At 35.3% G+C, this 62121-nt stretch overlaps 1 protein-coding gene and 1 long non-coding RNA gene across 2 annotated transcripts; both read right to left on the reverse strand.

The window, feature by feature from the left end:
* Window positions 1–1260: 1260 nt before the first annotated feature.
* LOC128551528 (uncharacterized) lies at window positions 1261–5576 on the reverse strand. Its single transcript, XR_008368820.1, has 3 exons — window positions 5487–5576; window positions 1785–1896; window positions 1261–1334 (listed from the first exon to the last, which is right to left on the reverse strand). It is a non-coding gene; the product is annotated as an uncharacterized LOC128551528 (long non-coding RNA).
* A 562-nt stretch (window positions 5577–6138) lies between these two features.
* LOC128551527 (uncharacterized) lies at window positions 6139–9445 on the reverse strand. The gene is made up of 3 exons (XM_053532420.1): window positions 9248–9445; window positions 8937–9110; window positions 6139–6269 (listed from the first exon to the last, which is right to left on the reverse strand). The coding sequence occupies exons 1-3, from the start codon at window positions 9380–9382 to the stop codon at window positions 6246–6248; spliced, it is 333 nt and encodes a 110-aa protein (XP_053388395.1). The 5' UTR covers window positions 9383–9445; the 3' UTR covers window positions 6139–6245.
* Between the last annotated feature and the right edge of the window lie 52676 nt (window positions 9446–62121).

Here is a 62121-nt window from a genome sequence, read left to right on the forward strand (position 1 = left end):
GGCCCTATAGCGCTCACTGAATCATGTTATTTGATACTAAAGGTCATGGTGATCTTGGCCTTTGCCCTCAGGCTCAGGGTCACCAATTGGCCTGGACCAACATCCTTGTAAGTTTGAAGTTCCTATCCCCAAAAATTGCAGAGTTTACAATCTTTCTGATAGTAAAAGGTCATGGTGAAATAGACCATGACATCTGCCCTCGAGTATATATCTGCTAGTCAGGACCAATATCCCTACTAAGTTTTAAGGTCCTAGCCCTAACCATTGTTATGTTATAAGCTTTTTTGGTACTACAGGTCAGTGTGACCATGAACTTTGCCCTCGGACACTTTTATTGGTCAGGACCAACATCCAGGCTAAGACTGGGGGTCCAATCCCCATGCTTTTCCAAGTTATCAACCTTTTTGGTACTGAAGGTAATAATGACCTTGTGCCCCCCCCCCTCCCCCCTTGGGCAGGGCTACTGTTCACCCCTGGGGCATAATTTGAAAAATCTTGGAGGACCACTAGGCAATGCTACTTAAGAAATATAATGCCTAGGCCTTGTAGCTTCAGACCAGAAGGTTTCAAAGTCTTTTCCTTTTCTAGTCAATGTAAAATGTGTGACCCCAGACAAGGCCATTTTTTACTTTAGGAGCAGAATTTTAACAATCTTGGTAGAGGACCACAAAATAATGCCACATACAAAATATCAAAGCACAAGGCCTTGTAGTTTCAGACAAAAAGATTTTTGATGGTTCTTCCTATACAAGTCTTTGTGCTAAGTAATTTCAAAATCCCTTTATGAATGGAAGAATTATGGACCGGACAATATACCCTGTTAAACTTTGACTTAGTATGACCTTGACCTTGGAGCTAGGGGTCTGGGTCTTGCGCATGGCACATCACCTCATTATGGTTAACATTTTTGCCAAGTTGTTTCAAAATCCCTTCATGGATGGCAGAGTTATGGACCGGACATGAAACAGACCATGTTAACCTTTGACATCTAAGTATGACCTTGACCTTTGAGCTAGGGGTCCAAGACTTGCGCACGACACATCGTCTCATTATGGTTAACATTTATGCCAGGTTATTTAAAAATCCCTTTATGGATGGAAGACTTGCAGCCCAGACAAGAATTTACTGGATGCACATGTATTTTTAGCAAACATTACGCATACTTAATAAGGTACTTCTACATAGAAAAAGTTTTTAAAGCCATAGAATGTAACAGATGTTGGTCAGTCAAGAAAGAACAATATAATTTTCTATCAATTTACCTTGAGAAGGATCTTCCCCATGCTTAAGCACTTCCCTGGATGCTGCAGCTGCAATTCCGCTATCTACAGGAACTGAAACATACAAAAAACCTGAATTAAATCTTCCTAAAGCATTTTGTTTTAACATACAACAATAAGACATGAAATGTATGTAATTGTATAAATCAATAGGCAAACTGGTAGAACTGTCTCTTGCTGATAACAAAATCTCCATAAATTTGTTTAAGCTAAAAATGCTAGGCCTTCGCAAAACTTTTGCAGCAACTTTTATCTTGGGTCTACCTTACACTACAATGATCCTAAAATGTTATAAGACAGATCTTTGAAATATTGCCACCCTGCCAAACTTTACTCTGGACAGAGGCTTGCGAAAAAACTTAACCTTTTCTTGTGTTTCTTAGGTGGTACCAACTTGAATTTACCCTACTGTCTTTGATTTCACTGATGAGCAAATTAACAAATTAACCACTGTGTTGTCCTCAAAAAGAAAACATTCAAGACATTTCAGGAATGAAAATTTACCATGTACAAGTGGATATTTCCATTTGAATAGTCTTCTTCCTACAGTGAATATCTCATTGTGCTTTAGGTAACGCCCTTCAAAGAACTTTGTCTCATTGTGAAATGTGACCACCTGTAATTAAATAAAAAGAGTTTACCATGTTGATATATTTCCGAACAAGAGCTGTCACTATTGACAAATGTCCTCGAAGCATTATTGTTCTACCTTTGACTTTTTAGTGTGACCTTGACCTTGGAGCTAGGGGTCTGGGCCTTGATCATGATACGTTATCTTATTATGGCGAACATATTATCAAGTAGCATATTACAGCAACAAAACGGTGCTTGCAATATTGGCTTCAAATCCTTAATATGAAAGATCATAGATTAGTAAAAAAATGTGTCCATATGTTACTACATATGGATGATCAAGGTCATAACAACCGGGCATCTGAAATCAAAAACCTACTTACGAGAAATGGATTTGGCTATGTTTGGCACAATCAGTATGTAAGTGAAGAAAAGCAATAAGTATTTATCCAAAGACTAAAAGACCAATTTCTCCAAGTTTGGACAGCAAATATAACAAGCAGCTCTAAACTTCTGTGTTACAGCAGTTTCAAAACAAATTTTGAACATAAAGAATATCTTAATATGATAAATATAAGAAACTTACGAAGTGCATTGGCCAAATTAAGAATATCAAACCATGATCTTGGTATAGAAATAGGAAGAGATAGAAATATTCCTAGAGAGGAAAGAATTTGTGAAATATGTCAGAAGGGGAGAACTGTATTGAGTCCGAATTTCATTTTGTTTTAATTTGTAAAGCTTACACAGCTTTAAGAAAACAGTATATACCACGTAAATATTGGGTTTTGCCAAATATAAATAAATTTAATATACTGCTTAGCTCAAGGTCAGAAAATGTGTTGAAACATTTAGCATACTTTGTATACTATGCATTTAAGCCCAGAACGGAGCTAAGAAATTAGCTCACATTATAAATATGTGACTGCACATGTAGTGAGTACAACTAAGAACTTAACATACCAGATGTGACTGTATGTATATATGTACACTGATTTCTTGTAAAATTATGTTACTACCAGTGAACTTCCACAATATTGTCCAAATGTAACAAGAGCTGTCCGTAAGACAGTGCGCTCGACTTTTCTCAGTGCTTGCCTCTGAATTAGAGCTTTGCCATTGAAAAAAATTCCAAGTTAAAAAGGGACATAACTCTGTCAAAATTAAAATCAGAGTATGGGAATTGTTTCTCCTGGTGTAGACTTTGATGGCAAATAAGTATTTTAAGTCTCAATTCAATAGCTTTGATAGTAACAGAGATATTTGACTTTATCAAAAACTTTAACCAAAAATTCTAAGTTAAAAAGGGGCATAATTCTGTCAAAATTCAAAACAGAGTTACGTTGATTATTTCTCCTGGTGTAGACTCTGATGATAAATAAGTATTTTAAGTTTCAAATCAAAAGCTTTGATAGTAATAGAGATATTCGACTTTATCAAAAACTTTAACTAAAAATTCTAAGTTAAAAAGGGACATAACTCTGTCAAAATTCAAACAGAGTTATGGAATTGTGTCTACTGGTGTAGACTTTGATAGTAAATAAGTGTTTTGAGTTTCAAGTCAAAAGCTTTTATAGTAACAGAGATATATGACTTTATCAAAAATTTTATCAAAAAATTCTATGTTAAAAAGGGGCATAATTCTGTCAAAATTCACAACAGAGTTATGGGAATTGTTTCTCCTGGTGTTGACTTTGATGGCAAATAAGTATTTTAAGTTTCAAGTCAATAGCTTTGATAGTAACAGAGATATTTGACTTTATCAAAAACTTTAACCAAAAATTCTAAGTTAAAAAGGGGCATAATTCTGTCAAAATTCAAATTACAGTTATGGGATTGTTTCTCCTGGTGTAGACTTTGATAGTAAGTAACTATTTTAAGTTTCAAGTCAATAGCTTTAATAGTAACAGAGATATTTGACCTTATCAAAAACTTTAACCAACGGCGACGCCGACGCCGGGGCGAGCGCAATAGCTCTCCTTTTTCTTTGAAAAGTCGAGCTAAAAACTTAGCATATCAGATGATGTAGATGTATGTATACATTTAAATTGATTTCGTGTAGAATTATGTAATTACTAGTTGTCCAATTGTTAAACAAATGATATACATGTACATATTTGTACCATTTTCCATTAAAGGGAACCGTGCAGTATCTAAAGTTATAAAGCGATATTATTTTTTTTAATATACACACATTTTACCTACTACATTTTGTGTTCTGTTTAGTTAGTATGCCTTTCTGTTTCGTTTCATTGAAGGCCACTGATTAAAATTTCACATCGGTTGAATTAAAATACTGAGATATAAAGAACTTGCAAATATCTTTTTTCGACCACGGTAAAAGTTCAAATAAACACTAGAAATTGTATTACAAATTATACCTGTAATTTAAACAAGGAGCTGCGTTCAATAAACGCTTGATGCCCCCGGTGGCATCCTTGTCGACACAAAGCAACTTAAGTCCAAAACGAGGTCAAGTTCAAGGTCAAGGTCAAACTGAGGTCAGGTAATGTCTGAAGATGAGGAATGGTCCCAGGTTACATCTGCATTAGTATCAAGTCATTCTAGTTAGGGGTATTGATGCTAGACGAAACGGTCCCATTTGGTTAACCTCGTACGGACGGACGAATGGACAGATGCCCATACGATTCATGTATTAGGTGGTCATTCCATTGTTTGAAACGACGAAACGGACAGACAGGACAATCACAATATGCCTCCTGCATCAGTAGATGACGGGGGCATACAAAAGCAAAACATTATAGAAAATATAGTTATAATTCCTAAACAGTTCGCAGATCATATAAATAATACTCAAAGATGGAAAGGATATGACTATGATGTTAAATTAAGTGTATATGTTTGATAATATATTGTTTGAAACCTACTTGTAAAATTTACACTGCTCTGTACATAAGCATAATAATACTTGTATAAACATTATGTTGTTTTTGGCCGGTGGCCTATATATCAATAAAGAAACTATCATTGTCATTTATGCCAAGTTATTGCAAAATCCGTTTATGGATGGCAGTTACAGCCCCGGCAAGAATTTACACAGAAGGATGCATGCATGGACGGACAGTGTGAATTTAATATGCTCACTTGCATTTACTGACAATCTATAGCTGCAACTGACTTAATCCTTACTATGTTAAAGTAAACAACAAATATATGTTCAACAGGTTTAATATCTACAATTATAATGTGCAACTTTTCAATAACAGGAGGGTTGTGATGACCCTAGTTCGCTCATCTGAACTTGGAGCAAAACCTCAAGAAGAGCAGCAGTTTGCGCTATTATGTCATTAGATCATGCATTGGAATGTTAAAAACCTGAACACAATTAATTATCACAAAATCTGACAAATGCTCTCTCCATTTATGATAAGAAAAGTAACAAGAGCTGTCAGTGCAGTGTGCTAGACTATTCTCAGTGCTTGATAGTATAATATAAGCCATCTTGAGTAAACAGCTTAAGTCTAAAAAGTTCAAGGTTATTTACAGTTCAAGGTTATTTACATTAAGAACTTTTTTTTTGTCCATAAAGGACCATAATAATAAACATAGATATTTTTGCAGCTTCTTTCAAATGCTTGCAGGTGCTGGGAATAATGCTTTTAGTATACTAACCTTCCAAGTGCCAAAACTGTAGAACACATTGCAAATGCATTACATTCCTGCTCATCTTTTATAACAGTTATGGTTCCCCACAATTTAACTGTAACAGAAAACACATTCTAGAAATCTTGTACCAAATTATTTTTTGAACACAGGAACTTAACAAATTTAGTTTCTTGCTGTATATGGCGCTGAATGTTTCTTAGAGAATGGCAGTCACACACTGTGATTATTATAAGCATGTGAATATAGATTTGTTTTGTGCTTGGTTTAAACATTATTATAATTATTCTATTAATCACAATTCATTTACAACATGTACATATATAAAAATACAGGACAGAGTAGGAAGCTGAAACCTTATTTGAAACTATCTCCTTGTTTTGTGTTTTGAGGGTTAACGTCCGTTTTTCAGCAATAAAACAAAACTATATACTGGCGAGCTGTTAACCTATTCTAGTTTTCTTGGGTCTCTTAATTAGTACTAACCTTTCTCTCAGCAAGTAACTGACAACTTTCCCTATCTTATCAGAGGTTGGAGACGAATGACCAAGACACAATTGCCAAGATCAATCATCACAAAGTAGCAGAGCTATAATAACTAGAATGTTAACACTAGGAACAGGTTACCTTGTTTTTCATGGCTGGAGGACTTCTTATTGAGTTCACTGCTGAAGAGTTTTCCTTATCAATCAACAAAGGGCTCCTGGACTTTCTCAAATATGGAAGTGGGTGCATTGTTGTCAGGATGATCGCCTTCTGTGAGCAAATCTACAGAGCTACAATGGCTGGACTCTGAAAACAATTTAGTATTTAGTATTTTTATACAATCACTATGACAAAGTTTAACACTTATTTTGTACAACTTCATACATACATTATGAGATATTATGTGTAGACACATGAACCACAAAACAAGTTAAACTTCTATATACAGTGTGAGGTACATAAATGTATATCAATACTACAATCTCAAATCATTTCCTTTTTTACAGGGTTCCCACAAAGCTGAGAAAATAATCTTTTCTGACTTTTCTCTGATCAAAGTCCAATTTTCCACGACAAAAACAATTCGTGTTCACAGAGCTAAGCTGGTCATAGATCAATAAATATTGGCCTCAATTGTCCCTATCAGCTTAATTTTACCATCTTTCTAGTTATAATGATGAAAAGAGTGTAAAGAAAGTCTGTTACAGTTTAGCAAACCACTGTATTTCTTTAGTGAGATGTAACAGACAATAAGAAAGATCCATACTATTCACTGAAAAACATTTTGTGTTTTACTACTTGAAGAGTTCAAACAGACATATGACGTTCTGTGAAAATTTGTTCTTATTCATACTTGATTTTTATACAAAATAGCATTTTTTTTACTAAAATTTAATATTACTGAGGTAGGCCCCTTGCAGCCTTAATAACACTGTCATATATGCTGCAATATAATTTAGAAGAAATTTGTTTTGTTTTATATTTTCAGGAGTTCAGTTTCCATTGTAAAAATGATAATAGATCAGTCATGAAATTAAAAAGACATGCCTGTTTATTTTCAAAAGTTAAAAAATTCTGAGTACAGAATAAGTACTAATTTTGCAGGAAAGAACATCTGAAATTAATATTTCTACTGCAATGCAATATGTGAACGTATCATCATTTAATATGAATAAAAAACTATAGTTTTCTTAGTTTTCCACTATTACTAATGCTGTCAGTGTGTTACTATTCTAATTGAAAAGAACTTTCCTTACACTTTTTACATATATACAAGAGATTAGCAGCATTTCTTTTTGTTTTTTTTTGTTCAGTATTCCCTTTTAATTAGCTCAGTATTAGATTTGAAGCCATGATGCCCAATATGTCCTGATATCCACCCTAAGTATTAGTTTGTTTTTCTTGAATTCCTTTCTTATTCTTTCACTTCTTCTATGAGCTGAATTCTACAGTATTACAGGGTAAAATTAAAATGCTGACATAGCACATTATTAACAAGGTCATAATGATAATGGCTCGCTCACCTGTGTAATATGAGCTACATGTCAAACTGATGCTTAAATATCAAGAAAGTAGGTAAGTAGGTCATGTTCATGGTCACTTCAAGTCACTTTTAAGATAAGTGTGCAAAACTTGGAAGAAATCAACTAGGCAATGATACAACCAAATATCAAAGGCCTAGGCCTTGAACTCTCAGACAAGAAAAAAAATCAATTTTTTTCCTATGTAAGTATATGTAAAACTTGGGACACCCTGGGCCTCTTTTCAACTAAGGGGCATAATTAGAATAATTTTGGTAAAGTACTACTAGGCAATAAAACGTACCAAATATCAGAAGCCTAGGCCTTCCAGTTTCAGACAAGAAGATTTTAATTTTTTTCATAAGAAGATTTTAAAGTTCTTCAGATATAAGTATATGTAAAACTCTGGATCCCCAGGGAAGGGCCTCTGATTACTAAACCCTCAACCTCAAATTCCAAATTTCCCTGACTTTTACCAAATTTCCAATTTCTCTGACCAATTATAACAGGAGCTGTCCGTAAGACAGCCAATGCTCGACTTTTCAAATCATTTTCCCAGAAGCAGGAAAATACTACCCTAAATGTTGAAATATCTATAGAGTTTCAGTCCAGTATCTGCATTAGTTTTGGAGAAGGTAACTTGCATGCAAATCCTTAACTAGAAGTTTGAAGTTCAAAAGAGGACATTATTTGACCAAAATGCATGTCAGAGTTATGGGACTTGATGCTATCAACTGGTTTTATAACCCCAAAGACACATGTGAAGTTTCAATTTAATATCTGCATTGTTCTGCAGACAGTAACTTGCATGTAAAACTATAACCAGAATTTCATAATTCCAAAAGGGGGCATAATTTGCCCAAAATACATGTCAGAATTATGGGACTTGACTCAGAGAGGTTGGTATCTGATTTAGAAAAAGAAAAAAAATAAGTATCAAATCTATATGCCTTTAAGTAATTGCTGTATTTACTTGCACGCAAAACTTTAATCAGGATTTTCTAAGTCCAAAAGAGGCCATAATTTGGCCAAAATGGTTATGGGACTTGATGCTACCAACTAGTTTTAAACCTCCAAAGAAGTTTCAATTCAGTATCTGCATTAATTTTGTAGATAGTAACTTGCATGTAAAACTTAAACCAGGATTTTCTTAGTCCAAATGGGGGCATAATTTGCTAAACATATACATTTTTTTTCAGAGTCATGAGACTTGACCTAGTAAGGTTGGTAATTGACCTAGAAAAAGAAGAAAAATATGTTTCAAGGCTATATACCTTTTAATAACAGCCATATGTATTTGCATGCAAAACTTTAACCAAGGTGTCGCACTGACGCTAGGGTGAGTAAAATAGCTAGACTATTCATAGTAAAGCTAAAAATTCTCTGACTTTCCCTTGACCTGGAAAAAATATGTTTTTCCCTGACTGTGGGAACCCTGAAAAGGTAAAGTTACCTTGCTTATTGGTGCTTTCTGGACTGGAGGGCTTCTCGATGCTTTCACCGCTGAAGAGATCCTTATCCATCTCATTACCAAGGGCTCTTGGTCTTTCTCAATGATGAAAGTGTGTGCTTTGTTTTCAGGTTCATTGCAGTCTGTGTGCGAATCTAGAGGTACCATGGCTGGACTCTGAAACCAGACAACAGAGATGTTTATTCATTCACTTTGACAGAGCTTTACACATATTTCATAGTATAAAATCATAGATACATTACATGGACACCTTCATACATACATAATGAGGTATTATGTGTAGACACACATACCTGGCTTATTGGTGCTTTCAGGGTTGGAGGGCTTCTTGTTGCTTTCACTGCTGAAAAGTTCCTTTTCCATCTCATTGCCAAAGGGCTCCTGGTCTTTCTCAATAATGAAAGTGGATGCATTGTTTTCAAGGGCATCACAGTCTGTGTGCCAATCTACAGAGCTACCATGGCTGGACTCTGGAAACAATTTAAAATTTAGTATCTTTATACAATCACTATGACAAAGTTTTACACATATTTTGTACAACTTCATACGTACATTATGAGGTATTATGTGTAGACACACAACAAATTAAACTTCTGAATACAGTGCGAGGTTCATAAATGTACATCAATACTGCATCTTGGCACATAAACGTCAAATCATTTCAACCAGAGCTGTCAAAGGACAGCGTGCTTGATCTTTCTCTGCTTGTCGATAAAACAAAACCTGAAGGTAAAAATTTCTAAAAGGGGCATGTCGCATAAATCTTTCAACATCAGAAGATAGCTATTGGTATTGCTTTTTCTAGTTGAGATGCCTGTAGGAAAGATGTATTTCGTTCAAGTTTCAAAATAAATCCTTTTGATAGTATTCAAGTTTCAAAATAAATCCTTTTGATAGTATTCAAGGTACTGGACTTAATAAATCAAGAGGGCCATGATGACCCTGGATCGCTCACCTGAGTAATATGAGCTATATGTTTCAAATGTCAAAATGATGCTATAAGATTAAGAAAGTAGGTAACATTCATGGTCAGTGAAGTCAGTTTAAGATCGGTGTGCAAAACTGTATTAGTCATCCAAATTTCAAGGCGCTGTCTTAAAAAAAAAAAAAAAGTAGGTCAGCAGGTCAAGGTCAAAGTCAAGTGACCCCTAATTACTTAGAGTCAACAGGATATTATAATAAAACTGTCTAGGAAATATGATCAGAAAATCCTTTCCTTTTTTTTTCCTACATAACTCATATAACATGTGATCCCAGGGGTAGGGCCTCTTGTCACCCAAAGAACATAATTTGAACATTCTTGTTTAGACAAGAAGATTTTTAAAAAAAATCCTGTATAAGTCTATGTAAAACTTGGGACCCCTGGGGTGGGGCAAATTTTCACATAAGGCAATGATACATACCAAATATCAAAGGCCTAGGTCTTGGGGTTTTAGACAAGAATATTTTAAAAGGTTTTTAATATATGTGTTTGTAAAATTGGGACCCCCGGGGCGGGGCCTCTTTTCACCCCAGGGTAATAATTTGAACAATCTTGGTAGAGGACCACAAGGCAATGCTACATACCAAATATCAAAGGCAATCTTGATAGATTTATTTATTTATTTGGGTTTTACGGCGCACCAACACAGTATAGGTTATATGACGCCAAACAGGACTACAAATTTTGGTTCTACACCTCATTTATTGGCGGTGTTTTTTTCTGTGGGATGTATCATGGATGTTCTCCGGACCGTTTAGGTAGGGATTGACCCAATCATCCGGGACGGTTTGCATGCTGTGATGCATTTCGCAGACATCATACCGTTTAATTCTGTCTGTTCAAAATGTAAGATATCTTCTGTTCTATTCTGCTCTGACCTGTGTCTTTGATAGGTCAGTTAATGTTTTATGATATTGTATTTTTGTTTCATGTTTTGATCTGCCTACCTTCCAATTTAAAATGCTTGGTATCTTATTACCGTAATTTAATTTTAATTTCTTCTATAATAGTTCAATTCCCATTTTTTATTGAACATTATATAAATGTTTTTATGTAAAGCACTTTTGAACGTATTTTTATATGAAAAGAGTGCTATATAAATGTGGTATATAATAATAATAATTTACATCGAAATAAAAACATGAGGTATGGAATCAAAACTTACATACCTGCTAGAATCACAGAGTTACTGCAAAACCAAGTGTTAAGACCCTGTTAGTCGCCTCTTACGATCATCAGGGGAGGTAATCAGATATAAAATAACTCTGGAACCTACGAATGGATCTGATTTGTCATGGAATCCAAGATTTATTGTTGATATTTTGGAAGTTTGTATCAAATAAAACCATAAATGAAGTCTCTATATGGCTGCAAAAGCCAAAATAGCCAATTTTGGACCTTTAAGGGGCCATAACTTTGGAACCCATGAAGGAATCTGGCCAGTTCAAGAAAGGAAGGAAGATCTTGTAGTGATACAAGTTTTATGCAAGTTTGGTTAAAATCAAATCATAAATGAAGCTGCTATTGTGCAGACAAGTTCAAAATAGCTAATTTTGGCCCTTTCAGGGGCCATAACTCTGGAATCCATTAGGGGATCTGGCCGGTTCAAGAAAGGAATCGAGATCTTATGATGATACAAGTTTTATGCAAGTTTGATTAAATTCAAATCATAAATAAAGCTGCTATTTTGCAGACAAGGTCAAAATAGCTAATTCTGGCCCTTTCAGGGGCCATCACTCTGGAACCCATAATGGAATCTGGCCAGTTCAAGAAAGGGACCAAGATCATATGGTGATACAAGTTGTGTGCAAGTTTGGTTAAAATAAAATCATAAATGAAGCTGCTATTGTGCAGACAAGGTCAAAATAGCTAATTCTGGCCCTTTCAGGGGCCATAACTCTGGAACCCATAATGGAATCTGACCAGTTCAAGAAAGGAACCGAGATCTTATGGTGATACAAGTTGTGTGCCAGTTTGGTAAAAATCAATTTATAAATAAAGCTGCTATTGTGCAGACAAGGTCAAAATAGCTAATTTTGGCCCTTTCAAGGGCCATAACTCTGGAACCTGTAATGAGATCTGGCCAGTTCAAGAAATGAACCGAGATCTTATGGTGATACAAGTTGTGTGCAAGTTTGGTTAAAATAAAGTCATAAATGAAACCACTATCGTGCAGACAAGAAATTGTTGACGCACAGACGCACGAGACGGACGGACTGACGACGGACGAAGGGTGATCACAAAAGCTCACCTTGTCACTATGTGATAGGTGAGCTAACAAGAGCTGTCCGTAAGACAGCGCGCTCGACTTTTCTCAATGCTTGACTCTGAATTTGAGCTTTGCCAGTAAAAAAAAAACCAAGTTAAAAGGGGCATAACTCTGTTAAAATTCAAATTATAGTTATGAAAATTGTGTCTCCTGGTGTAGACTTTGATAGTAAATAACTATTTTGAGTTTCAAGTCAAAAGCTTTAATAGTAACAGAGATATTTGACTTTATCAAAACATTAAACAAAAAAATCTAAGTTAAAAGGGTCATAATTCTGTCAAAATTCAAATCAGAGTTATGGGGATTGTTTCTCCTGGTATAGACTTTGATGGTAAATAAGTATTTTAAGTTTCAAGTCAAAAGCTTTGATAGTAACAGAGATATTTGACTTTATCAAAAACTTTAACTAAAAATTCTAAGTTAAAAAGGGACATAATTCTGTCAAAATTCAAACCAGAGTTATAGGAATGGTGTCTCCTGGTGTAGACTTTGATAGTAAATAACTATTGAGAGTTTCAAGTCAAAAGCTTTAATAGTAACAGAGATATTTGACTTTATCAAAGATTTAACAAAATTTCTAAGTTAAAAAGGGGCATAATTCTGTCAAAATTCAAATCAGAGCTATGGAGATTGTTTCTCCTGGGGTAGACTTTGATAGTAAATAACTATTTTAAGTTTCAAGTCAATAGCTTTGACAGTAACAGAGATATTTGACTTTATCAAAAACTTTAACCAAAAATTCTAAGTTAAAAAGGGGCATAATTTTGTCAAAATTCAATCAGAGTTATGGGAATTATTTCTCCTGGTGTAGACTTTGATAGTAAATAACTATTTTAAGTTTCAAGTCAATAGCTTTGATAGTAACAGAGATATTTGACTTTATCAAAAACTTTAACCAAAAATTCTAAGTTAAAAAGGGGCACAATTCTGTCAAAATTCAAATCACAATTATGGGGATTGTTTCTCCTGGTGTAGACTTTGATAGCAAATTATCACTTTTAAGTTTCAAGTCAATAGCTTTGATAGTAACAAAGATATTTGACTTTATCAAAAACTTTAACCAACGCCGACGCCGACGCTGGGGCGAGTGCAATAGCTCTACATTTTCTTCGAAAAGTCGAGCTAAAAAAGGGGACATAACTCTCTGAAATTCAATCCAGAGTTATAGGAATTGTTCTCTGATGTTGACGTATACTTTGATAGTAATTAACTATTTCAAGTTTCAACTCAATACTTTTGATAGTATTAGAGATATTTCACCTTATCAAAAACTTTAACCAACATAAGGGAGACGCTGACAAAAAGTCAATCTAAAAAGTATAGTTCTATCTATCTATCTGCAGTTGACGTCAAATCCCTTGCGGGAACGTAGACATTTGCGCATCAAAATCAAAATAGAGAAAGAATATAGTGATAAAAATTTAGAGTGGAAGAAACTAAAAATAACTTTGGTGATATAAAAAAGTTAAAACTTGAGTTTGCAGGATAAGACATGTTCAAGGCTGCAAACTGCAGCACTGAACTGCTCTAGGGAAGGGAGTTGGGCCACACTGGGGTGGGGGGTGGGGAAGTTGGTTCCAATGGTACACTGTTCTCGGAAAATAAGAAAACTTGTAATAGTCAGTGGTTGCAGTAATTAACCTATAACTTAGGGAATAGCCATAGCGGACACAACGGGTCATTGGGGTCAGGTGATATACTATTTGGATAGCAACCAGACCATGACGAATTTTATAGAAGAGTGAAAACCTAGAATCTATACGCCTTAAATCCAGTCGACGAAGGTTTAGGGAGTGTAGCATATCTGATACACTGGAAGTACGGCCATAGTCAGTCTTGATCCAACGGGCGGCTCTCCTTTGGACGTTTTCAGTTTGGTCAATTTGAGTTTTGGTGTGGGGCGACCATACCTCGAGCTGGGGTCGGACTAGAGTCTGGTAAGCAATGGTCTTAATGGGTTGAGATTTGACCTCAATAATGTTTCTTCGTAAGAACCCTAGGGTTTGGTTAGCTTTCTTGGTTGACCTGTTTAAGTGATTGTCCCATGATAGGTCATTTGAGATATCCACGCCTAGGTATTTAACTGACACCGATTCAAGTTGGACTCCAGGTAGGTAATACTGGGTAGGGATAGGATGTTTCCTTCTAGTAGCGTGGATCACTTGACACTTGGAGGGGTTGAACTCCATATCCCACTCCAACTCCCACTTTTCTATAAGTTTTAGGTCATTTTGGAGAGTGACAAATTGGTCTGCAGATGACTGAGTTAGATATATTGCCGTGTCATCTGCACACAGACGGACTTTGGAACTGACGTTTTGTGGGAGGTCATTTATGTAAGCTAGGAAGAGCAGAGGACCAAGTACAGACCTCTGTGGGACACCTGATGATACTGGTATGGCATCAGAGGTAGTGCCATTTAGGACTACTTATTGGATCCTATTATCTAAGAAGCCTTTGACCCATCTTAGTGTGTTACCTCTGACTCCATATTTGTGCATTTCTCAAGGCTAACCATGTCGAAAGCCTTACTAAAAAATCTAGTAGTATAAGATCTACTTGTTTCTTATTGTAGACTGAAGAGACCTGATCATAGTTACCTGGCTTGTTGGGGCTTTCTAGGTTGGAAGGCCTCTTATTGTTTTCACCAATGAAAATTTCTTATCCATCTCATCTCGGACTCCAAAGTGCTCCTGTCTTTCTAAATTATGGAAGCGGGTGCATTGTTGTCCAGATCATCGCAGTCTGTGTGTGAATGTACATGCTGCCATGGCTGGACTCTGTAAAGAATAAAGTATCTTTATACATTTACTATGACAAAGCTTTACACATATAAGGTCAACTTTATACATACAAAATGAGGTATTACGTGTAGTCAAAAGATAATAGGTAAGGGTAGATTTCTCGGAAGCACAGAGCACTAAAACACAGCCTCAGAGCCACGCATTTTCATAGTAGGCCCACAACAAAAAGAAGCTGTAATGGTAAAATATTTCAGACGGGTTGCTTCAAACATCCAACAAGTACGTATTAATTTATGCTAAATAGAGATGGATGGGAAGGAAATGGTAAGGGGCAAAATGGGGGGGGGGGGGGGGGGGGGGGGGGGGGGGGGGGGGGGGGGGGGGGGGGGGGGGAGGAACCTGAAGGGGAAAGTTGAACAAGGACGAATATACAAAGGGAATGCCACGTTCCTTAATAACAGTCACACTACAACGTAACCCACAATAGCGCAGACATTCATGTACCAAAGATAAACACACAACCATGACTAACTAAACTACAAAACAAATTAAGATTCTAAAAACAGCGTGAGGTACATAAATGTATATCAATACTGCATCTTGGCATATACATGTCAAACCATTTCAAAAGGTATAAAGTAAATCTCACTTATAAGGAACTCGGATATAAGGAACACTCGGTTATAAGGAACAGTTTTAAATTCCCCGATCTAATTCCTTCTTTATTTAATGTAAAAATCCTCGGTTATAGGGAACTCGGTTATAAGGAACACTAAGTTATAAGGAACACTCGGTTATAAGGAACACTTTTTCCAGTCGCAAAGTACGAAATGCAAGGGAAAACCCCTTGGTTATAGCGAACAGACAAAGAATAAAAATTATTTAATACCGGAAATAAACATGACAATCGCTGATGACGTCAGAGTAACGTCAGCACTTATAATCACGCGCTTTCATGCACATGAAAATCGCTTTCAGGCACATGAATAAACACAAATTATTTCATTTCTATGATCTTTAGTTTGTTAATTTACGGATACGATAAAAAGAAAATATATATCATCAAATAACCAAATACTAAACGATAGTAGACTATATTTACTCAAGATTGTTCGACAGCTACATGTATTTGGTATTTCATGTTAACAATTGTGAACGAAAATCCTAAATAAATGTGCTAATTACACGTGATTAACAATGGCAAACAGTCCACTTTACCAAATTTCCAATGAAACATTATAGCAGGTGCTAAAATGGACAATAGCAGAAGTATAGGTATACTAATTAACACTTCAATCCGTATGTATGGCGCCGTTGTCTAGTCGTAATACACTGTATGTCATAAACACCCTACTTTTAGATTTTAATGGGTAGTCTAATTTAACATTTTTGTAATGAAAAATTGAACATTTATTTTATATTAGTATTGATGACTATTCACACAACATGCAGTCAAGCAAGGTAAGGGGAGTAACTGCAACATATCTTATAGTCATCATGTAGCACTCTCTAAAAAGAAGTTAGAAATGACCGACAAATTATAAACATAAATTACGGTCATTCTTACCAACGAACATTTTGGCTTGGTTTAGGTTAAACGCCGCGTTTCAACACTATTTCAGTCATATACATGCAGGCAGTTTACCTTACCATCTCTCCAGGAAAGGATCAGTACTAGAAAAGCAACTTCCTCATATAAATATTCAAGGTCGGCCCGAAGTGTGAACACATAGCCCTTATGAAACGTCAGTCAAATAGTGTTCGCTATACAAATTGTGTTCATCATTCATGAATATGATGATGCAAAAATCAATTTCCTTAAATAATTACTGTTTATAAGTTACAGCTAGACCCATAGAAAGTGGATATATATAGGCAGGAAACTCAATGCTATGCCGATTCTTCTCCTTAAATTCCTCAACTTCTCCCTAAATTCTGCGGAGGGAGAAGTCACTTCTCCCTAAAATTTTGACCTAGGATGATCCCTGTGTAACAAACCTTGGTTAAAACGAACTAGTTCACTATACGGATATAAGGAACCTCGGTTATAAGGAACAATTTCTAGAGATCCCTAGCTGTTCCTTATAAGCGAGGTTTACTGTAGTTACCTTGCTTATTGGTGCTTTCTGGGCTGGAGAGTTTCTTATCCATCTCATTACCAAAGGGCTTCTGGTCTTTCTCAATTTGGAAGCGGGTGCATTGTTGTCAGGATCATCGCCTTCTGTGTGCGAATCTACAGAGCTACCATGGCTGGACTCTGAAAACAGACATTAAGTATCTTTATACATACAGAAGTATCTCCTTTCACAAAGCTATGTATACATATATTTTGTTCAACTTCTTACATTCATTATGAGGTATTATGTGTAGACACACAAACCACACAACAAATTAAACGTCTGAATACAGTGTGAGGTACATATTAAATGTATATTAATACTACCATGTCAAATAATTTCAAAAGGTACAGTTACCTGGCTTATTGGTGCTTTCAGTGTTGGAGGGCTCCTTGTTGCTTTCACTGCTGAAGAGTTCCTTATCCATCTCATTACCAAGGGCTCTTGGTCTTTCTCAATGATGAAAATGTGTGCTTTGTTTTCAGGTTCATTGTAGTCCTTGTGCGAATCTAGAGGTACCATGTCTGGACTCTGAAACCAGACAACAGAGATGTTTATTCATTCACTTTGACAGAGCTTTACACATATTTCGTATAAAATCATACATACATTACATGGACACCTTCATACATACATTATGAGGTATTATGTGTAGACACACAAACCACACAACAAATTAAATGTCTGAATACAGTGTGAGGTACATATTAAACGTATATTAATACTACCAGTAGGTCAAGGTCACAGTGAAGTGACATCATATTACTTTGGGTCATCAGGTTATTATGGAAGTCCCAAGTTTTATATAGGAAAAAGCTTTAAAAATCTTCTTGTCTGAAACCATATGACCTAGGCTTTTGATATTTGGTATGATGCATTGTCTAGTAGTCCTCTACCAAAGTTGTTCAAATTATGCCCTGGGGTTAAAAGAGGCCCTGCCCTGGGTTCATTTAGTTATTATGTGAGTTATATAGGAAAAATACTTAAAAAATCATCTGATCCTATTTCCAAGACTGTTTAATTATAATTACCTGATGATCCAAAGTAATATGATGTCACTTCACTGTGACCTTGACCTACTGACCTACTTTCTTGTTTTTTAAGATACAGCCTTGAAATTTTGATGACATACACAGTTTCGCACACAAATCGTAAAACTGAATTTCATTGACCATGAATGTGACATACTGACTTTCTTAATATTTTATCATCATTTTGACATTTGAAACATATAGCTCATATTACTCAGGTGAGCGATCCAGGGTCATCATGACCCTCCTGTTCGACTTTTGTATTCATTCAATCAACAAGGCTGTTTAATAGTTGAGCGTTGCTGTCCTGCGACAGCTCTTGTTTGGTTATTCTTGAACATATTCATGACTTTGGTCAGATCCAATGCAGTGGGTCATATTTTCAGTAATTCAGAATGGTAGACCTTTGATATTTGGTTTGTAGCATTGTCTTATGGTCCTAAACCAAAATTGTTCAAATTGTACCCCTTGGGTGAACAGAGGTAATGTGGTTTCATACAAGAAGATTTTTAAACTTTTTTTCCTATATAAGTCGATAAAAAGCAACCTAAGTCCAAAACGAGGTCAAGGTCAAACTGAGGCCAGGTGATGTTTGAAGATGAGGAATGGTCAAAGGTTACATCTTATGATCTGTATTAGTATCAATTCATTCTTGTAATTCATTCTTGTAAGCAGTATTGATGCTAGACGAAACGGGCCCATTTGGTTAACCAAGAGATGGCCCATATAAAGCAACCTAAGTCCAAAATGAGGTCAAGGTGAAACTGAGGTCAGGTGATGTTTGAAGATGAGGATTGGTCACAGGTTACATCTGTATTAGTATCAATTCATTCTTGTAAGCAGTATTGATGAAACGGTCCCATTTGGTTAACCAAGAGATCGCCCATATAAAGCAACCTAAGTCCAAAGTGAGGTCAAGGTCAAACTGAGGTCAGGTGATGTCTGATGATGAAGAATGGTCACAGGTTACACCTGCATTAGTATCAAGTCATTCTAGTAAGGGGTATTGATGCTAGACGAAACGGTCCCATTTGGTTAACCTCGTACGGACGGACGAACGGACAGGACAATCACTATATGCCTCCCGCATCAGTAGATGCCGTGGGCATAAAAAAGTTACGAATTTAAGCTATTTATAGTAACAACAAAGGGAAGTAATTCTAGGATCTTGCGCATGACACTCCGTCTCATGATGATGAACAATTGTGCCAAGTTTCATCTAAATCCCTCTATGCATCAAAAAGAAATGCTCCAGACAAAGTCATTCTTGTATCTGATTTTTTTTTTACCTCTTAAGTGTGACCTTGACCTTAGACCTAGGGACCTGGTTCTTGCGCATGAACCCCGTCTCATGGTTGTGAACATTGTGCCAAGTTACATCAAAATCACTCCATGCATGAAAAAGAAATGCTCCGGACAAAGTTGTCATTCTCGTATCCTTTGACCTCTAATTGTGACCTTGACCTTAGATCTAGGGACCTGGTTCTTGCGCATGACACTCTGTCTCATGACGGCGAACAATTGTGCCAAGTTACATCAAAATCCCTCCATGCATGAAGAAGAAATGCTCCGGACAAAGTCGTTTTTGAATTTGACTTTTGACCTTAAGTATGACGTTGACCTTTGAGATAGGAACCTTGGGTTTGCGCATGACACTCCGTCTCACTGAGGTTAACATTCATGCCAAATATAAACAAGATTGCTCCATGCATGTCAAAGTTATGATCCGGACAAACAAATCCGGATGGACGCACGCACATACACCAAACAGCCATTTGGACAACTATGTCTTCGCTTCCGCAAGCGGGCTCGACAAAAATGGGCATAATTTTGTAAAAATGTAAAACAGAGTTATGGAACCTGAGCAATGTAAGTCAGTTTTTTTTTCACAGTGAATAAGTGTGTGAACTTTCAATCCATTACCACAAGTGGTTACTGAGATACCCTGCTTACAAAAAAAACTTAACCAAATCGGGACGCAGACGCTGACACATGGGCGAGTCCAATAGCTCTACTATTCCTTGAATAATCAAGCTAAAACTAAACAGAAACAACTGGCCTATTTCAAACCGAAAGTTGTTTTTCCAATGCTTACAAACCCGTTGCACATCTTTGGATTTTTTTGGAAGAATGCATGCTCCGAAATGAGGCTATAATTTATAAATAGATGCAAAATATATTATATGCCCTAACAATAATGTGATGTTTACAACTATAGCATAGGGAATTAAACATTTTTCTAACTCCCAAAAGTTTCATGAAAATCATTTTTATAATACAAGTAATATACAGCTATACTACAAGTTTTCCAATGGACAATTTAGGCCCTTCCCAAATAAATGTGTTTTTACAACTTCATCTGCAAACTTATTCAGTCAGTCTCTTTTCAGCATAGTTTTAAGAATATAGATGAAAAATTAGCTTACACTGTAGAAAGAAAATGTGATTGAAATTTACATAAATACACTAATGTAAGTACATATTGCTATATTAATTCAAAATATTTTTAAACATTAAACACATCGTCTCCGCCTAATATATGTCACTGTCAATTTGAAACTTAAATCTTGTATATCTCATATTTTTATGCAAATCATGTGTAATTACCATCATATGAAATACCAAAGAATACAGTTATTTTGTGGTGCTCCTTACGGATATTCATTTGAATTAATTCTAAAATCATGTGACCTCTAAGAATTTCCGACTGATTACGGAAAAACGATAAATACGAAAGAAGGACAAAATGACCACCCATGTCAGCCTAAGAAATTTAAAAAAAAATCATTCATTTTTCTGCCCATGTTTTGACTTCAGGGGAATATTGTACGGCTATCGTGATGTTTAATAGTATATTTCAAAATGTGTAGTCTTTAATTTTGGACTTACAAATGTGGTGTATCGTAGAATAACCCGAGTTTTGAGGTCTTAAATTATGCGCAAGAATATATCACGAAGGCCTTCGTGATATATTGTTTCACATAAGAACTAAAAACTCGGGTTATTCTACGATAAATCACACTTGGGAACTTATTATTTCGATACTAACATGACATACTAGTATCCACAATGTTAGAAAAAATAGTAACTACTTTTTACGACCGTGCTACACACCTGGATCGGATGACGTCATTGCACGCAAGTGGTTTATTGCAGAATAACCCAAGATAGATTTTGCTCTACATGTGTGTAGGTTATTTGCTGGTCGTGTTAGAATTATCTTTATTTGGCACCTTTAATACTACCATGTCAAATCATTTCAAAAATTAGTTACCTGGCTTATTGGTGCTTTTAGGGCTGGAGGGTTTTTTGTTGCTTTCACCGCTGAAGAGTTCCTTAACCATCTCATTACCAAAGGGCTCCTCAGGTCTTTCTCAATTATGGAAGCGGATGCATTGTTTTCAGGCTCACCGCCTTCTGTGTGCGAATCTACAGAGACCTGTACCGTGGCTGGACTCTGAAACCAGACAATAGAGCTCATTTTACATTTACTATGACAATGATTTTCACATATATTTGAGCAACTTCATACATACATTGAGGTATTTAACTTCAGACTCTCAAACCATCACAACCTTATCAAACTTTATTTATACAGTTTGAGGTATTTTTATTTACACACTAATACTACTGCCTGACATACAGAAGTATCCGTTTTGAAATGGCTTACACATATCTGTGCAAACTTGGTACAAACTTATTGTGGCATTACCAATACATGTACCTAGATATCCAGCCACAACTCATACATGCAATGGTTATAACATCAGTATTATGTTTATTATAAAAACAGCTGGATATAGCTGGTCCATTACTCATTTAGACCAGGGCCGTAGGAACAGGCCAGGACCCCCAATAATTTGACCGATTATGGTAATTATCTTAGCAGTTTCTGAAAACGCTTCGGTCCTGCAGACAAGTCAAGTTTTCTCTAAAATACCTCAAGAGACATGTACAGTTGCCTCAAGACTACTACTAGTACGGAGAGCTCTATCTAATGCTTAAGGTAATTGTCCTGTTTCTGGTCACCAGGACATTTGTAATATAAGGTAAATTTAATCAGTTAGGAAATATTTTCTTTATAAAGTTTACTTGTTTCTTTGTTACATTAAATTTACCATAAGCTGGATGTTAACCTGTTCTACTTTTTTTTGCTGTTTATAGGCCTGCTATTACTTTTTTAGGTTAAGGGACCTACTTCAACAATAACATGAAAATCTCAAAATTCTTAATACACATGTGTTTTGATGAATCTCTAAGGTTTAAAGTCCTCAGGTGAGTTCAAACAGACAATCTAAAGTATGTTGTAAAGAGTGCAACATGACCAAATAATGCACTCACCAATAGACGAAGGACTGAGAAGGAAGCTGCTGTTACATTAGACATGCACTTGCCTACCTTCATTTGGCACAATAAAACTACAGAATACCAGAAAAAAAGAAAGCTGTGAAACAGTAAAATTGAAAAAGTCAACATTACATGTTTTAAATGTGTTTATGTATTAATTAAAACAAGTGACAAGTAGAACGTACCCTACAGGTGTACATGCTATGTGTGGTTCAATGGCAGTGTTCATTTCTCTACAAAAAAACACTAAAATACTGATTTTATCCTGCTTGTTTTTATTTTGCATCTATTTTTGAGCCAAAATATTGCCAAGTTATTGCAATGCACCTGTAATCACTAGAATAAACTGGTTGTCAGTTAAAATGAAAACAAACTGAGTATTTTGAAATACTAAAAGCATAGAGGATTTCTGGCTTTACTGTTAAAATTGTCAGTGGATTATTCAACAACATAACAACTTGTGTAGCTTTAAACAGCTGTTTGTATTAAGTCCCAATCTGTGACTCTAGTTACCTCCCTTGACGGTCTGTCCACAGAGTCACAAGCAGCTGTTATCAAAAATCAGCGTAATTTAGGTACTTCAGTCTTTCAGACATGATACTTCAGTCTTTCAGACATGATCGCAAGCATAATGATGATTTAATGGTGAAAAGAAAAATATCTGGAATAGCAAATTTGTTCTTGTGCTTGTCTTGTTAAATACACGCTATGACCTGTCGTGAGCACTTCGTATAGTACCTGAAGAAAGTCACCCCCTGGTCTACATTATTGGTTTGTTTTTTCGCCATTGGTGACGTCACATATTTATTGCGTCACTACTGGTGCATTTCATTTATCGTGACGTCAGGTACCGTACAGGATGAGCACAACGTCTCAGGCTAATTCTAAATGTATTAGCGCAATATTATTTGTACATTTACTACGATCTGAAGTCGAATTATAAAATTTTAAGAAAAAACAAATATTTGGAAAGATTCACATAATATTATTCTCATGTGCTTGTTCCTTCACGAACACCCGGAATAAACATTGGTGAACAAATAAGTACGACTTCACATTGTGCTAAATGCTGTATGTTCATCCGGGCGTGCGACCGCAGAAAAGTTTGGTAACAATGGATCTATCTGATGCATTCTGGGCGTTCTGAGGTACTTAGCCGGATTTCTGAGGATTTTTATGGGGAGGGTTTACATACTTTCCTATGATAGGACTATTTCACATAAAAATTGTAAAGAGCAAGAAAATGTTCATATTTTTTCACCCAGAAAAAAAAGTGCACCGGGTGTACCCTCTCTAAATCCGCTAGTGACCTGGAACTACCATTACTAATTTCACAAAATATCAGGTAGTACCGTTACTAAATTAGAAAAAATATCAGGTAGTACCGTTACCAAATTTACAAAACCTTATCTGGAGCTCTGTACTGTGTTTAATCATTCCCGGAGGCAAATGTTTATGTGTGCACACAAAACTTTAGACTGATCCAAAAGCTTCCAAGTTGCTGATCAGTAGTGTTCAAAACAATATGCAAACGGGGCAGTCCCATTAGCTCAAATCTCAGCAGCCTTTGCGGAAAAGCATAAATTACGCATTTTCTCCAACATTTCCATACTGCAGTATGGAGATTTTGCGTAAATGTGGAATTTAAGCGGATATTCAATACTTGGGTATTTTTCAGATGCAGAGATTTGTACATTAACTTTCCACTGTCATGACTGTGCAGACTTTTCAACTTCGTCTATGTAGAGATGCGGAAAGTACAACTTAGAATTTTTTTAACAAAATATAACGATATTCAACACTTGAGTACAATCATTTGGACTACCGGACCCCTAGCCACTGCCTAAGCCGAACAAGTAGAATAGAAGAAGTGGAAACTCCACAGGTCGACAAAAACAAAAATTTGCAGGCTCGGTTTGATCTAGCCTGTTCATGGACGGTTGTGAAATGCATGCTACCGCCCACACCCTCTAGCGCCGGGTTTAGCAGAACTCAACATTTATTGTTTAAGGAAATCTGTAACTGCTCCAAAATAATTCCTATAGTTTTTCGCGAATTTAAAATTTAGTGCCTATGCTGAAGCGAATCTAGGCAATACAGTGGGTGGGGTGTAGTTTAGTCAAAATAATTCATATTGTTTTATATTTATGACTGGCAATCTAAACAAGTATGATTCTTACATGCATTACAAAGATTTATATGCAAACTGTCTCCTAAGACCACAATAACTTTAGTTTTGATCGCAAACGCAGCACGCCATCCCAAAATGAAAAAAAAATCAATGCCTACATTTCGTCTCGGCCATTGCTGTTGTTGTTGTTCACTTTGATCCGTTCTTTTCCCTCCGTATCCTGCATGTAGTCTCAAATTAGAAATTAATTCAGTTGAGAATCTTTCCAGTAGCGCAATAATTACGAAAAATAATGTACTTAAGTATTGAAAAGACTAGTTAGCGGAATTCATGTAACTGTGTAGAGTGTGTAGGCCTAGATAAGTTTAGACACCGGCTTAAAGAGGTACATGACACTGCGCAACCGATGTGCGCAGGATATGTAGAGGTAAGCCGAATGAGGTCATGAATATGCAAATGAAGTATTAAGCGAATATGAACTGCCGTCGTGTGCGTAAACACACTGCACACAAACAGGCACTATACCGATGAAACGAGGTACTAAGTTTTTTTAGTCCAGTGTGTGTGTATTGAATCGTATGCGCGGATTATGTGGTAGGCGTGACGAGGTATTAGGAAAATGTACCTCGCTATTTTTTGTACCTCTTTACGTGGGTGTGTAAACATATGTGCTACCTCGGTTTGTGACTTACACCAACCCACACGCACACACACACACACACACGAACCAATACTGTTATAAGTTTTGATAGCTTAACAAAAATAGCACACTCGGGTTGAAAAACATCCTTAATCAAAATCAACTTCAACTTGTATATCTTTATTTCTTATTACCTATTCTATCGTAGACATCGAGATATCTTGCATTTTGTTCACAAGATCACACGTGCATAAATTACTCATATCAGTTGCCTTAAATGTACTTCCATTTATCGCACTTCTCGTTGTCTGGTACGTTTCGCTTGCAGATGTTTTGGCACTTTTCTTGCCTGTGCTATGAATGTGTCATTTTGAACATACGAGTGCATTTTTCATGTTTTATTGTTTCATGTCCGTGTCAGTTTGATAAGATTTTTCTCAATGTTTTAGCTTTCCCTCAGACAATGGTTGGCAATAATATTGCAAAGAATATAGTGTCCTATAATTGCCTCAATCAACGTAAGAATTAAGGATAATGGGTTGCATAGGACGTCATAAAGTTCTTCCATCTTTCATGTTTGGTGCTTTCTTGGAGTGTGGCAGGCCTAAGACTATTTTTTTGAATGTGTGTAAATTAAACAAACAATATGTATGTCACAGCTTCTTATTAACATAATGTGTTTAACATTCATCACATGTTTGACGTCGCGGTAGTGTAATAAAGCCATTACTTAAAAATGATAGTATACTAGTGTAATAAAGCTTTGACGTCGACGTCGTTTGTAGTTTCGGAGACGTTGGTCAAATTCACTTGTTTATATAGTAAAAGAAAGTAGAATTTTTGATGTTTCGACAGGAAAAGCTAACATGAGATAAAAAGAATATTACATTTGTGACTTTCCATATTTAATTTATTAAACTCGAATAAAATTGATAAAATGCTCGGCAGAGCCTCGCATTTTATTACTTTATTCAACACGTTTAATAAATATACAATGAAAAGACACTCGTGTAATATTCTATATATAATGTTTAACACAGCTTTATAATAAATACAAATCATTATGAGCATGTCCGGCTTCTCGTATACCTAAATCAGCCCATTCAAATTACTCAGCACTGATGATGCAAAGGACATTGAATTACAAATTTAGACACAAATTTATATACCCAATTGTACGTTACCGTGATTGGTTGTTTTCACAGAGTAACCTGTGGTATCTTTATCATCATTGCGTCAAAATGTTTTGCTGTAAAAGATGATTTCCATTGGTCATTACTCTATGCAAATGAAAATGTTACGCATTTTTTTGTTGAAAATATCTCTAGCAGTCCATAGAAAGAAAGCCATAGTTTTCTCAAACGAATTTGAAATCACCTTTGACTTATATATAGTATTTCAACAAGAAGTCTTTATTGTAGGCCATGTTTCCGTCGTTAGCAAGACTGTGAATGAAAACCAATTTCAACCGAAAGAGGTGAAATGCACCTAAAATTAGTATAAATGTATGAAAAAGATGAAAAACACAACTTGGGAACAATCGCAATTTTAGTTTCATTTACAAAAATGATTTTTATGTAAAATTAGAAGTAACATGTTTTAGCAATGAACCTAAATACACACTGCATTTTTACAAAACTAATGTTTCAAATGAACACACTCGTGGGAATCTGAACGTGCAGTTTGCAGCTGCATCCGCGTACCGGGAGATAAATATAACAAATAAAATCTTTAAATACATTCTATAGATTTTAGAGGTTCTTTTTATGCGGCTGTAGTTTCACATTGCCAAGCAAACAACCACCAGTAATACACAATGACAATAGTATTTTGTGAAATATAATTATTGTGTACTATTAATTGTTACAACAAAGTTATGTGCCATTGCTTTTTCATTCTAAATGATGTCAGAAGTGGTATTTTATGTCCTTAAAGTCTGGAATATAAAAATCATACTGTGCTTGTCCGTTAGATGTTCGTTTCCTGTCAGAAATTATATCATTAACCAGGGTCGTTTAAAACGTCCAGACATAAATATTTGCCATAACAGGGTGTATGATTCTGATCTGAAGCATGTGATAACATCGTTTTTTATATTGGATCTTTGGCCTTATATTTTTGACTCGTTGTTAACAATCATCCCATTTTACCTATGTTGGGATGGAAAGCCGCGCCTCCGTGGCCGAGTGGTTAAGGTCGCAGACTTCATGTGAGGAAGCCATCCAGCTGACTTCCTACCCCGATGCCCGCCCGTGATGACATTTATGCACGAAGGGGCACCTGGAGTCTTCCTCGACTATCAAAGCTGGAAAGTGTCGCCATATGATCTGTATTTGTGTCGGTGCGACGTTGAACCCAACATAAATTACCTAAGAATTGGTTTTGTTATTATTTCTGGTTCCTTTTTGCAATCTATGCTTCAAAAGGGTATTTCTTTAGATTATACTCAATATCTGGTACACTGTATAACCAACATTAGTGTAATACACAACCCAACGTCATTTACAAAAAATAACAAAATGGCGTTGTTCGAAAATAGGACACCAACTCATTTTTTGACGATAAAGATCAAAATTGAGTCGACACGATTTTTCACTGGATTTAAGTCTTATTCTTAATTATAAATACTGTTTAAGGATGAAAGAGACGAGCTACCTCCAGCCTAGAACTTTGTTACACTGTATTCGTTACATATTTATACACAGAGACACAAAGTATATGGGGACAAAATTGGATTCACGAATGTCTATCCATTGGTTCATCAAACCGTCGTACCCGCCCCATATCTTCTTATTACTGGTTGGAAGATATTCATAAAGTAGGCATCAGTTGCTGACCTCAATAAGACAACATACAGAATGCAAAACCCGGGTCACTAGGCATTAGATTAATGTCACAGTTAAAAGTCAAATGTCAAATAGTTTATTTTCTTCGTGTCCGCTCCATATCTTCGTAACCGTTGGGAAAATGTTCACGATTCTTGCATCAAATGTTTACCCTATCAAGACAACGTGCAGTTTGTGCAAAAATTGGATTATTAGGTCTTATAAGGTCAAGGTCACACTTGGAGGTTTAAGGTAAAAAACGTTACTTCGTGTCCGCTAAATATTACCTAAAACGCTTAGAAGATTTTTCATAAACTAGCATCAATTGTCACACTTTGGGGTTCTACGGTAAAATAAATAAAATCTGTGTCAAACCTCATAAAACTAGCATCAGTTATTAACTTTATCGTAACGATAAACATATTGCAAAACCACGGTCATTAGGCCCTGGGGCAAGGTCACATTTAGCAGTCAAAATTGTGTCGTGGCATTACTTGTTAACCTCACCAAGCCGACTTACAATAAAGATCACTAGGACCAAGGTCAAAGATCAGACATGGACGGTAAAGGTCTTGATCACAATATTTTACTGTCGCTGTAACAAAGCAGCGTCGTCTGTGGGTATTAAACGCGTTTAGTAGATTATTAATAGCTGTTGTTATACCCGAAATTGCGCTTTCAAAATATCATATAATACCAGATATATATAGCGCCCTTTTCGTGATAGACACGTTCAAAGGTGATTTACATAGCACAAAGGCAGCAACTCAGGCTGCCAAATTCATCCTCTACTAGTACATACAAAGTGTTATCTAACCAGAGGGATAGAGAAATAAATAGTCCCAAGAACACAGAGACAGAAATCCTTTAGACAAAGTCCTGTCCGGCTGACTTAGCCTAGCTCTTTGCGAATAGACAGGTTCTTTTTACGTGTCCAGGGTATAGCACCGATACACGTGAAGCCGTCTCTCTTATGGGGGAAGGGTAAAGAACCAGTACTGGCCTCTTAATTAGGTGGGAGACACTCGAGAGCATTTCAAAAATGTCCAATGACTGGAACGGGATTCGAATCCCGGACCTGTGCCAAACAGCTTAGGTAAAGTAGTTTCAAGCAGCAATATTCTTATCAAGTCATATGACTTTACATCTTTAAATTCGGAATAAGTTGTACGGATAGACAATAAGATTTGTTTTTAACCGCTAATATAAGCTGTATTTCTAAACATATAAAAGTCACAAACTAATTGGTAAACGATTTTCTTTTTTAAAATTTCTGTTTACTATACATAAAGCATGTAAAATCAATGCATATAGCAAGTATAATAAAAAAGTATAATCAGTGAACGTGAATACGTAGCTGAATATTAGGAGAAAACGTGACGTTAGTTTCCTGCTCAATCAATAAAAAATATATTTCAAAATTGATTAAAACGTTGAACTCACGTTTGCATGAGACTGCAATAAATAATAATCGATTTCAGTCTAATTGAAATATTCACGTTACTTCTAAAAGTCAAATTTTAACAGTTCAGCTGACTGTATGAAAAAGTCGCGCTTAAATGTAGCAACCCAGTATATTATAATACTATGTACACCATAATGCAAAGACAATGTTAAATAAATTAACAATCAGGACATAAATACACATGTACAAAGTTTTTCAGTATGACCGAATAAAAATGTTTTACTTTAATATCGTTTGTTATTGATTGCGTGATCGTATCAATTTAATTGAATAAAGTAAATAACTTCCTGATTGCTTATTTTATGAATGAAATATCTGAGGCGTTTCTACAACTGTTAAAATACGTGTGGACTCAGGAATCAGGAAGTAGATAATTGCGTGGAAGTATAAATAATATATGATTTGCATATTTTTGTCACGAAAAGAATTTGCTTTTAATTTTATTCTTTTATAGGCGCCACCTTTTTCAATAAAGTTAAATTCTAACTGCATTGTACTTACTTGCTTGATATTCCACTGCCATCGTTATGTAATTGTACCATTATTCTAATTCCAAAAAAAGTGAATGTTGGACTTAATGCCATAAGAATAGCTAAAGTTAATTTCCTGATATATAATAATTATTTTGACTATAGTTACATGTGTAATGCTAAATGTATGAGAAATACTGGCATACATATGCATTCAGGGTATCTTGTTTCTATCTAAATAGATATAAAGAATAGTGCAATGTTTGCAGTACGATGGAAATTCATTGTAGTATTTTCATGAAAACGACCTGCAAACACGCACACATAAGCCTGTAGAAAATGTGCAAGTAGCTTTACCTAAAGAAGATATTTCTTTCACTTCAAAATAACACGACGGCCAAATGCTAGTAGATGTAACAACAGAAAATATTTAAAGTTATTGTATGATTCATGTATGATCATCCAAACTAGTCTATCTCCTAGCTATATAATCAATATTTTAATGAATTTTGAAAAAAAATATTCTGATGAATATCGATCCCTAGTTTTATATTTTTAAAAATCTTATAATGAATTATATGATACATTTAAGAAGGTTCTATTCTGTTTTATTTCATTCTGCTATTTGTTCCATCTAATCTGTAACAGAGGTATTTGCTAACTCAAGACCCAGATATATAGAATACATCGTTCTACAGGTCTTCAAGAGTAGTAGTAGGATCTTTTTGAACGTTTGAGATATCTTTAATAATGTAAATTTTATGGCCGCAATGTTATTTTTCCTGTCAAAAATCGGCAAAATCACCATACAATACCAAATAGAAAACAGGCTTTAAAATTTAACGAAACAGTTACATTGAAATGTCGCTTGTATGCAACCAAAGATATTCATATTCAAATAAGTCAAAATTAATAAAATGGTTTCAAAAATGACTGAAATTTACAATGAAGAATACACCATCAAAATCTTTTTTAACGCTAAATTCAAAACTAATCTCAAGATATTTTAAAGATATCACCCTCGAAGTCCTTTTAGATTGTTGTATACTACCAACGGCTTTGTTTATTTTTAAAAACAGAAATCGAGGAGAAACCTTGTTGCGGTAAAAGGTGGATCAAACAGCAGTTTTGATATCTTGTGAATTTTGAATTATACGATATTTAAAGTATACTTTAGCGTACTTGGATTCAGTGTTGTTATATTTTCTGGTCCTTTGGGAGTCCATTCAAAATATGTGTAATAGAGTTCCGCTTAAGCCGGTGCTAGGGGGCGTGAGAGGTGTTGCACATTTCATTACCTCTCATGAACAGACTCAATCAAACCGAGTCTGCTATTATTCTTCTTGGTTACATTCTTTGCTTCCAAAGGATCGTTTTACAAATTTTATTATTTAGTCATCGTGTATGTGTAGAATTAACTTTATTTTATGATGTACAGTTTACACTTGGTACAAGCCCGTAACGATATCTGATGCGATACATTTTAAACTTTGTGTCAGGAAATCAACAATGTCTTGTAGCTGCAACTTTGTAAAAGGCGTACCGATTATATTAGACAAGAGTTTTTAAAATGTTGACTTTTTTACAAGGTATAACTATCTTGTTCTGAAATAGGCATTTCATTTTGTCATAACGGTCAGTACTAAGTATATATACGAAAAAATGTAGAATAATTGTGCACTAAAAAGGAGCGGAGTAATTAGCTAGATATAATAGTTCATAAATATTTGATACCAACGAACCAACAAGTCACGATTTTTGGGTACTTCATAATCGTGCATAATGATATAAATAGAAATTGTTATTGAACATAGAACAATGCATTATTTTAATGTCAAATTTAAGAACACGTTTGATATCCTTCCTTTTAACTCGTCTTTGTTTTTAACTTATCCATAGAAACGTTAAAAAGCAATACTTGGGCATTTATAGGGTGTCTAAAAATATACATCCATTGTTGAGGAAATATTTGTTCATAATGACTGGCTATACATTTTCTGTAATCAACTGCAATTTAAACATATGTTTAATTTACAAAACAAGTATCCAGTTGAAAACACACATTACCTGTAGAGTTTGTTCACATTCTGCAAAACCTGCTCAAGGCGGCTTTTATAATTTCTAATGATGTTTTTCTACATGTTCCTGATTTCCTTACAATTTGACATTTGATGCGGTTTCAGAGTGTACACTTCTGGAGTTCTATGGGGTCTAAATATGGTGAAAAGCAGTGAACATTCGTTGTTCATCGTTAACGAATGAGTATGTCATCAAATTTATCAGACAACATTCAATTAGTTGTTAAGTCCGGCATAACTAGTGCTAAAATAAACTTTTTACCCGCCCGCTAACCTCAATAAGCAGAGCGCAGATCTGTGGATCGTGCTTTCGATTCCCGGGCGCGGTACATGTTCTCGGTGACGACTTGATAAAAAAACATTGTGTCTGAAATCATTCGTCCTCCACATTCAGGAATCGGTGCCAAAGGAGACTACTAATGTCGTTTTGGATTCGAATGTCCAATGTCGTTCTTGGTTAGAGACCACCAATTGTTTTCCCATAGACTTACATTGTAACATTATGGCATGTACGGCCTTCCATACATCGAAACAGGTATATCTCATTACAAGTTTTTCAAGAACAATCTTAGTTCGGACGAAAAACATATGAATAGTGATACTTTATTTAAATAATTTTCGTGTGAATGAGATGACCCCCTGTTTACATCAATGACATGGCGGGAGAAATTCGTTTGATAAAACTTTTTTTCAATACACATAAAATGTAGCAAATTCTGTCAAAATATATTATAAAATACTGTAAATGCAGTGAAAAAATATCAATTTTGAAAAAAAAAAATCACTTCCTGGGTTTGTTTACATGACTGTCCAATCAGAACGCACAGACATTACCTTTTTGCCAGGTGTACACTTACCTCATTCCCAGTAAGTTCCCTGTACTTTTTTGAATTGGTGGTCTCTGACCTATAGATGAATTTTTCGTATCACGTTTTCCAATTTTACAGTGATATTGTGAAACATTATCCAATACCAAATGGCTTACAAAGTTTCATCAAGAAATGTTCAGTTTTAAGAAAGATATGGACAGTTTACTGAGGTCACCCCCTGTCGATTTATATGCCCAGACTCAGTCCCTGTCGTTGGCAGATTGCATTTTTTCGTGAAATTTTCAGTTATCTGCATTTGATTTGACTATGAAGCTGAAATACGATTCATTCCTTAAAAAATAGAAATAATGTCTAATAACTTTGATCATTCTCTAACATTACAGAGATAAAAATGATCCTATTTGGCCCAAAAGCTCAGATAAAAATGGCACACGTGTTAAAAAAAAGAGGCCACAATTTAAAAAAAAATCAAATTTCACGCTTACTTTCGCACGAAAACGTCTTTCTACATCATTTACAACAGATTTATTGCCATTTACATTACCTGTGATGGCTTCCGACGAAAGTTATGTTTTAGCTCTATTATAGGTGAGAGACCACCAATTGTTTTCCCATAGACTTACATTGTAACATTATAACCTCTTGGTTCGAATGTCCAATGTCGTTGTGGGCTCGAATGTCCAATGTCGTTCTAGATTCGAATGTCCAATGTCGTTCTGAAATTGAATGTCCAATGTCGTTCTGGTATCAAATGTCCAATGTCGTTTTGGATTCAAATGTCCAATGTCGTTCTTGGTTCGAATGTCCAATGTCGTTCTGAAATCGAAAGTCCAATGTCGTTCTGGTATCGAATGTCCAATGTCGTTTTGGATTCAAATGTTCAACGTCGTTCTAGGTTCGAATGTCCAATGTTGTTCTGAAATCGAATGTCCAGTGTCGTTCCGGTATCAAACATCCAATGTCATTTTGGATTAGAATGTCCAATGTCGATCTGATATCAAATGTCCAATGTCTTTTTTGGTTCGAATGTCCAATGTCGTTCTGATATCAAATGTCCAATGTCTTTTTAGGTTCGAATGTCCAATGTCGTTCTGAAATCTAATGTCCAATGTCGTTCTGAAATCAAATATCCAATGTCGTTTTAGATTCAACTGTCCAATGTCGTTCTGGGTTCGAATGTCCAGTGTCGTTTTGCATTCAATTGCCCAATGTCGTTTTGTTTTCGAATGTCTAATGTCGTTCTGTGTTCAAATGTCCAATGTCGTTTCAGGATCGAATGTCCCATGTCGTTCTGAAATCGAATGTCCAATTTCGATTTACTATCGATTGTCCAATGTCGTTTTGGGTTCGAATGTCCAATGTCGTTTTAGGTTCGAATGTCCAATGTCGTTCTGAAATCGAATGTCCAATGTCGCTTTGGGTTCGAATATCCGATGCCATGTCCAATGTCGTTTTAGGTTCGAATGTCCAATGTCGTTCTGAAATCGAATGTCCAATGTCGTTGTGGTATCTAATGTCCAATGTCGTTTTGGGTTCGAATGTGCAATGTCGTTCTGAAATCGAATGTCCAATGTCGTTCTGGTTTCGAATGTCCAATGTCGTTCTGGTATCGAATGTCCAATGTCGTTTTAGGTTCGAATGTCCAACGTCGTTCTGAAATCGAATGTCTAATGTCTTTCTAGTATCGAATGTCTAATGTCGTTCTGGGTTCGAAAGTCCAATTTCGTTCTAGGTTCGAATGTCCAATGCCGTTCTGGTATCGAACGTCCAATGTCGTTTTGGGTTCGAATGTCCAATGTCGTTCTAGGTTCGAATGTTCAATATCGTTCTAGTATCGAATGTCCAATGTCGTTCTTGTTTCAAATGTCCAATATCGTTCTAGGTTCGAATGTCCAATGTCGTTCTGGTATCGAATGACTAATATCGCTCTTGGTTCGAATGTCCAATTTCATTCTAGGTTCGAATATCCAATGTCGTTCTGATATCAAATTTCCAATGTCTTTTTAGGTTCGAATGTCCAATGTCGTTCTGAAATCTAATGTCAAATGTCGTTCAGGTATCAAATGTCCAATGTCGCTCTGGTATCGAATGTCCAATGTCGTTTTGGATCCGAATGTCGAATGTCGTTCTGGTATCGAATGTCCAATGTCGTTTTGGGTTCGAATGTCGAATGTCGCTCTAGGTTCGAATGTCCAATGTCGTTCTGGGTTTGAATGTCCAATGTCGTTCTGAAATCGAATGTCCATTGTCGTTTTGGGTTCAAATGTCCAGTGTCGTTTTAAAATCGAATGTCCAATGTAGTTTTGGGTTTGAATGTCCAATGTCGTTCTAGGTTCGAATGCCCAACGTCGTTCTGAAATTGAATCTCCAATGTCGTTCTGGGTTCGAATGTCCAGTTGCGTTCTATGTTCGAATGTCCAATGTCGTTCTTGGTTCGAATGTCCAATGTCCTTCCGGTTTCGAATGTCCAATGTCGTTCTGGGTTTGAATGTCCAGTGTCGTTCTGAAATCGAATGTCCAATGTCGAATGTTTAATTTCTCGCCAACTTCATGATTTAAATGTCCAATGTCGTTCTCTTATCCAATGTTCAATGTCGAATGTCGAACTTCTCGCCAACTTCACACACTTGATTATTTTCACCGAAATGAGTAATGTGTTTAATATATTGATAGTGAAAGCACGATTAGGTTTAAAGAAACAAATTATTTGACTACCCTATACGTCTTTTAACAGATCACGATTTCAATGTTATCCGGTATTTTTAACTAAACTGAATGACTCCAGTAAGATCACGCGCTGGGTCCAGTTCATTAAGTTTAAATCCTTCGTTTTCCATTCATACTCTTATGTGTTTATGGATTAATTTCATTTTCAATTATCTCGAGAAAAATCCTTAGTTTTAAAGAAGGAAACTGTGAGAATTTGTTAACATATTTTATCTCTTTGCCTACTATTTTAAAGCAATGACCAAAATTGTATATCTAACATGGATGCTTCTGTACGATCATCTCGGCAGAAAAAGGTTTCTTTTAATGATCTAACCGATCAATATTTTTTACATGTACTGCAACTAAAACAATTGTGGTGTGGTGTATAATAGGATGCTGTTGATCTGTTTGCTGGAGACTTGAGCCTGCTGGCTGATCTGGGTCTGCAATGCTTATTGGGCCACACGCATTGGCTGCTACGCGATGATACTCATTTGAGTATCAATTTGAAACATATAATAAAAATTATAGTAAAATGTGAAAATGTAGTTCAAATTTGAATGGTCATTTACTTGTGTTTTATTATGTATATATCATGTTTTATATTGTAAGCATGTAAACGGAAGAGACTGAAATAAACTTTAAAAAAAAACTATGAAAAAGATTTTGTTTGTTTGTTTTGGGTTTAACGCCGTTTTTCAACAGTATTTCAGTCATGTAACGGCATGCAGTTAACCTAACCAGTGTTCCTGGATTCTGTACCAGTACAAACCTGTTCTCCACAAGTAACTGCCAACTTCTCCACATGAATTATCAGAGGTGGAGGACGAATGATTTCAGACACAATGTCTTTTATCAAATCGTCACGGAGAACATACGCCCCGCCCGAGGATCGAACTCGCGACCCCGTGATCCGTAGACTAACGTTCTCCCTACTGAGCTAAACGGGCGGGCTTATGAAAAAGATACATGTATATTACGTCAAAGAATCACTACACCAGGGATCAAAATGAACCCTATTTTGAGGACCAAAACTACTTTGGTATTCATGTTTCAAACAGGGCAGTTGAATTAAATTTTCCGATATTCAGATTTTGACACATGTTTGAAATGGGATATTGGAAAAATAAAGTAGAAAATCAGGTTTGTTAGTTCGTATATGAAAACGATCACTGTAATATTTCGCTGGTATGTGTTACTGGTCTTTCGGGAACTTACAATGTGATGTGATAATAAAATATGATTACATTTTGTTGTTTGTTTGTTCTAAATAGTTAACAATACGTACGTGAACATGTGTGGAACACAATTTATTATGCGCACTTATTGACTACCCATTTAAACTGTAAACATATGTTTGTTTGTTTTGGGTTTAACGCCGTTTTTCAACAGTATTTCAGTCATGTAACGGCGGGGTAAACATATGTAGATTCTATTTAAAGCAAACTGGGGTTTCCGATAAAATCTCGGTCAATGTCAAACTATTATAGGACACGTACTCTAGATTTAAAGAACCTAAAATAGTCTTAATCGAAATGACAAACACGACCATTTAGTAATATTTCATACTGAGCAAATCACTAAAACTTTCAAAATAATCAAAACATTGGACAAAACAATGTAACAGTATTATTGATTACGGGCTTCAAAATAAGCTGAAATCAAAACTTTCTCATCTAAAATCACACTTTTTAGTCTTGTTTTATTTGCTACCCAGTGTCAATTTTAATAGTCTGTAAATGAACAGGTAAAATAGAAAAAGTGGAAACTCCACAGGTCGCTTAAACACAACAAAAACGAAAATGTTGCAGGCTCGGTTTATTTGAACCTGTTCATGGACGGTAGTGGAAATGCATGCTACCGTCCACGCCCTCTAGCCCCGGGTTGAGCAGAACTCAACATTTACACATGCTAAAAGTACAAAAAACAATTAAGAGACATCCGCAGATGTGTTCATACGGCGGTGCACATGGAACCTTCAATGCTACACCAGTGTGTAATTCCATGAAAAGCGGCGTATGGTCTCCAGTTAAAATAATGGGTTAACCCTAAACGAGAAAACAATGAGCAGAACAAAACAAACTGGAATTTAGAAAGGGGATCTGAGGTTAATGAGCTTGCATACCACAGGAACTCCCAAAAGACAAAATTAAAAAGAAGACACCATATCCAAGGTGTGATTAAACAATACCCAAAGCTATGAAAGCGGGAGTATTGGAACCACCCAGGCCGAAATGTTCATGCTGAGAAACTAAACAGTAGCAGTAACACGACATAAAAGTCGTGCTGAACGATCTGAGAAGATCGAAATATAACAGCCCTGATTGAATGTACGGGGAAACATTTTACGGTCACCACACGGCACAAACAACGCTGCTGTGATAATAAAATAAAACAAGAGGACCATGATGGTCCTGAATCGCTCACCTCTTCCCACATGACCCAGTTTTGAGTATGACGTCGTTTTTTCTATTATTTGACATAGTGACCTAGTTTTTGAGCTCATGTGACCCAGTTTTGAACTTGACCTAGATATTATCAAGATAAAAATTCTGACCAATTTTCAAGAAGATCCATTGAAAAATATGGTCTCTAGAGAGGTCACAAGGTTTTTCTATTATTTGACCTATTGACCTAGTTTTCGAAGGTACGTGACCCTGTTTTGAATTTTACCTAGATCTCATCAAGCTGAACATTCTCACTAATTTTCATGAAGATCTCATGAAAAATATGGCCTCTAGAGAGGTCTCAAGGTTTTTCTATTTTTATACCTACTAGTGTAGTTTTTGACCGCACGTGACCCAGTTTCGAAACCGACCTAGATATCATCAAGGTGAACATTCAGATCAATTTTCATGAAGATCCATTGAAAAATATGGCCTCTAGAGAGGTCAAAAGATTTTAATAATTTTAGACCTACTGACCTAGTTTTTGACCGCAGTTGACCCAGTTTCAAACTTGACCTAGATATCATCAAGATGAACATTCAGACCAACTTTCATACAGATCCCATGAAAAGTATGGCCTCTAGAGAGGTCAAAAGGTTTTTTTATTATTTGACCTACTGACCTAGTTTTTTAAGGCACGTGACCCAGTTTCAAACTTGACCTAGATATCATCAAGCTGAACATTCTGACCAATTTTTATGGAGATCCATTCACAAGTATGGCCTCTAGAGAGGTCACAAGATTTTTCTATTTTTAGACCTACTGACCTAGTTTTTGACCGCACTTGACCCACTTTCTAACTTGACCTAGATATCATCGGGATGAACATTCAGACCAATTTTCATATAGATCCCATGAAAAATATGGCCTCTAGAGAGGTCACAAGATTTTTCTATTGTTTGGTCTACTGACCTAGTTTTTGAAGGCATGTAACCCACTTTCGAACCTGACCTAGATATCATCAAGATAAACATTCAGACCAACTTTCATGAAGATCTCATGAAATATATGGCCTCTAGAGAGGTCACAAGGTTTTTCTATTTTTAGACCTACTGACCTAGTTTTTGACTGCACGTGACCCAGTTTCAAACTTGACCTAGATATCATCAAGATGAACATTCAGACCAACTTTCATACAGATCCCATGAAAAATGTGGCCTGTAGAGAGGTCACAAGGTTTTTCTATTATTTGACCTACTGACCTAGTTTTTGAAGGCACGTGACCCAGTTTCGAACTTGACCTAGATATTATCAAGATGAACGTTCTGACCAACTTTCATACAGATCCCATGAAAAATATGGCCTCTAGAGAGGTCACAAGGTTTTTCTATTATTTGACCTACTGACCTAGTTTTTGAAGGCACGTGACCCACTTTCGAACTTGACCTAGATATCATCAAGGTGAACACTCTGACTAATTTTCATGAATATCTCATGAAATATATGGCCTCTAGAGAGGTCACAAGGTTTTTCTATTTTTAGACCTACTGACCTAGTTTTTGACCGCACGTGACCCTGTTTCGAAATTATTATAGATATCATCAAGATGAACTTTCAGACCTACTTTCATACAAATCCTATGAAAAATGTGGCCTTTAGAGAGGTCACAAGGTTTTTCTATTATTTGACCTACTGACCTAGTTTTTGACGGCACGTAACCCAGTTTCGAACTTGACCTAGATATCATCAAGATAAACGTTCTGACTAATTTTCATGAAGATCATTTGAAATATATGGTCTCTAGAGAGGTCACAAGTTTTTTCTATTTTTAGACCTACTGACCTAGTTTTTGAAGGCACGTGACCCAGTTTCGAACTTGACCTAGATATCATCAAGATGAACATTCTGACCAACTTTCATAAAGATCCCATGAAAAATGTGACCTCTAGAGTGGTCACAAGCAAAAGTTTACGGACGCACGGACGGACGACGGACACCGCGCGATCACAAAAGCTCACCTTGTCACTTTGTGACAGGTGAGCTAAAAAGTGGAAACTCCACAGGTCGCTCAACACAACAAAAACGAAAATGTTGCAGGCTCGGTTTACTTGAGCCTGTTCATGGACGGTAGTGGAAATGCATGCTACCGTCCACGCCCTCTAGCCCCGGGTTGAGCAGAACTCAACATTTACACATGCTAAAAGTACAAAATACAATTAAGAGACATCCGCAGATGTGTTCATACGGCTGTGCACATGGAACCTTCAATGCTACACTAGTGTGTAATTCCATGAAAAGCGGCGTATGGTCCCCAGTTAAAATAATGGGTTTACCCTAAACGAGAAAACAATGAGCAGAACAAAACAAACTGGAATTTAGAAAGGGGATCTGAGGTTATGGAGCCTGCATATCACAGGAACTGCCGAAAGACAAAATTAAAAAGCAGGCACCATATCCAAGGGGTGATTAAACAATACCCAAAGCTATGAAAGCGGGAGTATTGGAACCACCCAGGCCGAAATGTTTATGCTGAGAAACTAAACAGTACCAGTAACACGACATGAAAGTTGTGCTGAACGATCTGAAAAGATCGAAATATAACAGCCCTAATTGAATGTACGGGGAGACTTTTTACGGCCGCCACACGGCACAAACAACGCTGCTGTGATAATAAAATAGGAAAAGTGGAAACTCCACAGGTCGATCAACACAACAAAAACGAAAATGTTGCAGGCTCGGTTTGATTGAGCCTGTTCATGGACGGTAGTGGAAATGCATGCTACCGTCCACGCCCTCTAGTCCCGGGTTGAGCAGAACTCAACATTTGCACATGCTAAAAGTACAGAAAACAATTTAGAGACATCCGCAGATGTGTTCATAAGCCGCCATATGATCTAGGTTAAAACCTCAACATTAAACCATACATGCTTTTTTTACACAAGGATAGATATAATACACCCAATATAACAAGATCCAATCAAAATTACTGGTGTACTTATACCATACATATCACGACTTAAAAACTAAGAGTTATCTCAAAACACAACAAAATGCTAAAACTGTTGTAAAGACATTTAAACGTGTTGCTACCCTTGAATTATTTATTGTTTATTTTATTTGAATGCGTTCCTCTCACTTAAGTAGAACAGAACAAAACAGAACAGATTGTATTACTCATTAAACTATACAATTTCTAGTGCTTTTACATCATGAAGTTTAAGAACAATACAAACAGGTAAAACGTTAACGTGTGTAAACGGAAATTACGAATTTACCTAACAAAGTGATATTTATGAACGTACGAATTTGTTTGGTGAAATTCAATAAAACTTAATATTGTTGTGGTGTTTCATTGTTATTTATTTTGTTTTATTTTTTATTTGTCTTTAACTAAATAATAAAATATTGTTGTTCTTATTAGGAAATACAATCTTTAGTAATCGTGTAATATTTAGACATTATTTTTACAAAATTTGTATCATAATAGTCACATGAAATGGTATCAGTGTCAGCAGTTCTTTTTACGTTATTGATACGTGGCCCTATAACATCCTAAGTTAACGTATCTTTAACACTGACTGTATTTCCGTGATATTTCTCTTCATGACTCACGTTTTTCCGATCATGCGACTCAAGCTAATGCTCTTTTATTTGATGTCATAGTACAATACGTCCATGGTTTTACTACTTATAGTAAACAAATGTATAAGTATTGTGTTAAGGAGTGGTTAAGATATTTAGACTGCTGACATTATTTCGATATTAGGAAACAGAGACATTAAAGTCGTAAAATTTTGAAAATTAACGAACTTCCTACAAAGGTGCTAGATTTGAAAATGGGTCTAGCATTATATTTTCCCCATGTTTTATAAAGATGTAAGAATACCGAGGACATGAGAGTGTTCAAAACATTCACTTTGCCAACGATTTTATTTTATGATACATTTTATTTTTTTTAACTATAAAGGGTTATTTTTGATAAAAAATATTTTTAAAGAATTAGCCTTATAATTTTCAAGGAAAACAACACATCTGTGAACGTAAATTTATCTGGTGCATGTAAATATTAAATGTTTTGCTATATGTACCTATCTAAAAATTATTAAACAAGAGTTGTGCTGATATTGATTTCTTAATACAGTTTTAAAAAATACATTTGGTAGCGGAAAGATGAGTTATTATGTGGTTATGTGGTACCATTTTACACTGTTTAGAGCCAGTCTACGTGTTTTATCAGAAACCTCGTTTTTTAGAATAGCCCAGTATTTTGGGCAGCTATATTTCGTTCACAAAACATCTCGCGTAATAATATCAAGGTGAATCCAATCCACTGTCATAGTCCCGATACCAGGGAACGAAAGTAGCCTCTGATATGTGATAATGATTCAATGTTTTCGTCTAGAGATGGTTGTAATGTGCATTACAAAACACAAGAACATTAAAAACTCCAAAAACCGAACAGAATTTTGTTCAAGATAATCAGAAACTCCTTTTAAAGTATTTTAAGTAATATATTTCTAAAAGAGGATTTGAGAGATGGATTATTTCTCTCGAGTTTATGTTAAAAGTTGACCTGTACCCGAATTCCTGAGATGTTCAGTTTATATCAAGAATAACTTGTTCTAAGTTTTGAGAGAGACCGTGTTATGCACATTCAGTTTGTTTTGGAATTCGCTAATTATGATAGTAATTCTTCAATATAAAAATGACAATTGCTAAATGGTATCTTTAAATAAATTAAACAAGACCCAAGCATGACACATGTTTTCGGGTTAGATTTCTGTCATTTTGTACGAGTTTATGAAATACAAGCTGTTTCTTCACATAATATTTATAGGAGAATAAAAGATAATTTGGTACAGATGTATATGTATCTATCAATGCCAGATGGTAATATGTGATTAAAGCCTGCTTATACTGAATCAATATTTTTCATCAAACTCAGTATTACTGGACGTAATAATAGAGGATTTTACTATAAGTGTCGAATGAATTACAAATAAGAAGCAATTTAGAAAAGGTTTTTTAACAGTTTTGCACTATGAAAATGAAAGTATGTGCTATAATTTCATTTTATTGTCATGTATTCAGATTCTGTTATTTTTTTTTAATCAAATATCATTGACCTAGTTACTTGCAAATGCAAAAACAAGTCTCATGTAAATGTCATAGTCGCATGACTTGAAATATACAATGGCATAACTTCATGTTTAAGTTAAAAAAAAAAATAATACAGCAGTCTACAGGGACATTCCTGCCGACTTTGATTTCGCGACATGAAGAAACTAAAACTCAGTGCACTTGTTGTTAGACATGTCATGCTAATTCTGATTTGACACTTGTGACATTTGCTCAGAGATAGTTTTATTGATATATTCGCTCCCGACAAAAAAGGCCAATGTGACTTTCAAAATACAAGACTATTTCAAACTATCTGTTATAAATGTCGAGGGTATTTCAACATTGTTCTCGTTTCCCATATGATAAATGTGTCATGACTATTTCAGGTGCATGTGCCAGAGTATTTAAAAATATAATAACAGAACATAGTTTTGATTAGTTATCATTTTAGATACATTATACGCGTTGATTTACCAGAATTTAAAAATCGTGCTAGTGACGTATTTCCATTACCATTGAAGTAATACAGTGATCGATATGTAGGGGGGACACTACATTTTAGTATATTGGTAGTAGTCAATTCTACTTTGTAAATATAATACGGTTATTATAACAGTAGCTTGATCTGGGATGCTGTATTCGGCTCGAGTGGATTTTGACAGATCGGATCTCACGAGGCGCGCAAGCACCGAGTGTGATCCGACCTTGCAAAATCCACGAGAGCCGAATACAAAATCCCAGATCGAGCTACTGTTATAATGACCCTTTTATTGTATACCTCTACCTTTTTGTTTGTTGTTTTGTTATTGAACGAAATCTTCAATGTTTATCGATATTAAAATGGAACTAAGTGAAGTTTTTATGTGCGCTGTTTATAGAACTGTGTCAGATCATGCATATTAATGAAAGTAGTCAAGCAGAATACAATACCGAAGGAACAATATGGAATTTAAAAGGTACAATACGGAATTTTTTCTGCCTGTTCAATATTTAATTGTGAAAATACAAGCCGATTTTTTTACAGAATTTATATAGGTATATGATAAATGTCAAGCCGGTCCGCTAAGCTCAGTAGGGAGAGCATTGGTCTACGGATCGCGGGTTCGCGAGTTCGATCCCCGGGCGGGCGGTTTGATAAATGACATTGTGTCTGAAATCATTCGTCCTCCACCTCTGATAATTCATGTGGGGAAGTTGACAGTTACTTGCGGAGAGCAGATCTGTACTGGTACAGAATCCAGGAACACCGGTTAGGTTAACTGCCAGCCGTTACATGACTGAAATACTGTTGAAAAACGGCGTTAAACCAAAAACAAACAAATATATGTCATCCCTTTCTTGATAGAGATTATACAATATTATGTTAAATGTTTGGGTTTGAACTTGCATGTCTGAAAATCTACAACTGTTAATAGCATGCTATGCTTTCAAAAGAGTTTCATATAGACCGTAGACATCTACTGATATAAAAGAAAGTTATTTGAATAACATTTTATTTCTAGAATGTAGGAATGTAGAAAAACTAGAAAAAATGCAATGAAATTCTTCTTCATATCAACAGTCCATATGCCACATTTGTTTTGTTTATGTTACATATTTGTAAGTATGGAAAGTAACAATCTGAACAAGAACAATGACCGTAACTCTTTGACTTCTAAGTTTTGCCTTGAGCTTTTAAATAGTGGGGGCCGGCGTTTTGGTCTAGCAAGTGCCATATTATCTAGTCCTGGAGCATTTTTGTCAAGTACATGTAATATAAAATCATTTTATACACGGAAGAACTACGCAGAGGACAAAAAACAGACCCTGTTACCTTTTGACCGACAAACGTTACACTGGCGTTTGATCTAGGGTTCTGAGTCTTACGCATGGCATATTAATTTGTGTCAAATATCATCAAATTAAATTGACGGACGAGAGGCATTAAACAGACCCTTTAATACTTTGACCTCCAAGAGTGATCTTGACCTAATACCTTTGGTCCTGGAAGTTGAGCGTTGAAAATCATATCATTCGGAGCATTTATAAAAAATACTAAAATCGCTTAAAGGATGGTACAGTTATGAAGCACAAAACAGACAGATATTATTTGACTTCCAAGATGTGCAGACACATCGTCTTGTTACGGTAAACGTTTGTGCCATGCTATCTGAATGCAGATCCTTGCATGGCAAAGTTAATAACGGTACAAGAAAACCTACCTAAAACCTTTGACATCAAAGTGTGACTTTGACCTTTAAGCTCTGGATATAGGTGTTATGAATGACACGTTGTCTCATAACGGATAACAATTGTGGCAAATAATAATATAAAAATTCCTTGATGGATGGCAAATCTATTGATCGGACATGAAACAGACATCTAAATACCATGTTAATATTTTAATTCAGAGTTTGACCTCGACCCAAGAGTAATGGCCCTGGGAGCGGGAGCTGTGCATGGCACAACACCTCGTTAAAATGTCCATTTGTGCCTAATAGAATCAATCCCTTTATATCAATCCTTTATTGATGGTATTGGAGTGGAGAGGGAAAAAAGACTCTTAACCATTCAACATGACACGACATCTTATCATGGGGAACGTTTGTGCCATGTAATATAAAAACCTGTCGATGACTTGCAGAGTTAAGGACCGGACACGAAACAGACCATGTAAGGGGAGGGGCTGCTGTTTTCCTGTTGGATTATTGTTATCGATTCTCTAAACGAATACGTGTTGTGATCAGTCACGATTAGTAACTTGTAACTGCCAAAACTCTCGTGTAAGAGACGCATATTCTTACGGTTGTTGAATGTGCTGCATTTTTGTTATTATTCCGCAACTGTTAAATACACCGGTTTCGGGGACTATACGATTGCGCAGGCAGGATACTAGTCCTTAGGTGATTGAGGGGGAACTTGTAACTTCTAAATACAGCTTGAATACATGAGAACTTTTGTTGTTTTTTTTGTAGATATCCGCGTATGTTTTACCTATACGCATTCTTCTCGGAAGTCACACGATTAATTATGGTATGAATTATGAAATAAGCTTCAGGACTGAGGTGCATGTGTGAAAGATATTGATCATTGCAAAATTATTTTTATCTCTCAGTATGTTCTCTTATTGGTCCTAAATGAAGTTTATAGCATTTTTCTGACATATTTCATTTTGTAATAAACATGTTTTCTATATCAGTTTTCTAAGCTGGCCTTGTTCTTATTTAATATATACTTTTATTGTCTCACAAATACGCAGTAGGCTGTTTTGCTTTGAATCAACAACACGCAGTGTACAGTGGAACACGTATACATACATAAACAGACTTATTTCAATGTCCGTTTAAATCTTCCATTATCTGAAGATAATATTAAGTGTTGCTGGTTTTAGGTCGTGTTAATTTCCCAAATATCTTGAAATTTTATTGTTTTTTTATTATTATTATTGTAAACAACCTATTGAGTTACTCTAAAGTCCGTTATTATTATGATTTAGAATTCCAGTCGCGCCTCATAAAACAGTAAAACGAATGATCTATGCATGATCATATCTGAATTCATGGTCATGGCAGAACTATCAACTTTCTGTTTCCAGATGCATGTCAATATACGATTAGTTTTGCCTGAGATATGATGTTTACAACCTTGAGCTGAAATGTTATTAACAAAATTCAGTAAGATTAGTTGTTTGTCTCTACAACGCATCATCTCAGGTTTATGCATGATTATTTGTTCATATTACGCTAATGCGTTCCATTCACATTCTACCCGTCGCAAGTTGGTCAAGCAAACTTGTGAACACGCTAAATACAGACATTTCACTAAATACGAAATGGTTATTCTGTCTTTACTTATCTTACTGTAAGGAAACATCTAAAAAGGCTCGATCTTTCAAACATAACCCACGAGATCGATCGTCTGACTTTACCAACCAAGTTTGGGTGTTAAAAACTAAATGCAATATGAACAAGAATAAGTTGAAATTTATAAATTTTATTATCAATCCCGTTCTTACAAGAATGTATTCTATGTGGATTTTTTTTATCAGTTGCTTCTTAAATTTAGCATTTATTTCTCGTATATAAATACATTTTATCACAATTTTTTTTCTGTTAGTGAAACAAAATGAGGGAAAGACCTGGAAAAAAACACAACAGAACATCATAAAATTGTAACAAGGACTCTCACTGTAGATGCTCCGTAGATCCTGTACTAACATTGTTGGAAATATTTGTTGTATACAAAAATGTAATTATAATCTGATTTGTATATGTCGGAGTAAGTTAACCTGCAACTGTCGACACTACCATTTGCAGGAAATCATTTTCAGCTATTGAAAACTAGATAATGCAGTATATTCATTTCAAGTGCGATGTTACAGATGAGTCGACAGTTGACGGAGACACTCAAAAAAACTAAGGACTCTCTCCTGAATGTTGTTTGCTCACTGCGACGGAAATAGTCTAGTAGATATCATGGTTCTATGAGCAACTTTCAAATTAACATCTGAAAGAAGAAGTCAAATGAACTATTAGAGTTTATAAAAGAACCTTTCTACTCTCGAATATTGCTTTCTCACAGCGACAGCGACGGGTATATTTCATAAGACCTTGTATTTGATTGAAATAGTTAACGTTACAATGTATCATTCACACATTTTACTATAGTGCGGCTGTAAACACGACTTTTATGAATGGACAAAACAATGATAGTAACATGCCACTTTCTTTCTATGTTTCATTCGTATACAAGTAAAATCATACGATGTCTTTAAATTGGGCTATGGACAATGCAAAAAGGTTACTAAAAACAAACGACATCATTAAGATGTTCTGCTGCTTGACATGCTCAGGCATTAATCAAGACTCCTTTTGTGTTTGAAATATATGGCACCATAAAAGACACATGTGAATTTTTGACGTGCATGACATAATATGACATGGAAATTATACTGATATTTAACATTTGTAATACATTTGTATTAGTCAAACTGAAACTTAGAAGACTATAGGAAATTCCAAGTTTAACCCATTATATTTTTACACAAAGTAAACGACATTCAGTAATTCCGTAAATCAGTGATATATCTGAAAAGTACAGAATTGATTTTGATTAGATCAATACAGTAGATAAAGAGTGAGGTTTGTGAATAATTAACAGGTATACATTTCCTAGAATGAATATTCCACTGACCATTCAAAGGCGGTGACCCACAGTATGTCTTCATTTGTTCGTTTCGCCCTTGTATTCCCTATATATTTCCGTGTATATATTCATCATAAACACATATGTACGTCGGTGTAGGGATACGAATTTAGGGTGCTGAGTTCTGGGAACATGGTCATTAAGTCATAGTGGGTAATGTTTGCTGTAAGAAAACAACGTTTTTAGATCGTGACTATTCTTTCTGGTAAGCTGGCCTTGTTATAAATAATGTTTGAAAGTAGCACTCGTTACGAAGAGAAATATACACAAACATTATTTTATTTCCATTGGTAGGTAAGTATGTCCATATTTGGTTCATTAATTTGAGTGGATAAGACATTTACGATTGGAGGTCTGTAACTTTCATATTTTCTGTGATTTTATCCTACCTTCATGCGAAATAAAGGACAACATCTGTGGGTATAATACATTTAAGACAACTGCAAAAAGACATATTTAATTCAAAACGACGCCATGGTGTTTTGGAGAACAACCACTTAAGATATATTTCATGCAATGATTAAACCTGTATGATTTTATATTGATACTTGAGACCGGCACGAAAAATGTATATTTGCAGTTACCAGAGCAACTTTTTGTAATAGAAAAACTGTACCCGTTAAAAATACTCTATTTTGTTACATTTTTTTTCATCATGGCAACCTTTGTAATAATACTTTATCGCCCAAACTTGCTTCTCTGGTTCCTATCTTATTCTTGAGAAGTATGAAACAGAAAAGATCAAGTTAAAAGCAAATTTGATGATGAACATTGATGCAAATTATTTATGAAACTGGTTATATTATTGTGTTTTAATGCCAAACCTTTACTAATGGAGACTTTGTGTGTAGGGGCATTGAATATCATAATAATAAATTACATTTGTATTGTATGTATTCTGTACTAAAACAGAAGAAAACAACCCGAGGCAACAAGTTATGTTACGACATTAGTAGGCTTCGTTAACTTTTCGTTATTTTATTTTTTGATATTTTGAAACATAAGGCCATTCTTCAGAGACATCGAAAGATTTCAGCAAATAATATTGGAATATTTCTATTGCAGCCGTATAATATATAGTAGCATGATTTATTACAATATACAAAGTTATTAATAGAATTTCCAATATTTACATACGTATATGATAAATGCAATTGACACAGATAAAACGGGTAATTAATACACAGCTTGCTATAAATAGATTTTTTTTTTTCTATTTCAGCCGTATAATATATAGTAGCATGATTCATTAAAGTAAACAAGTCATTAATAGAAGGACCTCGGACATTTTCCTATTCAGATTGCCTATCCGATTAAGAAAAATGTGACATAGGGATAGACTTCTGAAATTGCATAGTTATGATAGTTGAAGGCCGTTTCTTGATAAATGCGACTTCATTTTACAAGTTTATGAACAAAAAAGAAGACTTTGTAGACATTTCTCATTCTCTTTTCTATTAAAATATGAACATAAATCATTTTTACGTTTTAAACATCTTTCCCACTAGTGACGCAACAAAATAGTTCACATGCCTTTGTAAATAATTATTATATACGTATGCTGCAAAAATGGCACTTGGTCACAGGTGGGAAAGTGTTTAAAATTGAAAAAAACTACGTACAGGGTGTCAGCAAATAAATTTTTACATAAATATTTGACACTTATTGCATGTGTTTCCTAAACCTTACATATATACAGCTTTATTCATTTTTGTAAATATTTCAAGCACAGAAAACACTAAACTAAATAAATAGGGGACATAGAAAGTGAAGCTAGAAAGCAGACAGATCCTTATAAGTATATCTTATAAATTTTTTAATCAGATCTGTTACTTCTTGACAGTCTGAGTCCGTCGATTGAGTGTTATCAGGATTGAGACAACTGCATCTGTCATAAGTCAAGAACCAAGCAAGTGGGGTCGACACATTACATATGTGTCTTCAACGTAAACATGACAAAGAAATACAGACGAAATTCTATGGGAATAGTGCCACATAGGTGCATTTTTTTACCTTTTGTAGGACACAGTTGAAGCGAACCTAGAATGCATTGTAAGAGCAACATTTGCTTTTATTCGATCCAGCATCCTATACCCTAACAGAACTACACCAGACACCATCTCATTAACTAACCTAATTGCTTCCAGAACTTACACTGACACCCATACAACTAATACTGACTCGCCCATAACTAACACTGACACACCCAGAATTAACATCAATTCGCTCACATGTCTGAAACTTATTTCGAAGCCAACCGAAATACTAGTAAGGACCTCAAAGAACTAACACAGACACCCCAAGAATATCTATATAAATGTTAATACCAGCTAGTGAAGTTCCACTGATATAAAATGCTAAAAGTAAGGCATCCCTGAACCCGCAGTGGAATAGGCAGTCTCCTGCACCCCTCCGTTTCAACTGAAAAAGGCCAACTACGCCAATGTATGGCCAGCTACACATGTACACCACTGCATGTATTCAATAATAATCCTCCACATAATGCCCGGTCAGTATTGTACATGTGTATAAATACAGTATAGCAATAGATGTATAGAAAACAAACAATAGGATATAATCAATGCATCAGTGTTATCATGGGCACTCGGGTGGAAATAATTGAAGTACAGTTAGGGACCAAATGTTTTGTTCCACTTTTATTTTTTCCGTTTCGTTTTTTAAAAAAAAATGTCAATAAAACTGATCATCTGCATGGTATCAGTTTATTTATTGTGTTAAAATATTTCATAGTAGACATACCTTAAATACCAATGCTTATTTTAACTAAAAATACACATTTTAAATTTTTCAAAAATATGACCCTTAGTTACAAACTGTCCGAATTTCAAGAAAACGAATATAAAATAAAACTATTTTTTGTGACAGTTTGATAGGAATATAACTTATTTATCAGATTTGAAGCTGTTATATAAAACTATCAGCTACCGAAGTCAAGAAATAGCATTGAACTTAGGGCAAAATCCCTAGCATAATGTCCGATGTCCTTTCCAATATTTACATACGTATATAAAATATGCAATTGACACGGACGAAACGGGTAATATTGATGATATGATTATTTTAAAATGCACAGTTGACAACAAAATTATATAATTTCCAGACGTGAACATTATTCAAACTACATATATTACCAGATATTCAAAAAGAATATGTGTTATCACATAATAAGTGTTTAACACGGGCTTCTAGTACAAAGGGGCACGTCCTTTAATGCATGTGAAAATTTATTTGTCTTAAGACATGTAATATAGAAACAAGTGACAAGGAGACAGAACACAATTATCTTTTGAAGCATTCTATTTACCCCGGACTAAGAATAAATGTCTTCGTCCCTGTAAAGTAGAGTTGGTACCTACCCAAGTAAATCTAAGGGGAACAACTCTGAATTGACCAATAAACTGAAGCTAACATAAAACATTGGACAAAAGTGAAAGAAAAACCAGATAGGTCCATTTTCCAACAACTGATCAGGCAGACAAAATATGACCTACATTTGTTTAAATCTCATTGTATTCAATACACAATATGCACACTTTTCTCATGGCTTACACTGACAGTTATTTTATAAGTTGTAGTGAGGCCCTGATAGAAAGTTTAGTAATGCATGAAGATAATGTAAAATTATGCATAAATTCCTTTAAAGAAAATTTACGAAATTAAGAAACGTTATTAAGTTCTGATCATTTAGTCAAAGTTATTTATTGTTCTTAATGGTGAAACATTGGTTTACACAAAATTTATATATTAAAATGTAAGATTTCTATATCCAACAATGAGATATAACAAACAAAAAAGAGTTAAACTAGTATCACTTTTGTGTAACAAAGTGGCTAGATTGCGTATATTTATCACTTAAATGAATCATTTTGAAAGTGTTTCTTATGCTTTAGTCATATTGAAGAATTTCTCTTCCCATTCAGGAGTACTTTGCTTCAAATAATGTAACACAAAAAATAATTGTAGTCCAATATAATTACAATGTTTTAAGGTAGTGGTTGTAATTACAACATTTAAAGGTCACTCATAGGTAATGTATTTTAAGCAATTCAACATTCTCTGGATGGAACTATCACGATCATTGCTTTAATTGAAAAACGAATAAATGCTGAAAAAGCATATGGAGTTTACTTTATTTGATGATTTTCGATACAGGTCATATACTTTAAACAAGCTATAAAGTGTTTTATTTATTGTTTTTAACAAAGTGAGCGAGTAACTTCAGATATCAACATTAATTTATAACCTAAACTGTTTACACAACTTGAAAAAGAAAAAAAGCTTTTATTAGGGCCTCTCATTTACAATTATATCAGCAATTATCACCTAAATTGAGTGCATTTATGGATGGGAAATATTGATGGTAAAATGTTGTAGGGGTTTGTTTACATTATAAAATCTTTAATAACTTCTTTTAGGTAAATTTTTGGTATGGTTTTGGCAAGCTTATGATAAAAAGCATGTCATTCTCTTTCACTCAGAATTTTAAGCGTTTTAGACTCTTGGCTAGTCTTGGATTTTGACTTTATTAAAAGACAAAAGGAAGTTCAGTATAGGCTCTTTCAAAGTGTTGAAAGTAGACTAAACTTACACTATACTCTATTGAATTTATTATTATGTGGAAACTTTTGATATAGACTATAATTGGGGAAATCCTAAAATCATTGATAAACGGTCAATACAAGAGTTGTTTTTTAAATATCAAATAATTCTATTATTACATGGAAAAGAGGAAAACCATAAATATATTTAGAAAATTGGGACACTTTTTTTTAGGTACCATCTCTATGTAAAGGGTTAGACAGTAAAAAAAAAGAAATATAGAAAGAAAGACACATCTGTAACTGATTTATGTAAACAATATCAAATATCTTCATAAACCACGAATTTTCTGGTGATTTAAACGTATCATTTTGGATCTTCAAAGTTTTGACGGCAGGATTGCCCGTCATAAATATAAAACAATCTGACTGTGGAATTATTTTGACCGTAAAACTGTGGGTAGCGTTTATTATCGAACTGCATGAAAAGGAACCGGTCGTATGAACTTGATAACTATGGATTTTAACAATCGCACAGATGTGGCAAAACTTCCAAACAATAAAGAAAGTAAGTTCGTTTTAAATATTCAATGCTTTTACTGTATTTAATTACACTTTTTATTCATTAGCTCACCTTAAGCAACGTACTGGAATTTTGTATAGGTAGCACGTCGTCCGTCGTCCAAATCTCACGTAAGAATTACACCAAAGTTGGTCAGTAGCATTTTGGCAAGATCACTTCTCAATGATTTTCAGTTGGTTCCGATTGACTCCTTTTAGGGGCTACTAGAGCTAAAAATAGAAAATTATATAACCATATTCTAATGATTCGCTTAATGGATCTTCATCAAACTTGTTTTATTGCATTATTGTAAGGGCCATTTCCAGATTTTTTCAAATGGGGACACTCGGTCCCTTTTACAGGCTAAAAATAGAATTACCATTAAACATTTTTTCTAATGAACCACTTGATGCATCTTCTTCAAACTAAGTCTAGTCTTCTGAATTAAAATTGGCCCCTTTTATAGGGGCTGCTAGAGATAAAAAAGAAACACGTTTGTTAAACTTGGTCTGTAGCATTATTATAGCAGTATTTAGGTTTTCTCTAAATCCTATGCGAATAAGGTGCTAGGCCCCTTTAGCGGTCGCTTAAGCGAAAAATAGAAATACATTTTAACAGCTCCCCATGTACCGCTTGACGGATCTTCATCAAACTTGGTTCATAGCGTTATTGTAAGGTTCCCTCACGTTTTGTTCAAATGGAAGCGCCTGGTCCTTTTTTAGGACAATCAAAGCTAAAATTGAAATACATTTAAACGACATCTCTTCATGAACCGATTGATGGATTTACATTGGATTTTGTCTGTAGCATCATTATAAGGTCCGCTCTCAATTTAAATGAAATAATGGCACTCAGACACTTTTAAGGGCCACTAGAGCTAAAAATAGAAATATGATTCAACAACTTCTTCTCATGAACCCCTTGATGGATTTTCAGCAAACTTGGTCTGTATCAATATCAAAAGGTCCTCTCCCAATTTCGTTCAAATCATTATAAGGTCCGCTCTCAATTTAAATGAAATGATGTCACTCAGACACTTTTAAGGGCCATTAGAGCTAAAATTAGAAATATAATTATACAACTTCTTCTAATGAACCTCTCATCAAACTTCGTCTGTAGTAATATTAAAAGGTCCTCTCTCTTTTAGTGGGCCGCAAGAGATAAAGATGGAAATACCTTCAAACAACTTCACATGAACTTCTTGATGGATCTTCATGAAACTTTGTCTGGCCTCATTTTAAAGTTCTCTGTCAAATGTGTTTAAAATGGGAGCTGTTGGTCTGTTTTAGGAGCCACTGGAGCAAAATAAATACCTTCAAACACTTTCTTGTCACGAACCGCTTCACGGATATTCATAAAACTTGGTCTGTTATAAGGTCTTCTCCCACATTTATTAATTGGGGCGTTCATCTCCGGTTTGGTGTGATAGCTAAAAACGAAATGTCTTGAAACAACATCTTTTCATGATCCGCTTGATGGATCTTCAACAACTTTGGTCGGAAGCATCTTGATAGGATCCTCTCCCACATGTGTTCAAATTGGCCCCTGGCTTCTTTTAGGGATCGCTAGAGGTAAAAATAGAAAATAAATATTTTAAATGACTTCTTCTTTTAACTTCTTAGTGGTTCTTGATGGATCTTGGTCGGAAGCATCATTGTAAGATCTTCACCCAAATATGCCCAAAATGGTGGCACTTGATCCCCTTTAGGGGCCACTAGTTTATACTGTACACAGTTGTTACAATTCATGATTCAGCGTATCATTTATAAATTCAAGGTCAAACATTCATGGTCAGGTGAGCGAATTAGGGCTACTATGCCACTCTTGTTCTATTTTTTGTTCTTTCATATGGTGTCTTGGGCTCGTTTAGAAGTTTCTGCAGTACAACTTATTTAGTATAGGGGCAACCTAAATCGAATGCGTTTATATATTATGTACACGGACAAGCATATATCATTTTGATTGCATCTCCGCGCAATAAGCGCAATAAATGCTTTGCAAATCTTCAACCGCGTTTTTATAAAAACAAAATCATGTAGACAAGTGACCGGTTTTGATGTTTGAATAGGAGCTAGAGTACTTATTGCAATTTGTTTTTAAAACTACGTTATCTCTTCAATAGATTTTATTTTCGCAGAATTAACGTTATATCTGTATCATCAAAAACTCTCCACTTAATAGTTTCAACCAAGTTTAATTGGTAATTTAGATAGAATCATTTGTGCGGTCCCCTGGACCTTTGTCTCGTTAATCATCTGATGAAAACTGTTTAAATAAATTTCTATACCGTTGTAGATACTGACGAAGAATCCAGAGTTTCAGAAGAAAACGAACACCTGAGGAGGAAAATTATGTGTAGACACTGTATGAAAGAACCAAGGTCGATCCTCTTCCTGGGTTGCAGGCATCTAGTCCTATGCGACAAATGCCACAAGCTTTACACCAATTGTCCGCTATGTGGACAGCTAATCAAGGCGTTTGTTGATGTTCTTTGGGCACCAGAACTACAAAATTAGTAGAACTTTTATTCACTGCAGAAAAAAGAAATTAAACAAAAAGTCATGTATGTCTGATGTTACCTTTCTGATCTTTGAACTTGTGTGACCTGTTTCATCACCAGTGTGAAAATCGCTCGTTGCTTGGCAATTTTCTGTTTCGTATTATTCGTCATATAAATATGTAGACAACGACTATTGCCCAAAACATTAAACTGTTGGTTAAATAAAACACATAATATTATCTGATTTAACAGGCTATATTTGTGAACTACGCTGTCATCCATGATCATAATAGATAAATAGATAAATAAATAGATAAATATATAGATAAATAAGTCTGCAGGTGTAAATGGTGCCTTAATTATTTCTATGATTACATGTTACATGTAGTTTTATATTATGCATTTCTTTACGACTTCTTCGTTTGTATCTTCTAACATGTATGAATGAAAGTTTTCATGAACTTAAGTTGTTTGTTTTCTTCCTTGTATATGCCACAATACATTATTATATCAACAATAAATTGCCTACATTGACCACTCACTGTGGAAAATACCCCAGTTTACCTATGTAGAGATAGACCCCAACATTTTCAATGACAGAAAGACGTTAAATAAAGTCTAGAAAGTGATTTCTAAGACCTTCAAATAACCAGATATGTTTTTTTTCTTCCTACAAATGTGAAATGTATGAAAATTTTGTTTATAGGCAACGCCTCAATCGCTAGCCAAAATAAAACTTTTAAATTAGCCGGGGGAAAAAAACTGTTCATTTTTTGTGCGGCATAATCTATATTTTCATAAAAGATAATTCAATAGACATTATATCGATGTCTACTTTTGTAAAAGGTAGGTTAATGATAAACATATTCCAGTATGTTCACTATTCCATTTTGATATCTGTTGTGGGTGTGATGGTTTTCTGTTTTGTTTAAAAAACCTGCCTCAACACGTGTATCATTGAAGGTTCCATGTTCACCGCCGTTTGAATACATCTGCGGATGTTTCTAAATTGATTTTTGTACTTTTAGCATATGTAAATGTTGAGTTCTACTCAACCCGGGGCTAGAGGTCGTGGACGGTAGCATGCATTTCCACTACCGTCAATGAACAGGCTCAATCAAACCGAGCCTGCAACATTTTCGTTTTTGTCGTGTTGGGCGACCTGTGAAGCTTCCACTTTTCTCTATTTTAGCCGTAAAAGTCTCCCCGTACATTCAATCAGGGCTGTTATATTTCGATCTTCTCAGATCGTTCAGCACGACTTTTATGTCATGTTATTGGTACTGTTTAGTTTCTCAACATGACCATTTCGGCATGGGTGGTTCCAATACTCCCGCTTTCATAGCCTTGGGTATTGTATAATTACCCCTTGGATAAGGTGCCTGCTTTTTAATTTTGTCTTTTGACAGTTCCTGTGATACGCAGGCTCCATAACCTCAGATCCCCTTTCTAAATTCCAGTTTGTTTAGTTCTGTCCATTGTTTTTCGTTTGGGGCTAACCCTTTACATTTTCTGGGGACCAAACGCCGCTCTTCATGAAATTACACGCCTCAACACGTGTATCATTGAAGGTTCCATGTTCACCGCCGTCTGCGGATGTCTTTAAATTGATTTTTGTACTTTTAGCATGTATAAATGTTGAGTTCTGCTCAGCATGCATTTCCACTATTGTTTTATCGTTTGAGTTATTTATTTCAGTATATTTGTTTGAACGTGTTTTGTGATGTGAACATTTATTAATCATTATCTCTAGTGTGAACCACTGGCACTAGACCAGAGAGAAAATACTTCTGTATATGTTATACCCTACCCCTCGGTATACTATACGAACCATAGTCATGAATGGGAAAGTGCACTAACCCGTTTCAATCGTAAATTTCTCACCTAAGACGCGAAGTTCGGTGAAATGGTACCCAGCATATTGAACAAATGGTAATTTATCTTCCATCGTGCACCAGTCACATTGTCTCAATATTTCGTATATATACTCCTAATAGTTTGTGCTTTCGTTAACGTTACAGAAAAAACTTGCGTGAACTTCCCTAATGAACATCCGGTCTAGAGGTCACAGCAATGTCAACAAACAAAAACAGAATGCAAAATATTCAGTTTTAGAATAAAACTCGAAATGATTAATGAAATTCATCTTAGATATTATATTGAATTTGAAGTCATACATTGGTATTATTAGTTACACTGCTTGTTGGTGACAGGATACGGGATATACGTTTTCTCGAAAATCCATATCAGGCTCGAGCTTTACACTGCTTGTTGGTGACAGGATACGGGATATACTAGTACAGGTACGCTGTCGAGGAAATTCATATCAGGCGAGAGCGAAGCTCAAGCCTTATATGGATTTTCAAGACAGCTTATATCCCGTATCCTGTCACCAACAAACAGCGTAATTTTCTTGCCGACTACCTTTTTCATCCTCGCTGTAACTGACATAATTTTTATGAAATATATACGTAACAAAGATTGTCCAGAATTGTTTCACCCTTAGCCTGCTAAATTTCTATAATGGGCTGGTCCATCATTCAATTTAGGCAATACCATTTATTATTTGAAGGGGTGTTCACAAAAAGTTTACTGTCTGAATAGCGAACAGTGCTGCACTGGTCGCAGAGGCAGAATCACTTGCCGCCAGCAGGCTAAAGGGTAAAAGCGAAACGAATCTCGGATATCGTTGTACCATCGTGTGCTCTTACAATTGCCCGACAGATATTTGTAGTCCCGTTTGGCGCCATATAACCTAACCTATACCGTGTTGGTGCGCCGTAAAACCAATATCAATAAATACATAAATGAATATTAAAATAAGCTGCACTTGTGTTTCGTCTTCATGTTCTACACGCCATTATTAGCTCAGCAAAACTGTATAACTCAGTTAGGGAATATGTGTCGTTTTACCTCAGTTTTATATCACTTCCTTTTTTTTTGCATTTGCTTTGTCGGATTGTAAGTATATTTCTGCATCTTTCTACAAAACGGAAAACTTTCTCGCAAGACATACGACTTGATTTGGAAGTTAGACGGGCAACTGACTAATTGTCGCTTCTGAGATATTTATGAATTCGGAATGATTTTGTTCATATATCAATAAACTGAATAAATTATGGCCTCAAAAAGTTGTTTGTTTCCGGTATCCCGACCTACCTTAAATTTTTGGCCCGACCCTAAATGTTTTTATGGCCTTGGAGAATAATTTTTTCAACTTTTGGACAAAAAAGTTGCAAAACTGCACTTATTATGCTTTAAACATGGTCAGTGATGTTAGAAATCAGCTTACTGATGCTCTAAAGGCATAAATGTTAGAAATCAGCTTACAGATGCTCTAAAGGCATAACCCCTCCCAACACACACACCATTTGTATTCAATTTTTGACACAAAATTAATTTCCGAAAAGTCTCCCTTAATAAAAAATAAAAAAATAAAAAAATTCCGACCTACCTACCCTAATTTTTTTAGCATGTTACCGGAAACAAAGATTGTTTTTAGGCCTAATCACTGTTATCTCATATACTAGGCATAGGAAGTAGATTTCAATATAATTGCGACTTTACTTATCCTACCTTGCAGATAACGTTCTTGTTTCCGGAAACTGTAGGACATAATAATGAAATAAGTAAGATCTGTATTTTTTATCATCTTTTTTATACAATCTAGTCCAATTTAATTGCACCTTTACTAATCCTACCTGTTCTGTATTACAAAAGTGCTTCTGTTGTGACATTTTGATACAAGTAAATTTGTTATTATCTGCACTATAAAATACTTACTGGTATTTCATTTTATCATCAACTTGTTTAAAGTTAATTTTTACTATAAGTAAGCTGACAAAATCATATGAAACAGATTTTAAAGTGTAAATCAAACACATGACATTGTTCCGTGAAAAGGTATAATTTTTTGTTGAACCGTTTTCATTTTCCGCTCAATTGTGTAATTGCAAGGGAAGAAAACTAATAGATATCTCTGGCCTACTTAGGCAAGAGTTGTCATTCTTTGCGGATCACAACTTTAAATTAAATATTAAAACTTCATTTATTGATATTAACAAAACTCTCATAAATTTCATATTTGTAAAATCACTTTTGGTTATCTTAAGGACATAGAAATCATTTTCTGGACTTAATTTAATGTATTTCTATCTTTGAAATTGTTAGGGTCTATCTCTAGCTAATTATACGTATGGAATCACACTGATACATGCATAATTGTTGGGTGAGTAAAAATCTTTGGCCACATAACAACTGTATTGAATAACATTTATTACACACAATATTCTGAAAGTATTGGAATAGAAAAAATATGAACTGTGCCATGAAAAAAAACAACAGAGTGGCTTCGCGACCAGCATGGATCCAGACCAGCCTATAACAGCCAATTCATTTGTATTCAAATTACATGTTGTTGTACGTCTGTTTGACCGGTGGTTTTTTAACTTTATAGCCATAGCACGAAACTACTGTACTAGCTGGCTATTCAATATAAAGAATAACTCTGGAAAAAATGACACCAAAGGGTAACAATTATGCTTGATGAAACATACTGAAGATCATTTCGTCTGCCTCCAAAAACAGGACAAAATATCAACAGGAAAATAAAACACATTCAAAGGACTATGCCACTCATACAGTACTCCACTATAGAGCACTTGAAAATGTGTGTACATATACAAAAAGCAGCAAAATAAAAATAAAAGAACATCGGAGTAGCAGACGCGCACTTACATGAAGATGCAAGATAGTATGTCTTGTACATACAGCCATCATAACTGAAATTAAGGTCACTTATCGAATATTTTCTGTACGTTTATATTTAAGATATGAGTCGCACCTTGAAAAAACAACATATTTATTACACACCACAATATCGTGAAAGATTCTGAAAGTATCGGAATAGAAAAAATAATTGAGCCGTGCCATGAAAAAAACCCAACATAGTGGCTTTGCGACCAGCGTGGATCCAGACAAGCCTGCGCATCCGCGCGGTCTGGTCAGGATCTAGCTGTTCGCTTTCAAAGCCTATTGTAATTAGAGAAACCGTTAGCGAAAAGCATGGATCCTGACCAGACTGTGTGGATGCGCAGGCTTGTCTGGATCCATGCTGGTCGCGAAGCCACTATGTTGTTTTTTTCATGGCACAGTTCATTTTTTTCTATTACAATTATACTTTTAGAATATTGTGTGTAATAAATGTTATCCAATACATAAACTGGTAATTATGGCGTTAAGTTCTGGTGCAAAATGATCCTGATTGTAATGTTAGGCGGATATAAACTTGAGGATTCGAACGGTAATCATGTTCTTACATTTAGATTAAATATTGGCTACCTATTTGCTAAAAATATTGAGCTTCAGTGATTATGTTCTGAAAAGGATACTCCGAATCTGACTTTAGTTGTATGGAATATTTACAATTAGTATCGAACGCTAGCATATAGGATTTTATAGTGCTGGATACTGTAATTTGGAAATATCGTGCAAACTAATTTGTCCCACTAATTTATGCATTAACATGTTTTCATTTATTTTTTTTTTTCCAAATTTTAGATTAATATTTTTTACTTAGATGAACAGTCACACGCGATTTGATTTTACAGGGACACTTTAGATTATGGTTATCGTTACTTTAGATGAACTGTGCGTAAGCACCAAACTTTGTTGTCATTGCACATGTTGCAAGCTATACGGTCATTTACACACGACCATAGCTACATTTTACGGGGTTTTTTTTTTTTGTGTGTTTTTTTTTATGGGTTTTATGTCGCACCGGTAATATGACGACTTTTCAAATATGATGGTGGATAAAGACCCCAGATTTCATCATGGGGCACCTGGGTAGGGTAGAACCATCGACATTCCGTAAGCCAGCTTGATGGCTTCCCCTCATGAAGAATTCAACGCCCTGAGTGAGGCTCAAACCCATGTCGGTGAGGGGCAAGTGATTAGAAGTCAGCGGCCTTAACCCCTGCTGCATATGTTAAGTATGTAAATATAACGGAATGAAACATTGATAAAATAATTAATACATTAGGTACATCCACGCCAGAAAGATCAGTTGATCAAGTGATTTGACAGCATTTGTACGTCTCGCCCAATGACAGTTTATGGCAAATGATGAAAATATTTTTCAACTTTGGAGGATATCTCAAAAGCAGCTTCGTTGATCATTGAAACACTAATTATTATACTTATTATTATACCAGA

Source organism: Mercenaria mercenaria, unplaced genomic scaffold, assembly GCF_021730395.1.
Source record: "Mercenaria mercenaria strain notata unplaced genomic scaffold, MADL_Memer_1 contig_1219, whole genome shotgun sequence".
Taxonomy (NCBI): domain Eukaryota; kingdom Metazoa; phylum Mollusca; class Bivalvia; order Venerida; family Veneridae; genus Mercenaria; species Mercenaria mercenaria.

What these genes read in the sequence shown, in the direction of transcription:
- LOC128551527 (XM_053532420.1), bottom strand. Translation starts at nt 9,382, where the DNA reads ATGCCCTTGAAAACAATGCATCCACTTTCATTATTGAGAAAGACCAGG. An exon ending in TGAAAGCACCAATAAGCCAG is followed by an intron (nt 9,111 to 9,247) that starts GTATGTGTGTCT and finishes GTCTGGTTTCAG; the next exon opens with AGTCCAGCCATGGTACCTCT. An exon ending in AGAAAGCACCAATAAGCAAG is followed by an intron (nt 6,270 to 8,936) that starts GTAACTTTACCT and finishes AATTGTTTTCAG; the next exon opens with AGTCCAGCCATTGTAGCTCT.